This window comes from Carcharhinus amblyrhynchos, chromosome 30 (assembly GCF_965287045.1).
Source record: "Carcharhinus amblyrhynchos chromosome 30, sCarAmb.v2.hapA, whole genome shotgun sequence".
Taxonomy (NCBI): domain Eukaryota; kingdom Metazoa; phylum Chordata; class Chondrichthyes; order Carcharhiniformes; family Carcharhinidae; genus Carcharhinus; species Carcharhinus amblyrhynchos.
In genome coordinates, this window is record NC_137353.1 from 29,354,936 (window position 1) to 29,427,024 (window position 72,089).

At 43.6% G+C, this 72,089-nt stretch overlaps 3 protein-coding genes across 5 annotated transcripts in view; 2 read left to right on the top strand and 1 right to left on the bottom strand.

Annotated features, from left to right (window-relative positions):
* Positions 1-11,049: 11,049 nt before the first annotated feature.
* srm (spermidine synthase) lies at positions 11,050-46,614 on the top strand. 3 transcript variants are annotated; one of them, XM_080214964.1, is made up of 8 exons: positions 11,050-11,282; positions 21,534-21,654; positions 25,406-25,498; positions 29,212-29,365; positions 30,250-30,333; positions 31,532-31,677; positions 33,066-33,188; positions 46,497-46,614. In XM_080214964.1, exons 1-8 carry the CDS (start codon positions 11,152-11,154, stop codon positions 46,503-46,505), a joined length of 861 nt encoding a protein of 286 aa, XP_080071090.1. In that variant the 5' UTR covers positions 11,050-11,151; the 3' UTR covers positions 46,506-46,614. The 3 variants fall into 3 exon arrangements, with proteins under 3 accessions (XP_080071090.1, XP_080071089.1, XP_080071088.1); XM_080214963.1 differs by lacking the exon at positions 46,497-46,614 and adding an exon at positions 33,831-38,631; XM_080214962.1 differs by lacking the exon at positions 46,497-46,614 and adding an exon at positions 33,536-33,571.
* Positions 46,593-57,807, bottom strand: LOC145360052 (uncharacterized). Its single transcript, XM_080214965.1, has 5 exons — positions 57,417-57,807; positions 52,629-52,774; positions 51,071-51,178; positions 49,283-49,386; positions 46,593-46,765 (listed from the first exon to the last, which is right to left on the bottom strand). The coding sequence occupies exons 1-5, from the start codon at positions 57,561-57,563 to the stop codon at positions 46,593-46,595; spliced, it is 678 nt and encodes a 225-aa protein (XP_080071091.1). The 5' UTR covers positions 57,564-57,807.
* A 12,769-nt stretch (positions 57,808-70,576) lies between these two features.
* Positions 70,577-72,089, top strand: part of LOC145360092 (somatostatin-2-like) — an 8,009-nt gene continuing 6,496 nt past the window's right edge. Inside the window, exon 1 of the mRNA XM_080215047.1 lies at positions 70,577-71,016. Coding sequence (XP_080071173.1) covers positions 70,741-71,016 — 276 coding nt within the window. The 5' untranslated portion in view covers positions 70,577-70,740. The remainder of the gene's footprint in view (positions 71,017-72,089) is intronic.

A 72,089-nucleotide genomic window follows, 5' to 3' on the forward strand; every position in this document is an offset into this window, starting at 1 on the left:
GGTTGGGTTGGATTGGCCATGCTAGATTGTCCCTGAGTGTCCAGAGATATGCGCGGGGTTAGACAGGGTGGGGTAGACCTGGGTGGTCTTTCGGATGATCAGTGTCGACTTGATGGGCTGGGTGGCCTCCATCTGCACTGTAGGGACTCTGATCCACATAGTCACCCAAGGCTGGAATTGAACCCAATTCTCTGGCGCTGTGAGGCAGCAGTGCTAACCACTGTGCCACCGTGCCACGCCATTTAGTGAAGGTCTTAAAATTATGCCCTCCAGTTGCACAAAGAAGAGGTGACAATGAGTGGCAAGGCGAGCTTAAAGGGACACCAGTGTCATTGATGGAATGTCAGGACTAAACAGAAACTGGTTATGTTTGTTACCAACCAGTGAAAGCCGTGTTTCCCGATGTCACTTTATGCTTTCAAACACCTGATTATGATCTCCTTTCCACCCTCTTTGCTGTAATGAATAGAACCACAGTCGCTCTTGTCTGCTTTCCTTAATCTTTCATTCCCAGTATCTTGAATCCTTTCTCCAAGGCCTCGATATGATTCTCAAGGTAGAATGCATAAAGTTAAGACACAATAAATGCCCAATTAATTGCACAGTCATCTTTACACTTGATAAAGTTAATCCCCTTATCAGTATCTGGGCTATTGCGTTTCATTCTTTCCCCATTAAACTTGTTTCTGCATTTCATATGGAGGATTACACGAGTCTTTGGTAACAGAGAACGTTTTGTCCTTTGTGTCATCGCAGAAGAGCAGTTCACAAGATGATGGAGCCATATCCATCACAAAGGCTAAAAACACACTGGTACAAAACTCTCTTCATAATGTATCTCCTCACTGGTGGGCCATTCAGATTATTTCTCATTTCACCATTTACTTGGAGATTGTGCACAGGGTCCTTTGTGCTGGGAAGAATAAAATCTCTAAAGAACACTCATGAATTGAGAGGAGCCATTCGATCGGAGCTATGACTTTAAAAGAGGATTATGACCGAAATAAATATCAGTAATGCAAAGGCTGCATTGAATGGGAACAACAGAGATTCTTTGTCCGAAACCCTCTTCAAAAAACAGACACGTGTACAGAAACAGTTTGACCAAGAATATCAGAGAGTTGCCTTTGTTCCTTCTATCCTGATCCTTTTCAATTTCTTTCCCTGCTCATCTTGACTCCATGCTGGATTTGGGATGCACAGGTCTCCTCACCCAACCAGTCACTATTGAAATGTGAGTCTCAACAGCGAAGATCAACAGGCCATTCAACCACTTGCATTTCTGTAGTCCCAATGTGGCAGTAAAACATTCCAATTTCAGCCTAGTACCATCCCAGCCAAATCCAAACCGTCCCCATATGAAACATATGACCCATAAATGGCCCAATGAAATCTATATGTCGCCTCATCTGAGACAACTAAGGTGGAAAACATTCAGCCTTTTCTCCTGTCCCCATATCTCATTACTGTAAAGATGTACTCACTGAGGATGGAGGTGTGACGGCACAGTGAATAGCACTGCTGCCTCAGGGGCCAGGGACTTGGGTTTGATTCCTGGCTTGGGTCACTGTCTGTGTGGAGTTTGCACATTCTCCCTTGTCTGCATGGGTTTCCTTCTGGGTGCTTCAGTTTCCTCCCACAGTCCAAAGTTATGTAGGTTAGAAGGATTGGCCATGCTAAATTGCTCTGTTGTGTCAGGGGGAACTGGTTAGGGTAAATGCATGGGGATTATGGGGATAGGGTCTGGGTGGGATTGTGATCAGTGCAGACTTAATGGGCAGAATGGCTTCCTTCTGCACTGTAGGGTTTTATTCTATGAGATATGTGGTTTGGAGTTCTGGGCCAGGTTGCTGTTGGTTCCACACTGTCTCTCTTCGATTTAACCAGCTCCAGCTTTTGCAATATATATGTTGATTTCAGCATCAAATGAAGGGTGATCCAGCCTGGACATGTTGGCTCTATTCTCTCTCCACAGATGCTGTCAGACCTGTTGAGCTTGTTACAGATTCCAACATCGCAGTATTTTGTTTTCATCAAATGACTGATTGCCAGAATTTGTTTAGCAGCTCCAGTGTTGAACTGGCAAGATTGATGGAGGACAGTTGGCCCTATTGCACACCCCATGTATATATCCTAGCTAGTCCCTCTGACACTAGCATGACCAATCTGCTTAACCTGCACATCTTTGGGCTGTGGGAGGAAACCCATGCAGACACGAGGAGAATGTGCAGACTCCATACACACACTGACCCGAGCCAGGAATCGAACCCAGGCCCTTGGTGCTGTGAGGCAGCGGTGTTGTGAGGCAGCAGTGCTAGCCACAGTGCCACCCACAGTGTCTCATTTAAAAGATGACACCTCCAACAGTGGAGAACTCACTCAGTACTGCATTAGAATGATCAATCTGGATGTTTCTACTCAAATCCTGGAGGATACATGCTACAGTTGAAATACTGAGTGCAGTTTTGGGCATCCCGTCTTTGAGAGGATATTGGAGCTGTAAAAACATTGAAACAGGAAGTTATTGGGTTGTTCACAGGATGAAAAATTATGGTTGGGATGAGGCACTTGCAACACTAGGGCTATATTTACTAGAACAGAGAAGATCAAGTAGGAATCTAACAGAAGTGTTCAAAGTTTTGGAAATATCTAAGGGTGCAAAAAGTGGAAGACTGTTCCCATTGATTGGCGAATCTGTAACAAGGAAGCATGAATTTTAGATTGGTAGTCGAAACAAAAATGGGATGTTTAGAATAATTCTTTTTCGCACACAAAGTTGTTGGAAAGTGGAATACTTTAACGTATGTGTCTACTGCACCCAAGTCAATAACAACATTAAAGGGGGAATTCAAAAAAAAAATTTGACTGAGAAAAATACTAGGGAGGGAAGGGGAAAGAGCTGGGAAATAGGATGGAGACAACATTGGCCACTGTTTGCCTCTGATTCGGTCTTGATAACTCAGTGGGTGTATAATGTGCCTCCCCCCCCCAACATCTCCCCACCACTACTGCTGCTCCACCACCACCCATCATCTGTAGGTAAAGTGCATGGGGCTATGACAAGAATTTCTGGATTTATCCCATGATGTGCCTGTTGCTTGCCAAGTGTGTTTAGTTTGCCTGATTGAAGTTTGTGAACAATATATCATCATTTATTTCTTCTCAAAAATGTGTTTAAAAACAATTTTGATTTGATTTGATTTATTATTGTCATGTGAAAAGTATTGTTTCTTGCACACTATACAGACAAATAATACTGTTCATAGTGTTATGAACAGGAAAGGAGAGGGAGCAGAATATAATGTTACAGTCATAGCTAGGGTGTAGAGGAAGATCAACTTAGCGTGAGGTAGATCCATTCAAAAGTCTGACGGCAGCAGGGAAGAAGCTGTTCTTGAATCGGTAGGTACATGACCTCAGACTATTGTATCTTTTTCCTGATGGAAGAAAGTGGAGGAAAGAATGTTCAGGGTGCGTGGGGTCCTTAATTATGCTGGCTGCTTTTCCAAGTCAGCGGTAAGTGTCAGCAGAATCAATGGATCACATTTTGACAGTGAAAACCTGTAACCTGGAAATTGTAATTGCTGTGATTATAATTTTGAATGTTAACGTGCAGGGTATTGGAGGTTAGAGCTTCTGATTGCTGTTAAAGATCATACGATGTTGAAGATGTTATTCCTTTGTAAAAGCAAATTGCTCCCTGTGAGAGTGTGCAGAGGTGGGAGTTATACCCACACGCAGCTGGACACTTCAATCGCTGGTTAAAGGGAAATTTAAGTTGCCCAATCTGCAGAGTTGATGTGAATTTGGATTCATCTTGATGAGTATAAGACCTACCAAAAGAGCCATGAGTTTCTGACTAAAATCCAGTACTGTTGAGATGCATTCAATTGTACATTGGATGAAAAAACATTTACATGACTTTTATTTCTATATAATAAATGACTTAGGAGAATCTTGAAGTGTATTATTTAATGCCTTTGAAGAATTAATCTTTGACCATTTTCAAACAAAAGACCAAAGGGTCCTGGTCCCTCCACGCTGACACTACAGTTAAGAAAGCCCACTAATGGTTCTATTTTCTCAGGAGGGTAAGGACCTTTGACATGTCCGCTACGACTCTCACCAACTTTTACAGATATACCATAGAAAGCACAGCTTGGTATGACTCCTGCTCTGCCAAGACTGCAAAAAAAACTGCAAAGGGTTGTGAACGAAGCCAAGTCCACAATGCAAACCAGCCTCCCATTCATTGCCATACACATCCCACTCGCTCGTAAAAATCAAGGACCCCACACACCCAGACAAACTCTCTTCCACTTTCTTCCATTGGGAAGAAAATACAAAAGTCTGAGTTCATGTACCAACTGACTCAAGACAGCTTCTTCCCTGCTGCCATCAGACTTTTGAATGGATCTATCTCATACTAAGTTGATCTTTCTCTACACCCTAGCAATGACTGCAACACTACCTTCCATACCTTCTTTCCTTCACTGTGTATGGCATTCTTTGTCTGTATAGTACTTTTCACTTACACTAATACATGTGACAATAATAAATCAAATCAAAATAAAACAATTGGATTATTTTTAAATGCATTTTTACTTGCTGTGTAAAAATTTACAACTGTTCATTAGAAATTTTCACGACGTGAATCATGTTACAGCTCTTTCGTCTGCTGTGTGAGCAGATTACAGTGTAGCTTGGTTTGAGTTGGAGCCGTCAATCTAATGGAAATTTGTGCACACTCTCAAATATCATGCAGTGGTTTGCCACTTTGATGATGTGTTGGGTTAGCTCTAGAATGAATCATGACCTCCAGCAGAGGAGGACAAAGGGGCAGAGAAACTAGGAAGAGCAAAGTAAAGCATAACACCAGTCTGGTATCCTGTGATATCTCTCAAAAGGACTTCAAAGCATATCTTGCAATCAATTACTTTGAAGCACACTGTGATTTTTCTTGCAAAGCCAAACACAGCAGTTGTTTTTCACATGGCAACATATCACAAACAGCAAGGAGAGAATTGACTACTTACTTGTATGTGATATTGACTGATGGAGTTGTTTGGAAACAACAGTGCGAGAGCAGCCTGACGTTTTATTTTGGAAGTGCCATAAGATCTTTAAGCTGCATTGGGAAGGGACTGATGACAGTGTTGACTCAATCTCTCCTTTTGGGGGCAGTGCTAACATAGTGTGCACTGGAGCATCAGCTGACATTGCATAGCCAAGTTTTGGAATGGGCTTTCTGAATCAGAGTGTTACTAACTGAACAAAGGTAACAATAACACAATACAGTATGGCTCAGAGTGGTAGAACTTGAAGTCGAATTGATGCCATGATCTTCAGAAGGCGCCCCTTTTTGATTTATTATTGTCACATGTATTACTATACAGTGAAAAATATTGTTTCTCGCGCGCTATACAGACAAAACATAACGTACATACAAAAGAAAGGAGAAGGTGTGGAAGGTAGTGTTGCAGTCATAGCTAGGGCGTAGAGAAAGATCAACTTAACATAAGGTATGTCCATTCAAAAGTCTGTTGGCAGCAGGGGAGAAGCTGTTCTTGAGTTCCATTCCTCAAACCTTTGTATCTTTTTCCCAACGGAAGAAGAGGGAAGAGAGTATGAATGGGGTCCTTGATTGCGTTGGCTGCTTTTCCAAGGCATCAGGAAGTGTAGATTGAGTCAATGGATGGGAGGCTGGTTTGCATGATAGACTGGACTACATCGCAACTCTTTGTAGTTTCTTGTGGACTTTGGTTGGACCGAATTGTTCTAGTCTTCTGCATTGAGTAACTTTGTGTTTCTCCAACAATGGCCTCCTGTGGATGACAACATTGCCTTGGTCATCACTGTCAGATGTACTTTAGGCTCTGGGCCCCAGAATTCCCTAAACCTCATCACCGTCCTCTGCTCTTTGGAGGACCTCCTTGAAACTCACCTCTGTGATTAGACTTTCAGCCACTCATTTTGTGAGCTGATTTTTTGGCTCGGAGTGGGTTTTTGTCTGGTTGCACATCTATTAAGTACCTAAGGATATTTTAAAGAAATGCAAGTTGCTTGTTCCAATGTACTGTGCAACCAGATTGCTATTTGGCACCATGACTCAATGATGCTCCTCAAGGCAAGGTGTCTGTTTTTGGATTAATTTTTCATTCAAAAGTACTGCATGAAAATCACATTGCAAAAAAATCCAGGACACATTAAAAAAAGCTCTGGGAAGCGACTGACTGTCAGGCAACTACTAATCACAAGAAGAAATTTCAGTCTAGGTGAGTGTTTCCACACACAGATTAATTCATCTCTTTAAATTTTGAGGAACAATTATGTTACTTGTACTGCCTGAACTCACACTTCAGTGAATAAACTCTCTCGACACTTGACTCTTGTTTCCTTGCATTCAGGCTCCTATGTAACGTTTGTGCTCAGGATAAATCTCCTGCAAGGATAGTCTGAATGATTTTTCAGTGGGCACATCCTAAAACATGTATGGGTAAGAATGGGATAATTCACACAAGGTTATGTATGTATGTTGATCATGTTATGATGTGGCAGGTGCCATGCCAACCAAATCCCAAAGGGAAACTTGGCAAGCTATCACAACTCTTTTTAATTTGTACATTATTATGAGAAGATTATGAGATGCTGAAGTTAGGAGTCTAATATTTCAATGCCACATTTGGAATTTTTAAGTGGTAAATTAAAACATTGATTAACTAAAGAAAACTTAATTACACAAGATTATACTGACAGTTAAAATTAGAATTACAAACCTTCTCCCAAAATATTTTTACTTGCTTAGACTCACAAATACCCCTTTTAGGCAATAGACCCCACAGATATTCAAAATCCAGTAAACCACAAAGTATCCACTGTTGCCAAGGGGAGGATATATCACAGGCTTCCCGCTCGCTGTTAAAACCTAAGGCATTAAATAAAACTTTGTTTTCTGGAACAAACAGGCACTTCTCTGGGTAGCTGAAGACTGCTTCACTTTTTATCTTTTACAGTTCCATTCCAGCACAGGACTCGCTTCAGGATGTTACACGACCACATCCCTCAACACAGCTTCCACCTTTCCTTAAATATGTTTTTATATTGTTAGCAATATCTCTGCGAACTTAACTGTCTTCAAAAGACAAAGATCTTTCATGTTCTCTATTATCCGCCCCCGCCCCTCTTGGGTCACATAAAGCTTAATAACTTTATTCATTAACAGTGTTGAGGAGCAAAAGCACCTTGGGGTCCAGGTCCATAGGACTCTTAAATCGGCCTTGCAGGTGGAGGATGTGGTCTAGAAGGCGTATGGTGTACTGGCCTTCATTAATTGAGGGATTGAGTTTAGGAGTCGGGAGGTAATGCTGCAACTTTATAGGACCCTAGTCAGACCCCACTTGGAGTACTGTGTGTAGTTCTGGTCGCCTCACTACAGGAAGGATGTGGAAGCTATTGAGAGGGTGCAGAGGAGATTTACAAGGATGTTGCCTGGATTGGGAGGCATGCCTTATGAAGATAGGTTGAGGGAGCTAGGTCTCTTCTCCCTGGAGAGACGAAGATTGAGAGGCAACCTGATAGAGGTTTATAAAATGTTGAGAGGTGTAGATAGGGTGGATTCTCGGAGGCTATTTACCAGGGCTGAAATGGTTGCTATGAGAGGACACCGGCTTAAGGTGCTGGGGAGCAAGTACAGAGGAGATGTTAGGGGTAAGTTTTTCACTCAGAGGGTGGTGAGTGAGTGGAATAGGCTGCCGACGGTGGTGGTAAAGGCGAACTCACTGGGGTCTTAAGACTTCTGGATGAGTACATGGGATTTAATGGGATTAAAAGTTATAGATAGGCCTGGTAGGTATGGATATGATCGGCACAACTTGTGGGCTGAAGGGCCTGTTTGTGTTGTAGTGTTCTATGTTCTATTAATGATCGTTGCCAGATGAAAGACTCCTTTTTACTTCTCTTTGACCTTTAACAACTAAACACAAAACTTCTTTATCTCTTAATGCAAATTTCTACCCATGCTGCGTTTACTTGCAGCACATGTCAAGAAACAGATAGTTTGAAATAAGTCAGCACAGGCCAGTATCCCTTCATCAGGTTCCCTTTTCATTTACAAGCTCTACTTAAGTTCATAGAGTTTTACAAGCTCTGTGCCAGCATCCAGAATGACAGGAGACCATTCAACAAAGGCTGTCTGGTTGGACAAGCAATAAAGAGCTCAATCAGGAAGACCACTTTCTAAGAGGCCAACCTCAATGGCCTAATTGAAGTCATTACACTTTAAATGAGCTTTTTTCTAAATTGTTAAATATTAGAAATAAGGAAAAGCTTTAGTGGGTTTAATTTAGTGGTTTTGTGTAGAACAGATAAAATTCTAGTTAGATTCATGCTAAACAAAGGTGATTGCAAGTATAAGGATTCTGGTTTCAGTTCAAACTCTGTATCTGTTGTGCTGACAGAGTTTATGATGGGGTAAGTAAACACGGACTTGGAGAAGGATTGACATGTTGCTTCGCAACCAGGGACGCTTTTGGGAGAAGACTTTTTCTGAATTTAGTTTTAATTGGAAGTATGAATAGAAGGATTTTCACAGTTAGACAGGGAACAATTCTCTCAGCATTGCTAGAAGAAAAGCCATACAATAGAGTAAAGGGCAAAGAAGGCACATACCAACAGCTAGTTAAGGAAACTGGAACTAAAACTTTGCCCCTCCCTTCTCTTCCCTCCTCTCTTCCCCTCTGCCCCCTTCCCTCTCCTTTGCCCCCTCTTCTGTTCATTGAAGCCACAATGAAATAGTGGATTCCCTCGGAGTGGTCTGGTTCCCTCCCACAATGCGAGAGATGTGCTGGTTAGGTACATTGGCTGTGCTAAATTCTCCTTCAACGTACCTGAACAGACACCAGAGTGTGGCGACAAGGGGATTTTCACAGTAACTCACTGCAATGTTAATGTAAGCCTACTTGTGAAAGTAATAAATAAACTTTCCTTATCAGGGCCTCCTATCCTCACTGATGTGAATCCCTTCAGTCCCCAGTAATCTTTTGCTCCTTGATGCCAATCTCTTCCTCTAGTGATGCTTTCCATTGCGACACTTTTTCTCACACTTCCTCCCTTCTTGTATCACTACCCAAGTTCACCTTCTCCATTTACTACCTCACACTTTTCCCCAACCTTACCCCCTTTCTCCCTCCCAATCCTCCGTTCACTGTCCCAGCCCTTTGCCCCTCCCTCCACCCCTCCTTCCCCTTTTTTCTACCTTCCTCTTTGCCCCTACTGCCACTCCCCTTGCCTCCACTCCCATTTGCCTCCTCTCTCTCACCTTAGACTTCACTCCTCCTGTATCCACTTTTCCCTTCCCTGGCCCCTCTCCTCGCCCCCTCCCCTCTCCCTTTTCCCCCTCCCCTTTGCCCTCTCTCCTCTACTTTTGCCCTTTCCTCTCTCTGTCCCGTCTCCTCTCCCTTTGCCCCTTCCTCTCTCCCTTTGCCCCCTCCGCTCTGCCCCATCCCTTTGCCCCCTCCCCTCTCCCTTTGTCTCCTTTCCTCTTCCTGTTCCACTCCTCTCCTCTCTGCCCCTCTCCTTCTGCCCCCTCCCCAATCTCTCTTTGCCCTCTTCCCCCGGCCCCCTCCCACTGCCCCCCTTGCCCTCTCCCTTCCCCTGCCCCCTTGCCCGCTCCCTTCCCCTGCCCCCCCTTGCCCTCTCCCTTCCCCTGCCCCCCTTGCCCTCTCCCTTCCCCTGCCCCTTCCCTCCCCCTGCCCCCTCCCTCTGCCCTTCCCCGCCCCCTCCCTCTGCCCTTCCCCGCCCCCTCCCTCTGCCCTTCCCCTGCCCCTTCCCTCTGCCCTTCCCCTGCCCCTTCCCCCCTCCCTGCCCCTTCCCCCTCCCTGCCCCTTCCCCTCCCTGCCCCTTCCCCGCCCCCTCCCTGCCCCTGCCTCCTCCCTGCCTCCTCCCTGCCCCTGCCCCACCCCCTTCCCCCTCCCTACCCCCTTCCCCACCCCCTTCCCTGCCCCCTGCCCCTTCCCCCTCCCTGCCCCCTTCCCCCTCCCTGCCCCCTTCCCCCTCCCCCTTCCCCCTCCCTGCCCCCCTCCCCCTCCCTGCCCCCCTCCCCCTCCCTGCCCCCTTCCCCTTCCCCCTCCCTGCCCCCCTCCCCCTCCCTGCCCCCCTCCCCCTCCCTGCCCCCTTCCCCCTCCCTGCCCCCTCCCTGCCCCCTCCCCCTCCCTGCCCCCTCCCCCTCCCTGCCCCCTCCCCCTCCCCCTCCCTGCCCCCTTCCCCCTCCCTGCCCCCTTCCCCTCCCTGCCCCTTCCCCCTCCCCCCTCCCTGCCCCCTGCCCCCTCCCTGCCCCCTTCCCCCTCCCTGCCCCCTTCCCCCTCCCCCTCCCTGCCCCCTTCCCCCTCCCCCTCCCTGCCCCCTTCCCCTCCCTGCCCCCTTCCCCCTCCCTGCCCCCTTCCCCCTCCCCCTCCCTGCCCCCTTCCCCCTCCCCTCCCCCCTCCCCTCCCCCCTCCCTGCCCCCTCCCCCTCCCCTCCCCCCTCCCTGCCCCCTCCCCCTCCCTTCCCCTTCCCCGCCCCCCCCCCCGCCGCCCCCGCCCGCTGCGCCCCCCCCCGCTGCCCGCTGCCCCGCCCCCCCCCGCTGCCCCCCCCCGCTGCCCCGCCCCCCCCCGCTGCCCGCCGCCCGCCGCCCCCCGCCGCCCGCCGCCCCCCGCCGCCCGCCGCCCCCCGCTGCCCCCCGCCGCCCCCCGCTGCCCCCCGCCGCCCCCCGCTGCCCCCCGCCGCCCCCCGCTGCCCCCCGCCGCCCCCCGCTGCCCCCTGCCCCCTCTCCTTCCCTCTGCTCCCCCCTCTCTTCCATCTGCCCCTCCCCCTCCCCTTCCCCGCCCCCTTCTCGGACCCCTCTCTCCCTCACGTTGATAGCCTCGCCCCTTCCCTCTCTCTGATTGGCGGGTGCGGCGGCGCGCGAAGCTGGGCGCGGGTGTGTCTGATTGGCGGAGCGGACTGTCAGTCAGGCGGGGGCCCGGCTATAAAGCGGGGCGGCGCGGGCGGGCAGGCCCCTCAGAGCCGGCGGCACCGAGTGTGTGTGTGTGAGAGAGAGAGCCCGGCTCCCGGAGCCCCCAGCCCGGCTTCTCCCCACCCCCGTCCCCTCAGTGAGCCCGCACCGGCCGCCACACCATGGACACCATCAAGAGCGGCTGGTTCACGGAGACCTCCAGCCTGTGGCCGGGCCAGGCCATGTCCTTGGAGGTGGAGCAGGTCCTTTACAACCACAAATCCCCCTTCCAGGAGGTGGTTGTCTTCAAAAGGTCAGAAATTTCCAGCAGCTTCTGGAAAATTCTTCAAAAGAAATAACAAAGTTTGTGAGTAAAACTGAGCCAGTTGGTGGAGACCCTGCTACATGGGGCTCCTGGGGTCAGCCCAGGCCTGTCTCCCCCCTCAGGTCAATTAAGAGTCTCATCAAGTGTAGGATTTATTTTCAGAACTGTTTATTCACACCTCTGACTCTTTACAAATCTACCTTCTCATCCTCTTTACTGGGTTTAGTAAATCTGACTCTCTCACTCCTCTTACCACTTTCTGCAATGCTACTCAATGGACTTTCTTAACCAGCCACTGTGAAAGGTACTTGGCAAGGCCAGATTTTGGCTCCTGTCTTCTCTGGGTCTGCTGTGACGTTAGGGGATCAGTCATTTCAATTGGAGTAGCTGGGAAGAAAGTGACAGTATAGTCAGGGCTGGATTGTGTTGGGAGTAGAAGTCCCCAATGCTGTGCCCAGTGACAGGGTTAAGGACCATTGCCTTGAGACTGGAGAGGAAGGGTCCATTTGTCGTGGTCAACCTTGATGTGACCTGTCCAGTGACGGTGTTAAGGACATCCCCGTGGGACTGGAGAGGGAAGGGTCCAGTTGTCACTTTGGTATGAATAACCAGTTGAATTGAGAGTGGTGTTGCTGAGGGTATACGAGAAGTTAACGGCTGAATTTAAAAAGCAAAACGTAGTGTCAATCTCTGGATTACTTGACGTAGGGTTGATAAGATCTAAAAGTTGAATGTGTGGCTCATAGATTAGTGTGAGAGAAATAGGTTTTAAGATACTTGGACACTGAAGCAGTTCATGTACAAGTGGAGCAAGATCTGGGCAGTATCCAGGCCTGGGCTGATGAATGGCAAGTAATGTTTGTGCCAGACGATGACCGTCTCTAAAAAGAGAGTAACCAACAATAAAGGTATTTGCTTAATCCCCCATTATCTACATCCAGGGGTTATCATTGACCAGAAACTAAACTGGACTAGCCACTTAAATACTGTGGCTACCAGAGCAGGCCAAAGGCTAGGGACCCTGTACCAAGTAGTTCAGCTCCTGACTCCCCAAAGCCTGTCTACCATCTACAAGGCACAAGTCAGGAGTATGATGGGATATTCCCCATTTGCCTGGATGAGTGTAACTTAAACAGCACTCAAGTGTGACACTATCCAGGGCAAAGTAACCCACTTGACTGCCACCCCTTCCATGAACATGATGGCACAGTGGTTAGTACTGCTGCCTCACAGTATAAGAGACCTGTTAGATTCCCAGCTTGGGTCAAGTTCTGTGCTGTGTTTGCACATTCTGCCTGTGTCTCTGTGGGTTTCCTTCCGCAGACTGAAAGATGTGCTGTTAAGTGCATTGGCTATGCTGAATTCTGCCTTGATTCAAAAACTGATTTTTTTAAAACTTTTTTAACCTTTATTTTGTTAGTATCACAAGTAGGCTTATATTAATAGTGCAACGAAGTTAGTGAAAATCCCCTCGTCGCTGCACTCTAGGCGTTGGATTCAGTTCCTCCACCACTGATAGAGTGGCAGCTGCGTGTACCATATAGAAGATGCACTGCAGGAGCTCACCAAGGTTCCTTAAGCAGCACCTTCCAGGCTGATGATCCTTTCTGTCTAGAAGTCAAGTGCAGCAGATACCTGGAAACATCACCAACTGGAAGTCTCCTTCAAGCCACTCATCATTCTGACTCTGTATCACTGGGTCAAAATCTTGGAAGTCCCTCTAGCAGGGCCATGTGTGTGTCCACAATTCGGGGACTGTAGTGGTTCAACAAGGCAGCACTGTAGCGGTTGACTGACTGTAGTGTTCAAGAAAGTGGCTCACCACTTCCTTATCAAAGGCAATTAGGGTGGGCAATAAATGCTGGCTTGTCCATATCCTCTATGGCACTACTGGGGAAAGAGGGAGCTGCTCTGGTTTCACCTGACGTATACTGAAATCAGTGTTCTGAATAACTAATACTTTATATAGGGCTTAAAATTAAAAGTGATGTGGAGGGGCTGGTGTTTGAAGTGGTTTGAAGTTCTCAAATTTATTGAGAATGGACAATGCAGAAGTGCAAGGTAGAGAGATGGTAGTTGTAATGTGTGTTGTGTATTTTACATTATTATCTATTGATTACTGGAATGTGTCTGACATGGGTAGGCCAATATTTATCGTTCACCCCGAATGCATACAAGAACGATCTCCTCGATGGGAATCGTGGGTGTACTGAGACAGGATTAACTGTTGATTCTATAGTAAAAGATCCAGTAGGGAAGGGTGATCATGACATGAAATATTCATATTTAGAGGAATTTGGGTTTGAAATTAGTGTCTTAAATTTTAGACATGAAGGCAAAGTTGGCTAATATGGGCCAGGAAAGTAAGACAGTAGATGAGCTATGGCTAATGTTTAAGGAAACATTTCACATATCTCAGTTAAGGGGGTGAGCTATCCATGGCTAAGTAAGGAAGTTAAAGTAGTATCAAATTGAAAGAAGTCCATTGTTTCAAAGTTGAGTGATGGTCAGAAAATTGGGGAAGTTACAGTCGCTGTCAGTCTCTTGGAAGCTGGGATTGTGGAATTAATATTGGAAAACTAGGAAATGGTGGAGACTTTAAACAGAAATTCTGTATATCTGTTGCCTTATTGTAGAGTTAGGCTGTTTAAAAAAATATTAATGTAAAACATATAATTTACACTGAATTAAACAGTGGGGAAGTGAGTGAGACGTGAGTCACTGGGTGGCATTGATTGCAGTCCCAGTTAAATTAACAGTTCTAATTAAAATAAAGCAGCATGCGCTGAGGTTAGTTTTTTATTGCAATCGCAGGAATCAAAACCAGACAGGCTAAAGCGTGCTCTAAACCCACAATTATGAAGCTGTTGGCCTTTAAGTGAGGTTCATTCACGGTGGTAGATTGGGTACGTGCTCAGAACAGAATCAGTTCTTCCCTTTTCCAATGAGAAACCTAAAGAAATATTCCAGAAAGTCGGCCAGCTAGTGTTGTTTCAAAATGAATTAAAGCCAAAAGGAGGGTCTATTGCACCAAATTTATGGAAGCTGATGGGTCTGTGATTTGCTATCAGTCTTGCTGTTGTGAATGAATCCTTCAATAGGGATTCTGTATAATAGATCAGTATTGGATTTTTAATATGTTCTTGAACCTCTGTTTTGTATGGACCATAGCACCAGCCAGTGAAATGTGTGCTGTGGGACTGCATTACTATTTGGATTTGACAGGCAGTGTTAGGAGACCATTGTTTTGTTAAATAATAGCTCTCTGATATCATAACCATGTGGTAACAAACCCAGCTATCTGCCTCTAGAAACACCACATTACCACAGATTCTGTTCCTTTTTTCTGGTCACTCAGTCAGGTCAACCAGGTTATATATGACAACTTGTTCAATCCAGAATTCAATAGTTAATCCCCATATTTTATTCATCACTAATGCTGCATATTCCACTTCTGCCCTGACCTTGTGCCACTCCACTGAAACCTTTATCCATGCTTTAATCTGTCAGACAAGAATTCCCCAGTATCCTCATTACTGGCCTCCCATCCTCTCTGCAAACTTTGGCCAAACTCAAGTTGTGCATAAAATTCCTTTGTTTAGTGACCTAAATGGACTCCATGATCTTAACAGATTGCGTTAAAAGTCTTCATTTATAGTTTGTCCATGTTTTATTCCATCCTAAATTAGTGCCAGCAAACCTTGTGTACCCTCTAAATCTTTTGGTCCTCAAGTTCATTCCTTCTGCGCAATCTCATTCATCTCTATATTAGTGGTGGAATGAGCCATGCTCCTTCCCCAAGCCACTTATCCACTTTCATCAAGCGTTTGTTCACTACCCTTATTTCTTCAACTAACTTTTTTAGATTTTCACCCTTTTAAGAGTTTTAGGATGTTTTTCGAAATTGAGCAGAGCCCTACAAATACAAGGCATTTTCAAACCCTGTACCATGAGGCAAAGCATTGGAATGCAAGTGACTGCTATCAGTACTGCTGCACATCAAAACTATTATGCTGTCAGAGGCAAATGGCCTCGGCACCAAAATAATAGTTACTGTCTGTCAGCCGGAGGCCTGGTCACAGCAGGTAACTTGGTTGCTGGATTGTTAGTGGGGTGATATGAAAGATGATTTAAGATGTGAGAGAGTCACAAGTCCTTCATTGCTGTAGCTCCTGCAATCTTTACTCAAGCTTGTTGATGGCTGGAATGTATGCCCGAGTTAGGCAGCAGACCCATTTGAAATCTGGATCCTATGTAAAGGATCCAGCTTTCCATTTAAGGAAAGCACTGGACAGACTAACAGTTTGCTTCACCCTGTATGAGCTAACAGACTACCAGAAGCTGCTTGTTTCATATCCATGCACTCAAGTCAAATGCTAAAGGAAACCAACCCTTAAAATCAAAATGCCAGCATTATCTGCTGGTCTGTCCCAATTTTTAAGTTTTCCTTTTAAGTTGATCGCTATCCTCGGTTCACAATGCTTCCAGGTTTTGTCACTCAAGTTTTGGAAGTTGTCCTGTACGCCCAAATTGGGTCGTCATTAAAGATCAGTAGTCCAGTCGCACTCCTTGTCGAACCTCACTTATACCCTCCTACAGTCTGCGAAACAGCCATTTAGCTCTGCTCCCACACCACTAACTTCATGTCTATTCATGAAATGACTTATGAGGATATTGCCAGGAGTGGAGAATTTTAGAGATGTGGTAATGTTGAATTGATTGCAGTTGCTGCCTTCAGGACCAAGGGGTTATTTAATTGACATGCATAAAATTGAGGGGTCTGGATAGAAAGAATAGACAAGAGCGTAAACTAGAGGCCATCAGTAATAGTCAGTAAGAAATCAGTAGGAAATTCAGAAAAAACATCTTCACCCAAGGAGTGGTGAGAAATGTGGAATTCACTATCAGAGCAAGCACATGAAGCAAATGGTCTAGATACATTTAAGGGAAACTAAAGGGAGAAGGGAATAGTAGGTTATGATTGTAGATTTAAGTGAGGAGCCTTGTGTGGAGCATAAACAACAATATGGACAGTTTGGGCTGAATGCCCTGTTTCTGTGTGATATATCCTGTGTAAAACCTTCCCTTAGCAGAGAGGTCAATAACCAAGAGGACATAGATTTAAAGTAATTGGTAAAAGGTTTAAAGAGGGTTTAAGTAGTAATGAGGGTGATGAGGAAATCTTGCTGCCTAACAGGATGGTGTAGGTAGAAACCTTCATTTCTTTTAAAGTACAGTTATTGGATGCGCCTTTCCAATGCTCTAACCTGTAGGCTAGACCAAAAGCTGGGATTCAGCTGGTTAACTCAAATGTTGGGTCAAATGGCACCCTCCTGAGCGATAAATCTTTGTGCTTCTAATGATTTCGGTGTCAGAACTTCTGCATTGTGACCTTTCATCGATGCAGTGCATTTTCCATTTTGCATTATTGAAGAAAATGCTAGTGTGCACGTAGATCTATTCAGCTAAATGTTGCAGTTCCTGTAGTATCACTCAGTTTCCTGTTCCTTTTTATTTCTGTATCTATCCTACACGTGGCATATGAGTTTAGCCACAGTGGCAGATGGGAGCTGAGTCGACAGAAATTCTCATAACTTGGTTCACTTACCAAATCAAACAGTAACTTTTGATTTAATTTGGAGTTTTTCCAGAGTTCCCACTGCTAATGAAAAAGGGGCTTTACAGATTATCTTTTTTCAAACAAGTACTGAATTTACATTACCACTGCAAATCTGTCACCCTTTCCTGCTTCCGCCCTCCGTTCAAGTGATTTTCACTGAAACTATGCAATTTGGAAAATGTTAGGACTCACTGGGTGCACTTCCATAGCTTGGCTGCTCTCCAGGGCTTTGACATTCAAGCAAATGCTCTTTACAGGAGGACTCACTTAATAGAGATTATTCTCCAGCCTAAGAGTTGGGAATTTTTACAGCACACCCTGTCACCTGTTTGCTTAAGGCCAGCTAATGTGACAGAACCAAACCTGGGACATTCTTTAATTCCTAAGATTTTTTTAAACTTGCTGCACTTAAAGTAGTTGAAGTCAGCAGAGACAAACAATGTTTTGGCTGATTTTCAAAGTTAGTTAAATCTCATTCACTGTAAGGTCCCTTCTAGGGTTAAAATCAGAAACTTTTTACAACAACCTGTGTTTTCCTTTAATGTAGGAACATCTTTCAAGGTGCTGTACTGAATTAGAAGTTCATGACATCAAAAGCAGAAAGTGCTGGAAATGCTTAACAGGTGTTGCAGCGGCCAGGATTCTACAGCCCCTCCTGCCCAGCGGAACTGTGCAGTCCTGCTGAAACAGCAATTTAAGTAGCCCACTGCATCCATTGGGGTGAACCCAATAAGAAGTCTCTCAACATCAGGTTAAAGTCCAACAGGTTTATTAGGTAGCAAAAGCCACTAGCTTTTGGAGCGCTGGCTGCCTCGAAAGCTAGTGGCTTTTGCTACCAAGTAAACATCTTGGACTTTAACCTGGTGTTGTGAGACTTCTTTACTGTGTTTACCCCAGTCCAATGCTGGCAACTCCAGATCATCTCCGTTGGGGTGAGACACAAGTGTGGAGTGACCATAAAATCCTGGCCAATTGTTCAGGTTGGGACCCTTCAGAACATCAGAAACTAGAAATTTGTTTTCCTACTGCTTGGATCTGAACAGTAGCAGTTAATTTATTCTTTTGATTTTTTAGGTTGCTATAATTTTTTTTAGGTGCCTTCAAAGATTGTACTTGGTTAATTGAAATACAAAACCTCCTTCAATCGGCACAATATAACCTTAGTGCAGCTAAGACTTTTGGTTGAGATGTTGGCATGTGGTCAAAATTTGGTACCAATTCTGTTTCATCTGTGATAAGGCTTCAGGAATTCACATCCTGACTCTCAACAGTGGTGAACACAAATGTAAGTGTGTGGAGCAATCCAGTGTACTCTATTGCAGCATGTGGCAAGACTAAACCAGTGATTCAGGAATCCTAGTAGTAGATGGGACCAATTGGTGCTTTATTAATACCTGGCCACGTACACAGCAGCTGTCCTGTTGTTTTGCTAAAGTGGCTATGGGGATAACAGCCAAGTCCTATCCAATATCTGTCCACTTTCTGCTCTCATCTATTTTCCAGCTGGTGTTACTGGAAAGCAGCCAAGATTGAGACCTCTGGTTATTTTCACCCAGCCCCTTCCCTCACTCAATTGATCAGTTGAGCAATGTTTGAGTATTACGCAAGAATCTGGAGGTGTACTTGAACTGCTTGTGCTATTTGGAGCCAAGTGGAAAGAATTGTAGCCCTCACGTAGTCGCCATTTCTATGTCCTGCCAACGCACCACACTGGTCAATCTTCAATCCTTGAGAATTGAGTGAGGGCAAAATGGGGGTTCCTAGTTCTGATCAGTACCCAATAACTTGTATATTGGATTACTGCTATAGTATGATGGCACATGCCAATTTAATTGCCAATGTATTGGGAGTGAACTTAACCTTGGGGACGACTTGTATTTCTCTCTCCCTACAAAATTAACAAAGGGAGTGTTACAGACCAGAGGTTTGGCTCTAGTGTGGCTTTCTGTACAGCTTAGTTTCATCAAAGTATGTTTATTCTTTGAGCTATAGGTTGTAAAAACAGAATGTTGCAAGTATGCCATAGATCTGGCAGCTCAAGAAGGGAGAACGTTTTGGGCTGATGACCTTTTGTCAGAACTGGTGAGCCTGAAATGTTAAGTCTTTCTCTCTTATTTATGAGGTTAGTTGTCCAGATTAGAATTTAGGATGGTATTGAAGCAAGAATGTTTTATCCAGAGTGTTGGTATTGCATTATTGAGACCATGGAATAATGTAACATTGCTTTGTTGCCTTGACAGTTAGCACTGTTGTTGCTTAAAATGATTTATTTATACACATGATGCCACAAACATCTATCTTGTATTATATTACTTTTTATCTTCTCAATGGAAATTAATTTAGCCAGATTTTTGGCCTATATTGGTAATTAAATATTAGTCAAATAAGCCATAGAGTCAGAGGTTTACAACATGGAAACAGGTCCTTCAACCCAACTTGTCCATGCTGTCCTTTTTTAAACCCCACAGTTAGTCCCAATTGCCTGCATTTGGCCCATATCTCCCTCTGGCCGTTTTATCCATGTAACTGTCTAAATGCTTTTCAAAAGACAAAATTTTACCTGCCTCCACGACTACCTCTGGCAGCTTGTTCCAGACACTCGTGGAAAAAATTGCCCCTTTGGACCCTTTCGTATCTCTCTTTCACCTTGCCGTCTAGTTTTAGACTCCCCAACTTTTGGGAAAAGATGTTGACTAGCTGATCTCTGCCCCTTGTTATTTTATAGACCTCTGTAAGATCACCCTTCAGCTTCCGATGCTCCAAAGAAAAAATTTCCAGTCTATCCAGCCTCTCCTTATAACTCAATCCATCAAGTCCTGGTAGCATCCTAGTAAATCTTTTCTGCACCCTTTCTAGTTTAATAATCACCCTCCTATAATAGGGTGACCAGAATTGCACAGTATTCCAAGGGTGGCCTTAACAATGTCTTGTACAACTTCAACAAGATGTCCCAACTCCTGTATTCAGTGTTCTGACTGATGAAATCAAGCATGCTCAATGCCTTCTTCACCACTGTGTCCATCTGTGACTCCACTTTCAAGAAGCTATGAACACGTACGCCAAGATCTTTTTGTTCTGTAATTTTCCCCAATGCCCTACCCTGACTGAGCAAGCCCTGGCCTGAGTTCAGTCTACCAAAATGCATCATCTCGAATTTGTCTAACTTAAACTCCAGCTGCCATTTGTCACCCCAATTGATCAAGATCCTGTTGCTATCTGAGATAACCTTCACTGTCCACTATCTCACCAATCTTGGTGTCATCTGCAAACTTACTAACCATGGCTCCTATATTTCATCCAAATCATTAATATAAATGATAAGTAACAGTGGACACAGCACCAATCCCTGAAGCACACTGCTGGTGTGCCCTCTGATGGCTAAACACTAAATTATTTCCTGAAAGTACTCTATTGTACAGAAATGTTCGTTAAGGATATATTTTTAAATTTTTGTCTCTTTTTCAGCCCTCTTCTGATGGTGCTGACTATAGCTAGAATGCTGTTTTTAAAAGTTTACTTATTAATGTCACAGGTAGGCTTACATTAACACTGCAATGAAGTTACTGTGAAAATCCCTTAGTTGCTACACTCCGGCACCTACTTGGATACACTGAGGGAGAATTTAGCATGGCCAGTGCACCTAACCATGTTTTTGGACTGTGGGAGGGAACTGGAGCACCTGGAAGAAACCCATGAAGACAAGGATTTCATGCACACTCTGCAAAGACAATAACCCAAGCTGAGAATTGAAGCCAGATCCCTGGCACTAGGCAACAGCTCTAACCACTGCCACCAGGGTTATCACATACCTGGAAATAAATCTCACCTTTCCAGAAAAATAAAATAAACTCATACTTTCTAACTGCTTTTCATTCATGCCAGTACAGAGGTGTTCCTAATACTATATCACACGTTCGTATCATTGGTAAACCCAAGGTTTCAGGGATTGAGCTGTGCAATGAGTTATAACATACTCAGCTTTAAGTCGTCACCACATATTGGATTGGAGCCACTTGCTTTTGTTCATAGTCTGAAATTTAGTTCATGTCATCATCACTCTTGTGTCTAATGAATAAACCTAGCCCATTTTTAAACTAGGTTGGTAATGTCTCTGATTAGGCCGTCTTTCAACTCCCCTGCCTTGGTCCAAAACCGTTTAAAAACAAAAAGAAATATCCTGTGCTCAGGATGCAAATGTTTAGGCAGGTGGGAAGGTATTTCTAAGTTTCTCCTTTCCCCTCTGAACCAATTTTAGCAGGTTTCGGAAGTCAGTGGTACTATGCTGAAATGTCTGAACTAACACGGTGAATGGCAGCTGCAGATGATCCTGTACTAATCCCATGTCCAGTGGAAACCCCTGACTAATTCCTGTACTCATCTTCTTGGGCACTGTGATCAATGCCGTTGGGTGCTATTTAAATGAAAGTCTCTGTTTGCAATTGCTGCCATGATTGAGCTCCAACACAGACTTGCAATATATATGTATATTGCATGTTGTACCCATTACATTTTTTGTGAAGGTCTGTCTTTTTTGGTAAACCTGGCTGGTTTGAAAATAAATGTTTAGATTAAAGTTTGAGGTGTGGTGTTCGAAATTAAATTGTTCTCTTTTGGTACAGCAAAACCTATGGTAATGTCTTGGTGCTGGATGGTGTGATACAGTGCACTGAAAGGGATGAATTTGCATACCAAGAGATGATTGCAAATCTAACTCTTTGCAGCCATCCTAACCCTAAAAAGGTACGATTTAATTTTTTACTTTTAAAGAATCATTGGAACCAGAAATGTCACTGTTTGATGAATTTAAAGTTAAAATTTATTCATTAGTGTCACAAGTAGACTTACATTAACACTGCAATGAAGTTACTGTGAAAATCCCCAAGTTGCCACTTTCTGATGCCTGCTCAGGTACACTGAGGGAGAATTTAGTATGGCCATTGCACCTAACCAGCATGTCTTTGAGACTGGGAGGAAACCCACGCAGATACAGGGAAAATGTGCAACTCCATGCAAGCAGTGACCCAAGTTGGGAATTGAACCTGGGTCTCTGGCCCTGAGGCAGCAGTGCTTGCCACCATGCTGCATTGGCGTCTGACCCTGTCATTTGAAATTGAGGAATGTTGTTACTAGCCACAACCACTGAAACCAGTTAACCAATTGTTTATCTCATTGCTGTGTGATTTTTGTTTTTTGTTTTGCTGTGTGCAAGTTGTTTATCTATGCAAGTGACTGCATGCACTTCAACAGCAATAGATTGAAGCTCTAACGACAGGCAAGATGAGACAACTGGCCTTTGTCGAAGTGAAATGCATGCATTGCAAAAGAAAATCCTTTTTGGAACAAGGTCCCTTCTGTATGGGAAGCAACTCATTTTCTCCAAATGCAATGGCCTTTTCTGGTTTTCGTCAAGAATATCTGTTTGGGTGTTGGTGTATACAATAAGTTATTTTAATTTGATTAGAGCTGGAGCTGCACTGGGGTGTTTTCCTGTTTGAAAGGTGCTATATTTAAGTACAGGTTATTAGCTACATTAATGGAGAAGTATGCAACCTTCATTCTCTACTTTCCACATTAGTACTGTACTGTTCTATCATCCATAAGCATGCCTTCCTATGTGGGGAGCTTAATTACATAATTTGCCCTGTAAAGAAAGATACCATAATTTGTGCTGTATAAGGCAGCCCTACTTTCTGGGTTAAAAATCACATCTAGGCCTTTAATTACCAAGTTGACCCCAACATTTCCTGTTCCTTTCCTGCTAAGAAATACTATTTTGCATGATGAGTAGGCTTCAGTTCTCAAATGTTTTACTCACCTTGTAAGTAGTATATGGGATTAAGTAGGCAATATAAGCTGACTTGCCAAGAGGTTACCTAAGTCTTTAAGATGTGCCTATGCAGAACAGACCATGGGTGATGAACAGAAATAAGTCCCCTACAAGTAAAATGAAGTGTGATACTGATTTTGAGCAAAAAGTTGTAACATGGCAAAAAAATTGCAGAGGGGGAATTTGGTGTCAGTAGAAAAACTGTTGAGAATAGAAGATGGAATTGACCTGGAGAAAGATGCCCAAGACTATATGTGCCATGAGAACACAGACCAGCTGCTGTCCTAATCCTGAAGCACGTATCAGGATGGTTCCTCAAGTTGTCAGAATGCCTATTGTTAAATGGGCAAAATCAACCTCTGTCCAGTGAAGTTTTCGGAGCACAGCTGGCAGTGTAGCTGCTTTATGTAACATGTTTAGTATTGTGACTGATTGCTTGGAGACTGCCAAACTTGCCAGTTTCCAGCAATTGGACAGCAGCACAAAGTTTTCAATGTCACACTGGCACCATAGATGCAATTCTCATGAATTCTAACATGCTCAGCATCTTAGTTGAGGAGTGAAAATATTTTAGACAGTTTTATTGAAAATACCAGGATGTGAGGAGACCAGAGGCATCACAGTACTAGCCTGCATGGCAGATGGAACAAAATTAAAGCCTGTGATAATTTACAAAAAGTAAAACCGTGCTGAAAATCCAGTAGAGGCTTTTGTACATGTCTGTGACGATGGTTGGATGAATGCTGGAGTGCTATGCGCAGTTTTGGTCGCCGCACTTGTGCAAGGATATTTTCCCCCGGAGGGAGTGCAGAGGAGGTTCACTAGGCTGATACCAGAGATGAGGGGGTTGGACTAAGAGAGACTAAATAGACGGGGTCTGTACTCGCTGGAGTTTAGAAGGATGAGGGGGGGATCTTGTAGAGACGTATAAGATAATGAAAGGGATGGATAGGGTAGAGGTAGAGAGATTCTTCCCGCTTAAAGGATAGCAGGACCAGAGGGCACAGCCTCAAGATTATGGGGGTGCAGTTTAGATCGGAGTTGAGGAGGAACTTCTTCACTCAAAGGGTGGTGAATCTCTGGAATTCTCTGCCTGTTGAAATGGTGGAGGCTACCTTGCTAAATATATTTGTCACGGGTAGATAGGTTTTTGACAGACAAGGGAATTAAGGGTTATGGGGAGAAAGCAGGAAGGTGGAACTGATCCAGCCATGATCTTGAATGGTGGGGCAGGCTCAAAGGACTAGATGGCCTACTTCTGCTCCTATTTCTTATGTTCTTATGTAATGAGGGAGGAGTGAAGTTGTATCAGTAATGTATGTAATAGGCAAGAATTCAGTTTATTAGTGTGGGGCATGTTGAAGTTCCATGATACCCGCAAAGAAACAACACCCAAATTGCAGTTCTAACAGAGGGTTTAATGTCTGTAATTCTATCTTTGGATATGTGCCTCAACAGGCTATTTAAGGACCAGGTTCATATGGATGGTTGGTGGTTTCAAAAATGCTGCCCTGCTTGATGCTATTATTAATGCAGAAATTATTAGCAGACCATTCAAAAATAAATGGAATATCTAATTTAGTGAATGGAGAGAAAGATGACGTGTCATCAAGGGATGATTCTGAAACTGGAAGTGCCACATCTGACCCAGAGTGGAATCCTTACTATGATACAATAGGCAAAGTGTCTCAATGAATTTGATTTGCTCTGCATCAGATGCTGAAGACAGTGGATTTGATGATTTGTAAACTTTTTAATTTGTGGTCTGTTTGTAGAATTAATTAATTCAATAAAACATCATTGATTTAATTTGAATTGTTAGTTTTTTTACATTTCCAAATGGTGACCACTGACACCCAATAGTTGACTTTTTGTATTTGAAATACAAGTTCAACCCCATTCTTTGCAAGGACTTTACAGTTTCAAGGGGTAACTTTTAATTCTGCAATCTGGGATATTGAACTTGTAGAACTTTCTTACAAACTTGGATTTGTGGAGTACATTTAATGGCCCTAAAACATCAATAGTACTTGATTGTCATTGTCTAAGATCACGATGAGGCAGAGACAAATATGGCTTTCAGAAGAAAACCAGTTGAACCTCTGACAAGAGAATTTGCAGGGAAAGGTTGGCGGAATGGGGTCAGCCAAATTCTTGCAGAGGCTCCTACAGACTCAATGGATGAATGGTGATCTTTATGCTGTAATCAAGACTGTGCTGTAACTAATGCTATGTAGCAAATGCCACAGACTGTTTACATACAAGGAAAGGAACACAGACAGCAATGAGATAAATGACCTCATATGCAGTGTTGTTGTTGAAGGTTAAATTTTGACACACACTGCCTGTTCTTAAGTCATGGGATCTTTTGCATTCACCTGAAGTCAAGTTAGCCCTCTGTTAATGCTCCCCATCTTGTACTAATGTCAGCAAGGATATGTTTACAAATCCTGGAAAGGGGCTCTAATCTATGACTTAGTCTCGGATGATACTGCTACCACTGAGCCAGGATGTTGTGTAGGCAGCCAATTTCAGGCCATCTATGCCTGGGGTAATTTGCTGAAATTGCTGTTCAGCGTAAATTTTTGGCAGCAAAAGGAATTTGTTGTGGAAATATGTACTGAATGGAACTGTAATTACACTCATTTTTTTTCTTAATTTCAGGTACTCATTATTGGAGGTGGTGATGGTGGTGTCCTGCGAGAAGTGGTCAAACATTCTGCTGTAGAGTCTGTAGCACAGTGTGAAATTGATGAGGTAATGAAAATGCAAGTTGTTGAAGGGTTTCTTCTGCTCTGCACAATTTTGTGCCTGTTTACTCTGCAGAGGCCTGGAATTACGTAGTTTGCAGCACAAAAAAATGCCATTTGGCCCAATTCATTTATGTTGTATAAAAACTCCCTCCCACTACTCCTAACCCTATCAGAATGCTCTTCTATTCCTTTCTTCTGTGCATGCTTATCTAATTTTCCCCTTGGACGCAGCTATGCTGTTTGCCCCAACTACTTCCTGTGGTTGCAAATTTTTAGCATTGAGTAACTATGTACAGCAAGTCTTTGATTACCATTGTGGTTGCGTTTCTGAAAAGTGGAACTTTAATGAAGCATTGTTAAATTCATTTGATGTTCCCATTTTGACCAATGTAAGGGCTGTAGTTAAGTTCTGTCGGACCTATCTCATCAGAAAATAATTGCAAGTTGAAATACTAAATTCCTATATTTGTAAATAAACTAACTTTAAAAATAAATTTAAGAATACAAAGGAAATATACTGTCTCTTTCTGTCTTCTGCTAGTTTGTTGCCTGTCCTGCTCCCCTATCCTCCTGTTTGTCACTGATCATGTCACACGCACCCCCGCCCCCCCCGAGTCTCACGAGAGGCAGGATGAGCCTCTTTCAAGTTGCAGGATAAGCAGCAAGGGAAGGTCAGCTGTGACTGGAGAGGTCAGGGAGAAGGAGAAGCTGTTCCAAAATGATATCATGACCCTACACCAGATCTGGTGCGTCCAAACAAAAATGCCAATGCAAAATGCTGTAACTTAAGATGAGGACTTGCTGTATCTCCTCAATTGCATTTGATAACTCTTGCATGTATAGTCTCTGGTTTTGGTCTTTCCACAAGTAGAAAGCTTCTCAATGTACTGTAATTATAACATAATAGAATGGTAAGGTGGCAGGAGTAAGGAAAAATGTTTTAAACTAATATTATTCTACTTGTCTTGTGAATGTAGGCTGGGGTTAAAATTTACTGCTGGTCTGAGTTGGGCAACTAGGGTGGAGTTCACAGCCAGTAACATCAGCACACTGTCTATTTGAGAAATGTGTAGCATTTGTTTTGTCAGAACCATAAAAATATACCTCTGCTTCATTGTATAAAATACCCAGGAGATTCAGTGGACACCCCAAGTAGATTTGTAATTTAACATCTTTCTATTCCATGCTGTGTCAAGCCCAAACAATTTGACTGGCTCCCTGTGATGGAACAAATCAAGTGGAATATAAAAGTTGAATATAAAAGTAGGGAGGTCTTGCTGCAGCTGTATAGGGCATTGGTGAGGCCGCAGCTGGAGTACTGTGTGCAGTTTTGGGCGCCGCACCTGCGCAAGGGTATTTTGGCCTTGGAGGGAGTGCAGAGGAGGTTTACTAGGCTGATACCGGAGTTGAGGGGGTTGAGCTATGAGGAGAGGCTGAATAAACTAGGCTTGTACTCGTTAGAGTTTAGAAGAATGAGGGGAGATCTCATTGAGACGTATAAGATGATGAATGGGATGGATAGGATAGAGGTGGAGAGACTCTTCCCGCTCAAAAAAGACAGTAGGACTAGGGGGCACAGCCTCAAGATAAAGGGGGGGCGGTTTAGAACGGAGTTGAGGAGGAACTTCTTCACTCAAAGGGTGGTGAATCTCTGGAATTCTCTGCCCGTTGAAGTGGTGGAGGCTGCCTCGCTAAATATTTTTAAGAAGCGGGTTGATGGGTTTTTGATAAGAGAGGGGATTAAGGGTTATGGGGAGAGGGCAGGAAAGTGGAACTGAGCCACGACAGATCAGCCATGATCTTATTGAATGGCGGGGCAGGCTCGAAGGGCCAGATGGCCTACTCCTGCTCCTATTTCTTATGTTCTTATGTTCTTATGGAATTTAGCCCCTGGTTATCCAGGGATGTTTTAATGAATTTGAGAGGATGGCTGCCAAAGCCTACTTGCAGAGTTGTCCAGTTTGTATTGAAAATGGGTATTTATAGCTGGATAGCTTAACTTGTAATAGTTTAGTGGATTCCTGAACAGTGGCAAACCACAAAGTGAACTATCTTCATGAAATGCCCATCATCCAATTATTACTTATGATGTTTGATCCACCACTTTTGGATTTGAATGTTAAGGAGACACAGGTGAGGCCCAGGTATTCTGTTTAAATTCAGTTTATGGTAAAGGTACAGCACATGAACAGACCTTTCGGCCCTCCAAGCCTGCACCACGATGCCTGCCTAAACTAAAACCATATGCACTTACGGAGTCAGTATCCTTACACTCCCATCATATTCGTGTATTCGTCTAGCTGCCCCTTTAAATGCTGCTATTGTATCTGTTCCCACCACCTTCCTGGGCAGCGTGTTCCAGACGTTCATCACTCAGTATGTTTAAAAAACTGCCTCCATCTCAACTGCACCATGAACTTATGTCCCCTAATACTTGACTTTTCTACCCTTGTATAGAGCATCTGATTACCAACTCTGTCCATGCCACTCTTAATCTTGTAGATCTCTACCACATCACCCCTCAACTTCTGTCATTCCAGTGAGAACAGACTGAATTTATCCAACCCCTCCTCATTGCTAATACCCTCCAGACCAAGCAACATCCTGATAAACCTTTTCTGTACCCTACCCAAAGCATCCACATCTTTCTGGTAGTGTGGCAACCAGAATTATACACTATTCTAAATGAGGCTTAACTAAGGTTCTGTACAGCTGCAGCACGACCTGCCAATTTTTATACTCAGTGCCCCGACCGATGAAGGCAAGCATGCCAAATGCTTTCTTGGCTACTTTATCCAACTACGTTGTCACTTTGTGATTGGTGGACATGTATGCCCAGATCTCTCTGCTGTCAATACTCCTAAGGGTTCTACCATTTAATGTGTAATCCCTACGTGCATTATCTCTTGTCCAGATTAAACACCATTTGCCATTTCTCCACCCAAGATCTATATCTTGCTGTACCCTCTCCACTGTCTGCAACTCCACCAATTTTTGTCGTAGTGAAACATCATACAAAATAAAATGGACTGCAATTTGTTTTTTAATACTTAGCAATATTTATTCTGCATTGCTAACTAATTGTGTGAAGTCTGAAGACAATCTCAACAACATTTATACTCGAATAAATATTACTCTGTGGGCTGGATTTGCAGCTTTCATATACCTGGTTACATGAACTTAGTGGAGTTCATCAGAACAGGATGTGGCATATGCATGCAGCATTGACAATTATTTACAAGGCTGCTATGTCCTATGAATCTTTCTTTTCATTTTCTGCTTCACTTTTATTTGAAGGGTGAGCTGCTTTTGAATGGAAGTTCCTACTGTAGAATCTGATATTCAAGTTGGCAATTCATTTTCTAATATGCCAAGCTGTTATTAATATTCAGTTCCTACCTTGCTGTATATTCTGTATTTGTAATATTTTTATGGTCATCAAGGTGTTGAATTCTAATGAGGAAATTAAATTCCCTTTCTAGCAAACTGTGTTGGCATCAGGTATTCCCAGATTAGAGAAAGTGAACCAGCCTCAGTTGTGTTTCACATGAGACCTTTTTAATAAACAGAATGTTTGTTCCATCAAGCCTGACCCAACCAGTTCCTCAGCCTAGTGTCACCTTTATTTTCCTTAATGGTGCAAGCCAGGCAGATCATTAAATGAACACATCAGTACTGCTTCTGTAACTTGAGGTTTTCTTATCTTCAATCTTTTAGGATGTAATAAAGGTTTCTAAACAATACCTTCCTGGTATGGCAGTGGGTTTCTCGAGCCCCAAGCTGAAACTGCATGTCGGTGATGGCTTTGAGTTCATGAAAGAGAACCAGGATGCATTTGATGTAATTATCACTGATTCCTCAGATCCAGTAGGTACGATTTCTGCTGAAGAGTTCAATTGGTAACAAGTGATAACTAGCTACTGGACTCTTCCAGCTGTCTTTTGAAAACATCTCCACCTAGTCATCTGCTGTAGTCTTGAATGCTTATTTAAAGGGTAAATGGTCATTTTGTTAATGACAAGAATTGTTAATCATGAAGTGTTCCTTTCTAAGATACGTATTGTACCAAGATGGGTCAAAAGCTGTATTTAGTGAGTGTAGTGGCAAGTGGAAGACTGGAATTATTTGTTTGTACGCAGAGTTAAACTCCCATCAGCAGCATTTTCAATGGAAAAGTACTTTATTCCATTTTCCTCTTTTTAATCCTTAAGGCATAATCCACATTTGGTTAACTTATTGCTTTACAAATGTAATGGTCTGATTAAATGAAGTCGGTCTTGCATTGCACAACTGAACTTGTCAGAACATGTCTGTTTTCAATAGGATTTGCAGGCTGAATGGCCTTGTTCTGTCCCAGTGTCCTGCATTTGTAGCCATTGTGTAAAACCTCTTCAGGGACAGGTAACTTGCATATGAATCATGTAAAAGCTGCTTAAGATGAGGGCACATCACTTGTGGTTACTGGCCTTTCACGGGTAAATCTTGTAAATATAAAAAATACAATTGGTGTTTTTGTGGAGAACCATTGCAGCTGCAGTAACTCCATTTTATCTTGATAACATTTGTCTTTCATAACCCACACCCTCAGCCTGACAATTTGACAATTAGAATTGTAAACAGGAAAAATCCAAAATGTCAGCTGTAAAATTGTGAAATGAATTTCTCACATTCTATTTTTGTGAAATTCAAATTCTCCATGTCCTTTCCCTCTGTTTTGCACCTATTGCTCTTGTCGTCCTCCTGTCTGATACCAAGGACCAGCTGAGAGTTTGTTTCAAGAGTCTTACTACCAGTTAATGAAGAATGCTCTGCGTGAAGATGGGATCCTTGGTGCACAAGGTAGGCAGTTTACCCTCAATAGTATTTGTACGTTTGGAGATTTCTCAATTTACAATATTCAGGATCCCACATGCTTTATTAACAAGTTCTCAATCTGCTCTACCATCTTCAACAGTTAATACATGTCTTCTTCTTCACCCCTTTTAGAATTATAACCCCTTCTATATTGCAGCCTCTTGTTTTTCCCAATCAAAGTAGAAAAATATGAAATTATGTATTAAGTTGCATTGGCCAATTGTCACATTCAATGGAGAAATCTTTGGACCAATTACCCCTTTTAACAACTTCAAAATAATTTCTCCACTAGCGATAAAGCACATTTTTCATGATGTATTCATCCTATTTCATAATCGCCTCAGCCTTTTCTACAAGGTCTGTCCCTTATGCAGTGTGTAAACTGAACCGCCTGTCTGATCAGTTATCAACATTTTGAAAGTACCATTCGAGTTTTCACTTTTGATCTCCCTTGGGTGTCGTGTCAACACTTGAGGTTTTCAGACAAACCTGAATACAAATAAAATACGTCACAACCTCAGTGGTGCACATGCTACAAGATATGAAGACTTTGCAAGCCTGTTTCTTGTAATAGAACAAACTGCCTGTTAAATTGAGGAAATGAGCAAAGAAACAATCTGATCTCTTGCATGGGTGGGGGTGGGGGAGTAATGATTCAGCTTTTGTTAGAAGCTTCAAAGATGTTAGACATTTGTGACTTTAGTGTCTACTTTAGAAGTGAAGTTTAGGACAGCCTTCTGTGCAGTGAGTTAATGAGCCATTCAAATTGAGAAGGCTCCAAGTTTGATCTGATTGCTAATTTTGGATGACCCAAAAGCAAAGGGTAGAAAAACACCAAATCTGTTGTTGCTTTTTGCTTCATGATCCCTTGAGGGTATGGCCATATGTCTGACCTATCCCAGTGAAATGATATAAAGCTGGAGCAGCAAAAGGTTTTACACAGAAACAACAAATGCTGGAAAATCTCAGCAGGTCTAACAGCATCCTGACTCAACCATGGCTCTATCTCTCTCCTCAGATGCCATCAGGCCTACTGAGATTTTCCGGCATTTTCTGTTTTTCTTTCAATTGCCACCATCCGCAGCACTTTTTCTTTATTGAAAGATTTTATAGGTTGAAACAATTTTTTAAAAAAACTTGAATACCTGGACTTTTCTTGCTGATCTAACTGTGATTTCTGCAGGTGAATGTCAGTGGCTGCACCTTGAACTCATAAAGGAGATGCGGAGGTTCTGTAAATCCTTGTTTCCTGTAGTGGAATATGCTTACAGCACAATCCCCACGTACCCCAGTGGACAGATTGGCTTTATGTTGTGCAGTAAAAATCCTGTGAGTCAAGTGCCCTTCAGTTAATTTTGTTCCTAGCGTTAAATTGTAGGTTGTTCTGCATGCTGTCTGAACAGGCATTGTGTGAAATGAATAATAAAAACAGAAAATACTGAAATTACTCAGGTCACGTGGATTCTGTTGAAAGAGCAATTGTCGAAATGTTTCGGTTGATAAAAATGACAGGGAAATGGTGGAAGTTGGGGCAATTAAGTAACAAAGCATGTTGCAAGATAATGGAAACAAGAAAATAGAGGGTTCCAGAGGAGCTATAATGGACTCCTTTTTTAGCAATTGCTCAAACAATGGGAGCAGTGGTTATGATTTGAAATTGTTGAATCAGGAAAGCTGTAAAGTTCCTCTTTGAAAGATGTAGTGATTTCCTTGAGCTTCATTGAAACAGGTGAAGGAGGCCAAGGACAGATCAAAGTGGGAGTGTGAAGGATTGAATTGACAGCCAACCTAGGATGGGAAACACCTCCATTCCAAGCATGACCCCAGGCACCATTAATCATTACTCTTTGATCTCCCCTGCCTTTCATCCTTTCATAATTCCCTTTTTTTTCTTTCTATTTCCCCTGCCTGTGCTGGGGCTTATCTTATTTCTGGATTTCCAGTACCTGGAGCACTTTACCTTTGAAGTCAAGTTCAGAAATTGTTTCGTTCATTAGAATCATACAGTACAGAAAAGGCCCTTCAGCCCATTGAGTCTGCACTGCCGCATGAAAAAACATTTTGCCATTAAATATGAAGTACGAATGGCCAATTATTCTTGACATACAGATGTTCACTACCTCTACCCACTATATTAAAGCCAATACTAACCATTCTTACCTTACTGAGAATAAAATTGAGTTGACCATGACACTTTCATAAATTGTCTTGAGTATCTTCAGGGGCACAGTATTGGTGAGGGACCAGGTTTCCATTGGCACTGCCTGTCAGTAGGTTTTACATTTTAATGTGCTTGTGCCTTTTGACACTGGCCTATGCAGACTTCCTATGCCATCAGGACAAATCTTAGGACAGAATTATGGTCATGTAGCTGTGACAAACTCACATGTTCTGTCCCCTTGTGTAAATTGAGTTTGGTGTTAAGAGAACCTGCAACCTTGGAAATAAAATCAAATGTTTGCCAAGTCAACAAAGTCAGCCAATTGCCTCTTTCACAGTGAAGGTTGTTAACTGTGTAAAGTTGTACTTTACAGACATTCAAAATAAATTACACGGACATTGGTGCCTGGCAAGAACAGCAAGCAAAGTGGCTTTCAAGTGCATTTGTTTGAGTAGTTAGAATTGGAAGCATCTTCATGCGGTCATTCCTCTAGATTGTAACATCTTTGACAGGGTTTTATTGTTGGTGAAACCTTATTGATTGGATTATCTTATAGGAAACTAATTTTCGTGAACCTGTGAGACAACTGTCAGCAGCGGAAGTGGACAAGATGCAACTGAAATACTACAATGCTGATATGCACCGGGCAGCATTTGTTCTGCCAGAGTTTGCCAGAAAGGTAATCCAATCGGATCAGCTTAATTCTGCTAGTCTTGAAGTTTCGTATGTCAGTTTTAACATGTTCTCCCCCATGGTGTGGACACTTGCCTCACCCCTTCTGCTGAATCCCTTATCAATGCCCAGCAAGTTCTTGTAACATTAAAACTCACTGTTCTTCTGACTTGTGGAAATGGTGATTAAACTGAGATTGTTGCCAGTTTTGATGTTTCAGTTCAGGTGGCAGTTTAAAAATCCTGTGGTAGTATTTTAAGCAGCAGACTGCCTTGATGTTGCAGTGTATTGTGGTTTAACATGACTGGTTCTGCCATTCTTGTATGAAATGCTTTGACATTTCAATTTATGCAGATTCGTCAGGTCAAGATTTGACGATGACCAAAGCAATATCAACTCATTTTGGAAACTGATTCCCTCAGTTTTTCAAATACACTGTGACCAAAATGGAAATATCCTTGCAAAGGGACTGCTATCTGCCATACATTTTTGTGGTGACTGAGTTTTTCTTGCATGAGATTTCTGGGATTTCACTACAATTTTGGGATCACTTCATGTAAGCCTATTCGTTATAAATACTTTTGTTTCTGAAAATGAGTTCTTGCAGTAGAAACAAATGATTTTTCTCCACTCCCTTTATGTCTTGCAGGCACTCGATGCATAAAACCAATTCCATTGCTCAGTGTTGGCTGCCTTCAACTCGAAGAAATTTTTACAAATTTTATCGTCGGTTTATAATGGACCTGTAACGTACCGTACTGCAAATTAACCCTTTCCTGTCTTCAAAGAGGAAACTTGTCGTCGGCCCAGGAAGTCAGGAAATAGCAGCATTTGATGTGAATAAAAGACCAAGTTTTAGTAATTTTTAAGGAGAGTCATGGCCTTGTGATCTTCCCCCTGGACTTTTGGGTGATCGCTGATTCTTGTGGAGTTGGTGAGGTGTACAGTGGACCTCTAGACCTTGTAAGGTCATCTGACTAACCAGTAACCTCAATTTATAGACACCGCATGTGGCTGACAGCGTGGACCGCTGAGGCTTTAATCCGTGGTCCCAGACTGGGAAGGGTTAAAACATTTTAAGAAAATACTAATAAAATGCAACCATATAATGTTTGGAATTTGAACTTGTGTGAAAACTTTTGACATCAAGTACTTTCAAACTGAGACATAGGAACAAACAAGTCCTGATTTTGATTTATGTCTAAACAGCATGCTTAAATCTCTAAAGTGTGATGCTTTCTTTGGTAGGATGCCTTACAATTGCTTTGGAAAAGCAACTGTTAGTTCAATGTATAGTGAATTGCAATGCACTCTTTCCTTCCCATTTCCCATGTGGTCATCTTTTCTTTCCCCTTCACCCTTTTGTTCCTCTTTCTTATGAAATGTCTTTTCTTTTCCCTGTCACTGTTGTTCCCCTTTTTCTGTATGTGTGCTTGTCCAGTTGTGTATTTCTCTCTCCCTCCTGTCAAATCATTGCAAACAACTTCCATCTGGTAATATATGCCTTGTTAATTTATTGATTTGTTGAAGACACGAAGGGGCTTGACAGGTGGATGTTGAAGGGTTGCTTCCCTTGACTGGGGAATTTATAACATGGGGGCGTAAGGGACGATCGTTTAGGACTAATGAGAAATTTCTCCACTCAATCTTTGGAATTCTCAACCTCAAAAGATATGTGCCATCACTGATTTTAATGTTGAGGTAGACTGATGTTTGGTCATCCAATTGGTGATCTAGGGATATGAGGACCAGGTAGGAAAATCAGAAGATCAACCATAATGTGCACAACAGGCTTGAGGGGCTATGTGGTTCACACCTCTTCCTATATCTCTCTAACTGAGCACAAAGATAATCCTTTTATAGTGAAACTATGCTCTGATGTTCCTGATTATAATCCAGTGCTTTACACTTAAAGGATGAGTTTTAACTGGAATAAGTAAAGGTGCACAATATATCAAGTAATGGGATGCGTTAGACATGTTGATGAAAACTTGGTAGATAAAATAGAGTGGAAGGGAATGAAGGTGACAATCCTGAAGATACCATGGCACCAGAAGATTTTTATTCATTCTGGATAACTATTGAAACTTGTCCACTGGAGGCAAGTGAATTTCATCATTTGAACGTTTGAAATCATAATCTTCAGATGGTTAATTTCCTCAGACTTGTGTTTAAGAGAACGTGTCTTGAACAGATTGAAATCCTGGTCCCTGTTAATTGCACAACCTCAGTGAAATATCCCAAGAAGTGTTCTTATCAAATTGTTACTCAAATCAATGACTTGCTTCTCCCAAATTCAGTCAGCCATTGATCCGCTCAATGATTACTACCCCCCACTGCTTTCAGTAGAGCTCCTTGTTTTTTGGTGTTTATGGAGTGAGGAAGGTGACTGATTTCCTTGAGTCTTCAGATGAAGATTTGCTTTTTTAATGATTTGCATCACCCCCAATTTCCCCCACTACCAATCTGTCCTTTCACTTTCAAAGTCTGGAGTTGGCTCACAGGCTATCATTTGTAGTTTTATGCAATAATCCAGTGGAAGCTCCAATGAAGGTCATTAGTTTCATGAAAAAAATGGAATATGATCTATACACCAGTAGGAATTTTCATGTAATAAAATGGAATTTAATTCATTGGGACCATTGATTTACAGTTAGCAATCACCATTTACATTTAGTTCCATGTTCATAGAAAAACAGATGTAGTGAAAAAACTAAGCTCAAAAATATTAGAATTGCATGCAATAAGGGAAATCTAACCTATTAAGTGATCAGCACACAAGTATGCTGTCCAAATCATAACTCAGCTTGTTTTTAACCTGATTTATATGGGGAGTTGTTTGTTACCTATGCTAAGGTTTTAAAACACAAACCATATTTCTAACATTGCTTACACTTGCACAATTGACAGTAATGTTGGTCCAACGTGTTGAGCAATTTTAAGTCTTGCAGGGCCTTTAAACCTTTATTCTGACTGGTGGACCTATAGCATCCATGTGTGCTAATGTTCCCAAGTGGAAGTTACTACATGGCATAGTTTCATTTCCAGTAGTTACTGACGCATCATTTCAAATGCAATACTTTAGATAGGGAAATAATTACTACTCTGAATTGAGGTAAACTGACATTAGCACCAAGAACCTGTCACATTGGAATTTTCTGGTTGTTTGGGATTCTAACTTTATTCATAAAGTGACTCTGTCTTAAGTAATTTAATTTCCATTTCTATTGTACTTTTTTGAAATTATTGCACTTGAAGGATTAGAATTTAAAATCAGTGGGCAGTGTATGATGGAAAGTGACCCTTATTTCTTTCTGTTGGGCTACAATTTTGAGAAATTGAGAAATATTGGAGTTTAGGGTGAGGGCAGAGGAGTGGCTTTTCTTTGCAAAGTAGAATTGGGCACTTTCTATAAACTGTAAGGCTACTGCTTCACCTCTGGGACCTGGGTTTAAATCCAACAAACTCTGAAGTTTTTGTGTACTAATTTCCAATGACTGTAAAGCCCCTGTAAAACTAGTTTTGGCAGTCTAAACCTTAGTTATCTTCACTGCACAACCTGTATATAATTTAGCACTGAAATATCTACCTTGTAGTTGTGGGAGATGGCAAGTATGCATGATCTGCGGCTTTTCTGCGTCCAATGGTAAAGTATTTGATCTGGAACATACCTGTCACCTTGAATACAATCTTAAATGGAGGACCTGCTTGTCATTAGTTTTGGGGTGAGTTTTACTTGAACTATAGCAGCAACATAAGACACCACAGTGGCAGTGGTCAGCACTGCTGCCTCACAGCACTAGGGACCTGGGTGTAATTCCCAGCTTGGATCACTGTACAGTGTGTGCACATTCTTGCTGTGTCTAAGTTTCCTCCCACAGTCCAAAGGATGTGTTTGTTAGGTCCATTGATTGTTGTCCCTCTGCACCTGAACAGGTGTGGTGACTAGGAGATTTTCAATAACTTGCTTGCAGTGTTAATGTAAGCCTACTTGTGACACCAATAAATAAACTTTGAAACTATATGCAGCGGTTAATCTGATTACAAGCAGGAGTGGTGTAGCTTTGGTTTAGCAGATACTTGGAAATAGAAAATGTAGACCATTTTTGAAGAAAATGACTGACTTTAATGTTTGAATACACAACATGCTATGATCACCAAATGCTGTTCATGCAATTTTGGTTGACATATCAAATTTTGTTGAATACTTTGGTACTTAGTTCTGTCTTCCTTATGGCCCAACAGTTTAAGGTCTCTTAGCACAACTACAAGTGTGATTTTTCATTTCTATCCTATTTTTGCTCTTCCACCCAGTGAATGAATTAGTTGTTCAGTGTTAGCTTAAATTTAAGCTTAATCTGATGTAGCACAGGTCAACAGCTGCGGAGGAAAGAGAGGCTAATGTTTTGGAGTACTTACAGAAGCTACTATCTGAAGGGCTAATTTGTCGTCCTGCTCTACAGGTGCTGTCTGCTCTGAAATTTTCAGCATTCCCTGTTGTATGTACTTTTTAATACTATTGACGGAGCAATTACAAATCCTGTAGTTTGGCTTCTCAGCTCCTTCCCAATTTCTAGTTACATTTTGGCTTCAATGATCCTATAGTTCATTCTGGTTGTGTAAGTGGCTGCCCCCTAGAGGGGCATGCAGAGAGTGACTTGGGATTTTAATGTATTTGCTCACTGTTAAGATAACTAACCTTTTTTAATCAAGGTTTGGATTTTTAAATCTGCAATAATTTGATATCTGGTTTGGTTTATTTGAGTAAGAACAAAGTCTTAATCCCTCTTTGTTCAGTCATGAGTATGACTTGACATCTGCAATGAGTACAAAGTTACAAGAGATTTCCTCCTGTTCAACTAACAACATCAGAAACCTATTTACAATATCATTGTGCACCAAACGTGGGCGGCAGTGGTTAGCACTATATGCAGCGGTTAATCTGATTACAAGCAGGAGGAGTATAGCTTTGGTTTCAGCAGATACTTGGAAATAGAAAATGTAGACCATTTTTGAAGAAAATGACTTTAATGTTTGAATGCACAACACGCTAAAATCACCAAATGCTGTTCATGCAATTTTGGTTGACATATTGCATTTTGTTGAATACTTGGTACTTAAAATTCTCTCGCTTATGGCCCAACAGTTTTCAAGATTTCTTAGTACAATGACAAGTGTGGTTTTTCATTTCTGTGCTATTTTTGCTCTCCCACCCAGTGGATGAATTAATTCTTCAACGTTAGTTTAAGTTTAATCTGATGCAGCACAGGTCAACATTGTCTCTACCTTTAAGACTTGATTAGCTGTGAAGACTCTCATTCCAATCATTATTCTGTAAATTGAGTTTGTCTTTATATGCCCTGTTTGTGAAAAGAATTCCCACTCACCTGACGAAGGAGCAATGCTCTGAAAGCTAGTGGTGTTTGCTACCAAATAAACCTGTTGGACTTAACTTGGTCTTGTAAGACTTCTTACTGAGGAAAAAGCACCAGGGATCCAGGTTCAATTCCAGCCTTGGGTGATTGAGTTTGTTCTGAGTCTGCAAGGGTTTCCTCCCACAGTCCAAAAATGTGTGGGTTGGGTGGATTGGCCATGCTAAATTGGCACTTAGTGTCAAGGGGATTGGCAGATTAAATATGGGGATAAGGCCTGGGTGGAATTGTTGTTGCAGGCTCAATGGGCTGAATAGGCTCCTTCTGCACTGTAGATAGTCTATATTCAAATATATAATTTTCACTAATATTGGAATGACTTCCAATCACCATGGCAGTAAACTGACATGAAAGTGGTGGGCATCCAAAATTCATTTTTTTGAAACTTACCTTGTTTATACAAAACATGACCAGATATTTCCCCTTGTATTTCTGAATTCCATTTTAAAATATACTGAGAACCATTGAATCCTTCCTTTAGCAGCAACATCTGCATGTCAGGTTATCTAATTTGAGATTTATGATGTATCATAATGTAGTATTTTATTATTTATTCATATTGACTGATGTATAAATCTGCACACTTTTAATGCTACAGAAAAAAATAAAGCTTGAAACACTCAACTTTTCTAATTTAGAATAGCTTTTGTCCATGTGCAACTTAGATTTCCTACTTCCTAAGATACTTCTATTAAAACTCTGCTTGGATTATTGGTTTCTGGGGTGGCTTGCAAATGTACCATAGGGGTTTGGTTCCTGTCAGTATTGATACACTCTGCATAAATTTCTAGGATTCACCTGTTTTATTTTAAGTGCATTACACAAAATAAATAATCATAACCCATACAGAACTTCAGTTGAATTCTTGAGGTCCTAGAATCTGTAGCCATTTTGAACACTTAGTTGACTTTGAGTAAAGTTCAGAAATTGTTGGTGTTGGTGGTCATATTTTATTGAAGACTAGAAATTATCTACATCTCAAACAAAACTAAAGAAATATTTCTATGAAGTCACTTAAGTGGCTTTGACTGTAAAGCAATGTATTAGTTTTGAAGCACAGTCCCTTGTAATACAATACCATCAGCATTGCTGTTGTGCTTGTGTCTATATCAAGCAATGACTAGTATTTAGCATTGCTACTCTCCTGCCTTTTGGGTTCAGATCTCAGAATAGACCTAGGGTCAAGATCCTGGAGTACTCATCCTAACAGGTGTGTGGTGCACCTGCAGCCTGGAGTGCAGTAGTTCAAGAAAGCAGCCACCTTCTCGAGGACAATTAGGAATAGTCAATGGTGCTCACATCCCATAGTTTTTTTAATTCATTATTTTAATTCTATTTGGCATATTTGCATGCTCAAGAAAATGTCAAGATGAAGAAATGTTAATGTAGTTTAGTCATCTTATTAACTGATCAAGCTGGTATTCTGAAGCATTTTCAAAAACAATCCTGAGGAACTCAAAATTGGCAATCAAAACAAAGTTTATCATCCCTTGCTCAGCTGAATCCATCAGCAGGATTTGGAGTTTAGCTGAGCCTTCATAATGAGCTGTTCTTATATGGCTGTGTCAACAAGGACTCCAGAACTGAATATATTAAAACCTTCAAAGTAGCAGAACAAATAGCTAGCTACTGCACTTCTGAATATATGGCTGACCACTTAATCAAAAATCTTAACCTTCAAAACAATAGAACAGATGTATAAGTTGATGTCTGAGTTGTCAATCAATTAAAAGATGTAAACACAGGGTCCAATTGATGCAGTAAAATGAGTCTCTGGAATGCAGAAGAACACTTTATCAAGTGAATAATATATTCTAATGCATCTGGATCATTTAATCATCATTAACCTTTTCTAAGCAAAGCTGCAACAAAAATTACTATTAATACATTTAACCATTGTATTGTGAAGTTGGCAAAATCTTTTGAACATACTTGTCCAAAGGTTCCCAATTCCAGCTTAGGCTTTGCCCAGCATTCATGACTCCTTTGAAATATGATGGTCCAAAATGCCAATGCCCCTAATGGAGATAGCAAGGTCAGGAATGCAGTGCTGAGTATGGGCTTTCTTGCACCAATTGAAAATAGCTAGTGCCAGGAATGGGGTCAGGAATCCCTCATTATTTCTCAAGCCTGCTTGTGTCCTTTCCAACATGGACAGAAGCATGAAAATCTACCCATGCAGCACACTGCAGTCAAAAGTCACATCCCCAGCTCAAATATAGACTGGCAATTATCTCAGAACTGTGGACTTGAGAAAGGACCGAAGCCATATTCAGACAGAAGCATTTGGCATGAATTGCTCCATTATGTACATGGCTGGCCGTTTCTCATTTCTTGACCTCCTGGTTATTTAAATCCAGTGAGGGCGGCCAGTGTTTAAGGGGCAGCAAAATAGAACTGTTGAAATGACTGAATCAATTTGGTATAGCTGAGGGGAAAAATAAGTCACCAGTTATTTCTCAGTGTTGAAAAGACTAAGTTGTAAAGAGTGCGAAGTTTGTAAAAGCACTTGATAAAGGAATAACCTGATGTATAAAATGCAATTATTGCTAATTTTGAGGGAATGGCATTTTAAGTACATATGTTACTGTGGATATCTCAGTTCATCTCTACAGTCTAAGTGAGTGGGCGAGGGTCTGGCAGATGGAGTACAATGTTGGTAAGTGTAAGGTCATCAATTTTCATAGCTTCACACAAAGGGTTGTGAATCTCTGGAATTCCCTGCCCAGTGAAGCAGTTGAGGCTTCCTCCTTGAAAGATAAATTTTTGAACAGTAAAGGAATTGAAGGTTATGGTGAGCGGGCAGGTAAGTGGAGCTGAGTCCACTAAAAGATCAGCCATGATCTTATTGAATGGCGGAGCAGGCTCGAGGGGCCAGATGGCCTACTCCTGCTCCTAGTTCTTGTGTTCTTATTAATTAAAATGAGATCTGTTGTTACTTCATTTTTTTTTAAGAAACAGAAGAAATGTCTTTGAGGTGCAGGGTAGCTTCAGTGGAAGTAATTTAAAGAGGTTTTCTGTTCATTGTGCTAGAAATGTTGTCATCTTAAATTTTGGCCAATAGAGATAGTCAGCACTGTGAAGATATAAGGTGCAGTCAATGCTTAATATGGAAGCTAGCAAAGTTGGATGGAACACACCTAAAGGGTGTAACGGGCTACTGCTGACAGCTTGTACATTTAGTTCACTTCAAGTGGTGCTCACCTTTTCTCAATTTTGTGCCCTGTGCTTGGACACGCAGCTGCCTTGCAGCATGCTTATTGCATGCCATAGTCATGGTAAAGCACAAACAGTATGAAGTTTAAGTGCTGTCTGCATCTGAAAGCATGGGTGCGGGCTAAATTGTACAGCTTGATCCTCATACTTGTTTTGTGGCCAGATATAATTTATGTGACTTAGACAGTACAGAAGGACAACATTCAGCCCTTCAGGCCTGCACTGACAATATCCCCCTCAGATCCTATCCCCATAACTACCCTGTCAATCCCTGTGATGCTAAGAGGCAATTTTAGTATGATCGATCCACCTAACCAGCACGTCTTTCTGATCGTGGGAGGAAACCGGAGCACCCAGAAGAAATCCATGCAGGCTCGAGGCTGGGAATCGAACGCAGGCCCCTGCTGCTGAGGTGGCAGTGCTAACCACTATACTGCTCAGTACACCACCCATGTAAAAGGACAAGTGTGGTCTCTTGTTTGACATATCTCATCCCAATTGCAGCGTACAAGACCTCCCTTGTCTATTAACTATAGATGATATAGGATGGAATATTACCACATGGGGGTGGGGGGTGGGGAAAGGAATACTTAAAGTACAGCTATTTTCCTTTTAAATATCTTTTCTAATTTACTTTGTTCTTTTGTGGCCTTTTTCTTTACAAAGCACTCATATTACACATTTGAAGATCAAAAGTGACTTGGCAGCTGCCCTGAAAACCTAACTGCCTTTACATCAGCACCATCACTGCAGCAGCTGCCACACCTAGTTAGCACTGGCTGCGGGGAGAGGTCTGTGCAGGTTTCCAGTTACCTCAGTGGCCTTGAGGGCACCCCTAGCTTAGCTCCAACTTGTGAACATCTGATGCAGGCGTGCAGCAGAACAAACGTTTTGATCTTTTTTTTGCTCTGAATAACGGCAACAGCAGCAGCAAGATGCAGCCACTTAACACCACTGCATTTTGCAAAGTGTGGTGGCCATTGACAGCATCCATATAGAAATCCTGTAGCCTTCGTGTCAATAACTCCATGTGTATCTTGTGGCTGGGAAGGGTTTACTATGATGATGCCCATTAAGTTTTCAGTGTGACAATTGTTTCATTAACTTGCATTTCCAAAAAGAGTAGATGTTCCTCAATTAGTGTGTGTGTGTGCGCGCGCATATACACATGGTATATGTGTGTTCATGTGTGGAAGTGGGAGTTTATCTTTGTGCATCAGTGTGGGTGTGAGTGTGTGTTTGTGCATGTTTTAAGTTTAAGCTTATTTTATTAGTGTCGCGAGTACGCTTACATTAACTCTGCAAAGCAGTTACTGTGAAAATCCCCTAGTCGCCACACTCCTATTCGGGCATGCTGAAGCAGAATTTAGCAAGGCCAATGCACCTAATCAGCGCGTATTTCAGACTGTGGGAGGAAACGAGAGCACCCAGAGGAAACTCCCGCTGACGTGGCAACAATGTGCAGACTCCACACACACTGATCCTAGCTGGGAATCAAATCTGGGTCACTGGCACTGTGAGATAGCAGTGCTAACCACTGTGCCAGGATATAGCTCTTGGCACGAAAGGGATCAAGAGAGATGGGGTGAAGGGAGGGTCAGGATATTGAATTCGATGATCAGCCATGATCAAGATGACTGGCAGAACAGGCTCGAAGAGCTAGATGGCCTAGTTTCTTCATATCCCTTGATTTCCTGACAGGCCCAAAATCTCAACCTCAAATATATTCAGTGTTGGAGCACTGATAACCTGCTGGGGTAGAGAATGTCAAAGATTCATAATCTTTTAAGTGAAGAAATTTTTCTTATACTTAGTTCTCAATGATTGGTCCCTTATCTGCAAACTGAGTGGCATAGCGGTTAGCACTGCTGCTTCACAGCACCAGGGACCCAGGTTCAATTCCTGGCTTGGGTCACTGTCCGTGTGGAGTCTGCACATTCTCCCCGTGTCTCTGTGGGTTTGCTCCGGTTTCTGAAAGATGTGCTGGTTAGGTGCATTGGCACTGGGCTGTAGTGACCAAGGAAATTTCACAGCAACTTCATTGCAGTGTTAATATAAGCCTTACTTGTGAGTAATATATAACCTTTTAAGTTTGTGGCCATTGGAAGGTAATCACCTCAGCCCTAGGGCATCACTACACCACTTATATAGGATAATATTCTATGCTTAACCAACCAATCTCGCGTTGCCTCCATATAGTCAGAGTGGGCATTTTCTGATGATTACACAGCGTTCAGCACCTATCTCAACTCCTCAGATACTGAGAGAGTCTGCACCCACGTGAAGGAAGACCTGAACAACATTCAGACGCCAGCTGATAAAAGAGCATGTGTCACATCGTAAAAGTTCCAGGCAATTATCATTTTCACAAACTGAGAATCTAAGCATCTGCTCATGATGTTCAATGGAATTGCTGAGTCCAGCACCACCAACATTCTAGAGATTACCATTCGCCAGAAACTTGACCATCCATTTGGCTACAAAAGCAGCCTGGGAATTTTGCAATGAGTGACTTATCTCCTGACTTCCCAAAGCCTATTCATCTCTGGGGAAGAACAATCTAGTGCAATGATGGAACAGTGTATGTTACTCCAAGGGTGAATTTGCATACAAAGTTAACACATACGGAACAGTTTTGACTCTACAAGAGCGCTCAACTTTGACATTTTCTAGCACTGCTGACTCATAGCAGCAGAGACTCGGGTTTGATGTGCAGAGTCTGCACATTCTCCCCATGTCTGCGCGTGTTTCCTCCCACAGTCTGAACGTTGTACTGGTTAGGTGCATTGGCCATGCTAAGTTTTCCCCCTCAGTGTACCCAGACAGGTGCTGGAATGTGATGACTAGGGAGTTTTCACAGTAACTTCATTGCAGTGTTAATGTATGCCTACTTGTGATACCAACAAATAAACTAAAATAAGTTTTTCACTCAGAGGTGGTGGGTGAGTGGAATCGGCTGCTGTCGGTGGTGGTGGAGGCAAACTCGATAGGGTCTTTCAAGAGACTTCTGGATGAGTACATGGGACTTAATAGAATTGAGGGTTATAGGTAACCTAGTAGGTATGGATATCATCGGTGCAACTTGTGGGCTGAAGGGCCTGTTTGTACTGTAGTTTTTCTATGTTCTAAACTAAAAACTTGAAATAGTCTGAAAGGGAAACATAAAGATGCACTTTCACAGATTTCATTAGTGAACATAAAGAGATATTTATTAGTAAGAAATGTACAACACGCGCATGACTGTAGCTAGCTTCCAAAATGTGTCTGCCTAGTGCCTCTCACATCCTGGGATGATTCCCCACTCTGAGTCTCAATTAGTTGTTTGGATCAGGTGATCCTTACTCTGCTGTGTTGCCCTTCAGGGGACAATCACCACAGGTGGGAACTAAGAAAGTTGACCCTAGCAAACAATTCACTGTAGGGAGATATACGAACACCAGGGGCCAAAAACATAAAAGTTAATAACCTTGTATATGCCAAGCTGGATGAGGGTAAAAACCAAACAGAGTTCTAAAAAGAGGGAGTAACTCAGATACAGCTCAAACAAGAAGCCCATGTCATGATGTAAAAGTGGTTACTTGGGATTGTTGCATAAACTGTTCCTTCCAAAATGTTGGAGGGAGGAAAATATTTCTAGATGGAAGCTTGAAGCACAACTGTAAATAGTGAAGGGGCACATGTCCAGGATTTCCTGAGGGCCTGTGGAACTTTGTTGTCGTAACTTCAGTGTGAGCTTGGCGGAAGCCATTGCAAGCACACACAAGCAGAATTTCTATCAGAGTTATGGCAGTGGAGCAGCAGGAAACGCCAGTGAAATTCATTTCCATAATCAAGCGCCCATCGAAGAGTCTGGGCCCATCTCCCCACTAAACGTAAAATTCTGAAACTTTTGTGTCCGCACAGGCCAATATCTACAATGAATACGGGCATTGCAGTTTTTGAATGAAAAGAGGGAATCTGTTTCTCGTTTTAAAAATGACAATTGCTGGACGGCACAGCGGTCAGCACTGCTGCCTCACAATGCCAGGGACCTGGGTTCAATTCCGGCCTCGGGTCACTGTCTGTGTGGAGTTTGCGCATTCTCCCCATGTCTGCGTGGGTTTCCTCTGGGTGCTCCGGTTTCCTCCCACATTCCAAAAATGTGCAAGTTAGGTTGATTGGCCCATGCTAAATTGCCGCTTAGTAGGTTACACACATGTAGGGTAAATATGTGTGGTTACGGGGATAGGGCCTCGAGGGGCTGAATAGCTTCCTTAAGTTTTAAGATTATTTATTAGTGTCACAAGTCAGCTGACATCAACACTGTAATGAAATCATTGTGAAAATCCCCTAGTCGCCACACTCTGATGCCTTTTTGGGTACACTGGGGGGTGAATTTATCATGACCAATGCACCTAACCAATGCACACTGTGGGAGTAAACTGGAGCACCTGGAGGAATCCCACACAGACATGGGGAGAATGTGCAGACTCTGCACAGACAGTGACCAAAGCTGTAAATGGAAGCTGGGTCCCTGGCATTGTGAGGCAGCAGTGCTAACCACTGTGCCACCATGCCACCCTCCTGTTGTGTAGAGATTCTATGATTCTAACTAAAAAACAGATGACGATGTAAGGATCTTTATCAATACCTTCAAAGCAATTATGTTGTTTCTGGTTTGTCCTCAGGTGGATTAAGAAGGAAGAGATAGATTTGAGCAGTTAACATTTGGATGGGATCGGAGCCACTAACAGACTGGAAATGCCCCGAGGCGATTCGGTCAGTCAAAAGAGGTTTGTCTGAAGCATGAGATTGATGAACTCTTCCATGTCCACAGTGCCATCACCATTAGTGTCCACTTCTTTGATCATTTCCCGCAAGTCCTGGTGTGAGAAGTGGACGCCTGCGGATTTGCAAGCAGCTTTGAGATTGTCAAAGGTTATCTTCCCGTCTCCATCTGCAAATAATCACATTTACACACTTGCGTAAAGAGCTGTTTCTCCTCTTTCCTGCCTGATTTCTATTCTTCTCACCTATCCTTGCAATCTTGTTTACAGCAGAAGGCACAATATCTGCTGCAGCAAATCACTTATTGCTCTCCATCTACTGGGAGTCCAGCGAGAAGGACCTCTTCGGCAAAACTGAGGTATTTTGGTAACAAATCACACCGCCAACATCAGAAGTGTGTGCCGTACTGCTCACCAAATCACTGGATCTAATTCCCGATATTTAAAGTTTATTTATTAGTGTCACAAGTCGGCTTACATTCACACTGCAATGAAGTTACTGTGAAAATCCCCTAGTCGCCACACTCGGGTGCCTGTTCGGGTGCACTGAGGGAGAATTTAACACGGCCAATGCACCTAACGAGCACGTCTTTCAGACTGTGGGAGGAAACCGGAGCACCCGGAGGAAACCCACGCAGACACAAGGAGGATGTGTAGACTCCGCACGGAGAGTGACACAAGCCGGGAATCGAACCTGAAGCCAGAACTGAATCCTGGTTCCTGGTACTGTGAGGCAATAGTGCTAATGGCTGTGCTACCGTGTCGTCCCAAACCTGCAGGAAGCACTTCTGTTGTCTTGCCCTTGATAAGGTAAGAGGCAGTGGATGCAATTGGAATTGGCTATGATCTCACTGCCTAAGCAGCAGCTTGGGTGTGGAATTGGTAAAAGAATTCTCTGATTGGTATGTGTCCGCAGCTTTAGAAATGAGAGGAGGAAAGAAACTGCGGTAAACTCACCTGGGGTTAATTCATCAAAGAAATAATCATCAAATAGGCATCGACTGATTGTTAAATTTGAAAGATTGAATTTAGATTATTAACAACAGTCCCCCTTTTTTAAACACTTATCCCTGGGTGCTTGGTGGCACCTTGAGGATAACATGAGAACTGGCAGTACAAGATTTTCTTTTTGTTCATTTGTAGGGCAGGGGTGTCACTGGCTGGCCAGCATTTATTGGCAATCCCAAGTTACCCTTGTTCAGAGAGCAGTCAACCTCATTGCTGTAGCTCTGGAGTCACATGTAGGCCAGATCGGGTAAGGACAGCAGATTTCCTTCCCCAAAGGACATTAGTGAACCAGATGGGCTTTTCCAACATTGGGGTTTCATGGACATCAGTAGGTTCTTAATTCCGGATATTTTTGCTGAATTCAAATTCCAGCATCAGTCGTGGTGGGATTCGAACCCGGGTCCCCAGAACATTACTGGATTAGTAGTCTAACGATAATATCACTAGGCCATCGTTTCCCCCAAAAGCAAACAATATGCTATCATGCGTAAAGAGCTGGCAGAATAGACTTCACCATTACTAGTTGCATTTGTATACCCCAGAGGGGCAAATTTTCCCATTCCATCTGCCACAGGAATCGTAGCGAGCCAGGGGTGGAGGTGGAGTGGGGGATGGGGGTGGGGGAACGGGTGGACCATGGAAAAGTCCGTTGACTTCGGGCGGGGATTTTCAGGTTTCAGGGTGAGTGAAGCTGGAATATCCTGCTCAAAACCTCATGCTATTTACTGTAAGGACATGTTATTGGACCCAGATCTGGAGACATACGCCTAAATCCCAAAATGGCCACTGGGAACTTAAATAATTACATAAATCTTGGGAAAGTCTCGAGTGTCAGTAATGGTGATCGTAAAACAGCCGGATTGCTGGAAAACCCCAAATGGCTCACAATGAAAGAGAGGATTACATGCCCCCGCTCCACCCCAGTCCCCCCAGGGTGGCGGAGGCAGCTCACCATTGGCTGCTGGCGGGATCTTCCTGTCCCACCAAAGCTAATGCTGTTTTGCACAGCTCGTAGGCTATGTAACCAGGGTGCCTGCCGACCAATAGCGACCTGCCTCAGCTGCTGGAAAACCTGCTGTGAGGGGCAGGGGTGGGCGTGTAAAGTACCAGTTAAGGACTATCAGGTATATAGCACCTTGCCTGACCACCGGATGTCTCAAAGTGTTTTACAGCCAGATTGTTCATTGCTGAAATTGTTGTGATGCTTTTCTGGGGTGGGAGGAGGGAGAGTTCCAGGATGGGGAGGGGGTGTTGGGGGGAGTGGGGGAGGGTGGGGGAGAGGGCAGGGAGGGGATCCAGTTAAGGGCCAGTAATGTTTTGTTTAAAGTAGGTAAAGTTTGAGTGTCAAGGTCAAATGAAGAAAGGTGCAGATTCTATGGGTTTGGAAGAAACAAAAATAAACTTTATTACACAAGTTCAGAAAGATAAATCAATTTACAGCATCTATCTTATACTCCCACATTGAAGGTAACTATGAGTACACATGAATATACGGCACATAAGTGTCACACCAACTACACAATCGATGACAGTTGCAACCAAAACAGATTCCATGGATTTCTCAAAAAGCTACCATTGTCATGTTGTGAACCAACCAACGTCACTTGGGTTTCCAATCTTCAATGTTGCCCAGTGATCAGTCCTGATGTGTTTACAGGAATTACAGGAACATTACTCACCGCAATCAAATAGACTGAATCCCTGTTTGATCTCCTCATAGGTGTCTCTGGAATCTCCCTGCCGCTCCACTACAATCTGAAGGAAGTCCGAGAAACTTACTTTCCTGTAGAAAACACAAAATTAAGAAGCAGGGGAGTTTTCCAATGCGCATATCCTCAGTTGTGCCACATAATAAATGACCAAAAAGTAAAACTGAGAAAGAAAAATTGCAATGAAAGTAAGACAAAAAACAACTGAACTTCGAAAAGAGATGGCAGGTCTGTCACATGAGGAGAGACTAAATCATTTTGGATTATATGCAGTGGAATTTAGAAGAGTGAGAGGGAATCTCATAGAAACTTACAAAATTCTGATAGGGCAGATTCAGAAAGAAAGTTCCTGATTGTGGGGGGAGTCCAGAACTAGGAGTCATAGTTTAAAGATAAAGGGTAAACCTTTTAGAACTGAGGTGAGGGGAAATTTCTTCACCCAGAGGGTGGTGAATGTGTGGAATTCACTACTACAGAATGTAGCTGAGGCCAAAACATTGTGTGATTTCAAGAAGAAATTAGATATAGCTCTTGGGGCGAAAGGAAGCAAGGGATACGGGGTGGGGGGGCGGGGTGCGATGGGGGGGATCAGGTTATTGAGTTCGATGATCAGTCATGATCAAAATAAATGGCGGAGCAGGGTCAAAGGGCCAATTGGCCTACTCCTGCTTCTAGTTTCTATGTTGCTAAGAGACATGGAAGCAATGGGCTTCCCAGTTTTCTCAGCAGGGGGAGGAGGCTTCGGTAAGGGATTGGAATAGACGGGTTAAGAGGTTTCTATTACCTGGTCAGACCTAGTGATGGCGGGGCACTGTAGTTGGCCTCAGTACCTCTAGACTATGAAAGGAAAAAAATCTGCAGGAAGTAGTTGAGACTCCTGGGTGGTACGCAATGGCATAAGGAACCTTCATTGTAACATGGCCAAATGGGGTGACTGTCAACCTGTAAATCCTTCCAACACACCTGTGGCAGGCATTGTGAGTGAGAAAGTCTCTTGGGTATGGTGGGGAAAGCAGGAATGGCATCCAGTTGTAAAAAATTACCATCAAATGGCCTCCTGCTGCACTAAGGATTCATAGAATTATAGAACCCTGTAGTGCAGAAGGAAGCCCTTTCGGCCCATTGAGTCTGCACTGACCACAATCCCACCCAGGCCCTACCCCCATATCCCTACATATTTTACCCGAAAAGAGCTGACGTTTCGAGTCCAGTCCTTTGCCAAAGTTAAAAGGCGTAGAAATGGGGAGATATTTATACTGCAGGGAGAGGGAATGAAAGATGAGTCGTAGCCACAGGAAGCAGGGGAAAAGGCTGCTAACGGCTGTCCACAGAGAGAGTGTGAACGGCCAAACGGCTGAGAAGCTAGAATGAAGATGTTGGGAGAGTGAGCGGGGGGGATGTGGAAATGGATGGAACAGAGGTAAAATGTAGAAAAGGGGAAGCAAAGGGGGAGAAAAGGTAAGGGAAGGAGGATAAGATAGGGGAAAGAGTGGGGGGGAATGAAAAATGAAGAAAAACAATAAACAAAAGGTAGAAAACAGTAAGAATAAATTAAATAAAATAAAAACAAATGGGTTGAGGTGGGGTAGAGCTTTTATCCAATATTTTTAAAAGTTTAAGTTAATTTATCAGTGTCACAAGTTGGTTTACATTAACACTGCAATGAAGCTACTGTGAAAATTCTTTGTAAGCCATCAATTATTGTGACAGAAATGCTGATTGCCACAGTGAAATAAGACCGTTATTCACTACACTTACTCTTCTTTCAACTCCTCCAAATTCCTCAGAGATTTCCTCAGTTCCTGGTGGCTCACACCAAATCCTAGGGTCCGCAGAGCTGCATAAACCTCATTTGCATTAAGGTACCTGAATAAAAGAGGGAATTGATACAGGTGAAGCATTTTCTAAAGTTAAATAAATTAAACCCCGTGTGTTTCAGACTGTACTTGGCCGCAGTGTCAGTTTTCGATATGTACTGTCTGATTAAAATCAATCACAAATTGGTCTGCATTAACAACAACAGCACTCTGCATTTATATAGCACTTGCCCTTAGTGAAATGGCCCAAGTTGCTTGCACAGGAGTGTTATCAAACTAAACATTTGACACCAAGATACATAAGAAGATATTAGAGTAGATGACCATAAGTTTGATCAAAAGCAGCATGATGGTACAGTGGTTAGCACTGCTGCCTCACAACTGTAGGTTCCTTTGAACCTACACCTCAACATAAGTCCAGAAGTGTAGTGACCAGGAGAATCAATTCTACACTTGTTCTGTTCACTTTTGAAACTGAGAGAGTTTTTCTTCACCTGTTGCTTCATGAATTTTATCTCCTCTTCTACCTCCTCCTGACCTGACCCTGTTAACCACTTACAGCCAGCACTGGCTATCCTCCTGGATTAACAGGATAGGGGTGCAGCTTAGAGTTGCTCCTGGCTTAGCTGAGTTGTGGAGCGTTCCCCCCTGATTCCACCCCAAGACCACCCCATCCACTGCACTTCCATGTCCATTGCCACTGAAACCAGGAAGGGAACATGACGTTCCCTTCCAGCTGCACTCGCCCTCAAGATTGGAATTCCTGCTGGAGATTGACAAAATTTTCTGTCTCGCCTGCTATGATCCCCATGGCCAGGTGAGATGGGAAAGTTCTGCCCCAAGACTCCCGAGAAGGGAGGCACTGTGGCACAGTGGTTAGCACTGCTGCCTCACAGCACCAGGGACCCAGGTTTGATTCCTGGCTTGGGTCATTGTCTGTATGGAGTCTGCACGTTCTCCCCGAGTGGGTTTCCTCCGGGTGTTCCGGTTTCCTCCCACAGTCCAAAGATGTATGAGTTAGATTGATTGGCCATGCTAAATTGCCCCTTCGTGTCAGGAGGTTTATGAGTAGAATTGTAGGGATAGGGCTTAGGTGGGATTGTGAGTCAACTGCATTGCTGTGAGTTTGGGGTCACATGTAGGCCAGGTCAGGACATTAGTGACCCAGATGGGTTTTTCTGACAATGGTTTCATGGCCATCAGTAGACTCTTAATTCCTGATATTTTTTAGTGAATTCAAATTCCACCAGCTGCTGTGACAGGATTCGAACCTGGGTCCCCAGAACATTAGCGGAGTTTCTGGATTAATTGTCTAGCGATAATACCTCTCAACCATTGTCTCCCCGCAGACCACAACACCTGAAGTTGTTTGGGTACTTCTCCCCTCATGGACTGGCCTGCTATTATCTGCATTTGTCGCTCTTGTTTTAGCCTTGATGTGGGTGCTTTCTTCTCTCTGTGAGCCCAATGATATCCGGACAGTTTCCTTTCACACTCACCCTGTGTTGTTCAGGTCCGTGGTGTCAAACACCAGCCTGAGATCCCTGATGTCCTGGGCTGTCAGTTCCTGGTGGATTTTGTCGGAGAGTTTTCCCCGAACCATCTCCTGCTGTTCAGCTTTCCACTCCTGGAGAAAAGCCAATATCTGTAGAGGAAGGAATATCGAAGAGATCAAAGGCCGCCAGGTTCCACGGTAGCTCAACCACCAAGGACACCAACACTTGCCTTTAACATATTAAAAAATATTCCAAGGCCCTTAACAGAGGTGCGATCAGAAAACAAAATGACTGAACCAAGACCAGTGTCCAAAAGCTAGGTCATCAATGTAGGTTTTAAACAATGGCTTAAAGCAGGAGAGAGAAAGATGGTAAAGGCCCAGATTTACGTGGAGTCAGAACGACTCTGGAACTTTTAAAAAAAGGCAGATGGTACCCAGTTCCTGGATTTCCACCTCTGTCCCTGACAGATTCCCAGAGAAAAGCACAGATCATTAGACTCACGTGCTGATGCACATTCACGCACATACACTCACAAACACACACACACTTACGCACACTCACACACATACACTCACAAACACACACACACTTACGCACACTCACACACATACACTCACAAACACACACACACTCACACACATACACTCACAAACGCACACACACTTACGCACACTCACACACATACACTCACAAACACACACACACTTACGCACACTCACACACATACACTCACAAACACACACACACTTACACACACTCACACACATACACTCACAAACACACACACACTTACGCACACTCACACACATACACTGCAATGCAACAGGACATAGACAGGCTGGTAGATTGGGCAGATAGATGGCAAATGGAATTTAATCCGGAGAAATGCGAGGTGATGCACTTTGGCCGGAATAATGTGGAGGGGAGTTATACAATAAAAGGTAGAACTATCCGGAGTATAGATACGCAGAGAGACCTGGGGGTGCAAGTGCATAAGTCCCTGAAGGTGTCGGTACAGGTGCAGAATGTGATGAGGAAAGCGTATGGTATGTTAGCCTTCATAGGAAGAGGTATAGAATATAAGAGTAGGAGTTTGATGTTGCAGTTGTATAGAACGTTGGTTAGGCCTCACTTGGAGTACTGCGTCCAGTTCTGGTCGCCGTACTACCGGAAGGATGTAGAGATCCTGGAGAGAGTGCAGAGGAGATTTACCAGGATGTTGCCTGGTATGGAAGGGCTGTCTTACGAGGAAAGATTGGATGAACTTGGGCTGTTTTCCCTTGAGAGACGTCGGCTGAGGGGGGATCTAATAGAGGTTTATAAGATTATGAAGGGGATAGATAGAGTAAATGGTGGTAAGCTTTTTCCGCTACAAGAAATGGATAGAACGAGGGGTCACGGGCTTAGGGTGAGGGGGGCTAGGTATAAGACAAATATTAGAGGGCAGTTTTTCACGCAAAGGGTAGTGGGGGTGTGGAATGCACTGCCGAGTAAGGTGGTGGAAGCAGGCACGCTAGGGTTGTTTAAGAGTCACCTAGACAGCCATATGAGCGGGCTACATATAGGGGGATATAGTAGGCCTTACTGAACATTGTAGGCTTGGGAATACGTTTTGCCTCAGGAATGTTAGTCTTTGCCTGTTTAATAGTGAATTTTTTTGTCTCCACAGGCATTTAAGTCCAGCAAGGGGCATGCAGGCGGCAGGTTGTAGTGGGCTGCTCTTGGATGTTGCTTCGGGAGTTGCCTATTGCTTCATGTCGTTAGTGTGCTTAAACTGGACCATCTCAAGGGCAACATGACAGCTCAGAGACTATCTCTGTTGCTGTGCGGACACATGGATTTGGGCCTGTGTCTGTGGGAGTTTGCACGTTCTCCCCGTGGTTGCGTGGGTTTCCTCCGGGTGCTCCGGTTTCCTCCCACATCCCCCAAAGATGTGCTTTTAGGCTGATTGATTGGGTACTAAAATTGTCCCTAAATTGGACCTCCCTGATCCTCGCACGTTAGGCGTAGACTAAAATCATGAATAGGTCACTGAGATAGTAGGACGGCGGCGCGGGCTCGTTGGGCCGAAGGGCCTGTTTCCCGTGCTGTGTTGTTCTTTGTACTTACGCACACTCACGCACATACACTCACAAACACACACACACTTACGCACACTCACGCACATACACTCACAAACACACACACACTTACGCACACTCACACACATACACTCACAAACACACACACACTTACGCACACTCACACACATACACTCACAAACACACACACACTTACGCACACTCACACACATACACTCACAAACACACACACACTTACGCACACTCACACACATACACTCACAAACACACACACACTTACGCACACTCACACACATACACTCACAAACACACACACTTACGCACACTCACTCGCGTACACTCACAAACACACACACACTTACGCACACTCACACACATACACTCACAAACACACACACTTACGCACACTCACTCGCGTACACTCACAAACACACACACACTTACGCACACTCACTCACGTACACTCACAAACACACACACACTTACGCACACTCACACACATACACTCACAAACACACACACACTTACGCACACTCACACACATACACTCACAAACACACACACACTTACGCACACTCACTCACGTACACTCACAAACACACACACACTTACGCACACTCACACACATACACTCACAAACACACACACACTTACGCACACTCACACACATACACTCACAAACACACACACACTTACGCACACTCACACACATACACTCACAAACACACACACACTTACACACACTCACACACATACACTCACAAACACACACACACTTACACACACTCACGCACATACACTCACAAACACACACACACTTACACACACTCACACACATACACTCACAAACACACACACACTTACGCACACTCACACACATACACTCACAAACACACACACTTACGCACACTCACTCGCGTACACTCACAAACACACACACACTTACGCACACTCACTCACGTACACTCACAAACACACACACACTTACGCACACTCACACACATACACTCACAAACACACACACTTACGCACACTCACACACATACACTCACAAACACACACACACTTACGCACACTCACACACATACACTCACAAACACACACACACTTACGCACACTCACACACATACACTCACAAACACACACACACTTACGCACACTCACACACATACACTCACAAACACACACACACTTACACACACTCACGCACATACACTCACAAACACACACACACTTACACACACTCACGCACATACACTCACAAACACACACACACTTACACACACTCACACACATACACTCACAAACACACACACACTTACGCACACTCACACACATACACTCACAAACACACACACTTACGCACACTCACTCGCGTACACTCACAAACACACACACTTACGCACACTCACTCACGTACACTCACAAACACACACACACTTACGCACACTCACACACATACACTCACAAACACACACACTTACGCACACTCACTCACGTACACTCACAAACACATACACGCTTACGCACACACACACATACACTCACAAACACACGCACACTCACACACATATACTCACAAACACACACACGCTTACGCACACTCACACACATATACACTCGCAAACACACACACACTCCCAAACACATACATATACACTCCCAAACACACACACAGTCTCACACACACACACACAGACACGCTCACGCTCACACACACACTCACATACATTCAGATTGACACTCATGTGCACACACACACTCACATACACACTCACATATACACACATGCTCATGCACACACTTGCACACACTTACTGCAAATACACATACACTCACTTAGACACTCAGACACGCACACATACGCATACACACACGAAGACACATACATACACACAAACATATTGACACAGACACACACACACGTCAGAAACACATAGACAAGATGTGTTTCAAACTGGTACAGCCAATTTTCAATTTTAATCCTTTTAGTATTATCTTTCTTTTCACCTTCACTTGAGGTTCAGGTTTATATCTGAATGATATTCAGTCAGTGCGGTTCCTCTGGTGGTGCTAGTGGGCAGTGGGTGAAGGTGATTGTGAGCCGGTTAGTGTCTATGGATCAGTAAGGCAGTAACTTTGTTAGAAGGAGAGGAATATTTGGAAAGTAAAATAGCAATCAAATAGGATTATGGGGAGGCACTGAGGAATTGCCAAACATAAAAAGGTTTATTTTCAGCCACACAATTGTACCTGATGCCTTTTAGACTCCAAGCAGCACACACAAGATGGACAGAAAAGTTTATTTATTAGTGTCACAAGTAAGCTTACATAAACACTGGAATGAAGTTACTGTGAAAATCCTCTAGTCATCACACTCCAGTGCCTGTTTGGGTACACTGAGGGAGAATTTAGCATGGCCAATGCACCTAAACAACTTTTGGACTGTGGGAGAAAACCGGAGCACCTGGAAGAAACCCATCCAGACACAGGGAGAATGTGCAAACTCTGCACAGACAGTGACCCAAGCTGGGAATCGAACCTGGGTAGCTGGCGCTGAGAGGCAGCAGTGCGAACCACTGTGCCACCCACCCCAGAGTTCTTGGAAAAGAGCACCCACCAGGACAAACCTTACTGAGCATCCGCAAAACCTTTCCAATCAACTCTTGACAATGGGCCTTGATTTAAAATGACCAGAATTAAGTACCTTCTCCCTCAGCACAGATGGCGGGGGTACAAACTCAGCCTTTAGAGGTTCTGGAGGATTCTTATTCTTCTCTGAAGCTTTCTGAGGCTCTTTTTTGGTGACCTTTTTCTTCTTTTTCTTTACGAAGCTTTTCTTCTTTGGAGGCATTACGTGCCGATGTCACAATTGAGGTCTCCAGCAGCTTGGAGGAAAAGGTTTTAAACTTGGTTACTATTAGCAACTCAAGTCAACAATCTTGGCCTCCTACTGTAGGTTGGAAGTATATCACTAGAGGGTGCTGTTTGAACTCAAACCAGCTTTCTGCAAAGTGTGTGTCCCTGTAAATCAATTTACTGGACGAAACCTTTTGTCGATTAAATTAAATTGATGTTGGTCACTTTCCTACCTTTAGTCAGGACTTCATTCATTCTAATTTTTTTATTCATTGATGGGATGTGGGCATTGTTGGCTGGGCCAGCATTTATCGTAAGAAGTCTCACAACACCAGCTTAAAGTCCAACAGGTTTATTCGTTAGCAAACACCAATAGCTTTCGGAGCGCCGCTCCTTTGCCCGGTGTGTGGGAGAACTCTCCACTCACCTGACGAAGGAACAGCGCTCCCAAAGCTAGTGGCATTTGCTACCAAATAAACCTGTTGGACTTTAACCTGGTGTTGTGAGACTTCTTACTGTGTTTACCCCAGTCCAATGCTGGCATCTCCACATCAGCATTTATTGCCCATCCCTCGTTGCCCTTGGAGGGCAGTTGAGAGTCAACCACATTGCTGTGGCTCTGGAGTCACATGTAGGCCAGGCCAGGTAAGGACGGCAGATTTCCTTCCCTAAAGGAAATTAGTGAACCAGATGGGATTTTTTGACAATGGTTTCGCGCTCATCAGTAGATTCTTAATTCCAGACTTTTTTGTTAAATTGAATTTGAATTTCACCATTTGCCGTGGCAGGATTCAAACCTGGGTCCCTGGAACATTCGCTGAGATCCTGGATTGATAGTCTAGTGATAATATCACTGGGCCATCGCCTTCTCGTGTATCATTAAAAGATTTGTACCTTGTAGATAAGCACTGCCCACAGACTGCCGTGGCTTAGGGGGGGTTGAATACCTCCAGGATAAGTTGACATTTACCTTAAATTGTGCTGCTTCCGACTGGGGCTCCGACTTTCGACCTCAGGTCTGTTGTGCAGACTTGGGAGATTTCCCAGCTTGGCCAACCCGGCCTTTAAAAATGTCTGCCTGCGGCTTGGGGTTTTTGGCTGGAGAGGTCACAGCGGGCGACCCTGAAACAATGCGGAGGCTGCTGGGAGTGGAGGTGGGCTGGGGCACAAGGCCTGCCTCTGTCTCTGACTCTGTGTTTAAATAAATTAACATAATCATAAAACGATATTAAATTGCTCCAGCTCTCACCCCTCCACACACTCACCATGCCCTTATGGCAACCTGTGCCAACACAGTAAGAAGTCTCACAACACCAGGTCAAAGTCCAACAAGTTTATTTGATAGTAAACCCACAAGCTTTCAGGGTTTGCCTCTTTGTCAGGTGAGTGGAGAGTTCTGAGAGTGGAGAGTGGAGAACGCTCCACTCACCTGACGAAGGGGCAAACCCTGAAAGCTTGTGGGTTTACTACCAATTAAACTTGTTGGACTTTAACCTGGTGTTGTGAGACTTCTTACTGTGTTTACCCCAATCCAACACCGGCATCTCCACATCATGACAACCTGTGCCAACCCATGGTCTATCCAACCCCCATGACAACTTAATGTCAATGCATGTTGACCCATATCCCCCAACGTACCACCTTTTGTTCTTACCCCTTCTATGCCAACTCATCTAGCATCCTTGTACCCTTCTCAACAGCTTTGACATTTTTTGGACAGCTGGATAGTTCTTTAATAATATTGCTGACAGCTTGACAGTTCCTTGACAGCTGGACAGATCCAATGCATGTAAAAAAAACTGCATATATGTGTTTAATTCTAATAAAGGGTGCCTTACATAGGAACATATGATATAGGAGCAGGAGTAGACCTTTTGGCCCTTCAAGTCTGCTCCACTATTCAATAAGATCATGCTTTATCTGGTTGTGGTCTCCACTGCACCTTCCTGTCTGCCCCCCATAACACTTGACTCTTCGTCAATCAAAAATCTGACTGACTCAGCTTTGAATAAATTTAAAGCTTTAGCCTCTACCACCTTTCAAAGAGAATTCTGCACTGTAATAGTTCCTCGAGGGAGAAATACTTCCTGTGATCTCTGTCTTAAAAAGGAGGCCTCTTACTCCTAACTAAGTTCCTAAGTCTTAGTTTTCTCACAGAGGAAACATCCTCCCAACATCTACCATATCCAGTTCCCTCAAGGTCCTGTATGTTTCAATAAGATCATCCCTTATTCTTCTAAACTCCAATGGGGATAGGCCCAACCTGTTCAACCTTCCTTCATAGGATAAGCCCTTCACCCCAGGAAGAAGTTCAGTGAACCTGCTCTGAACTGCTCTTGTAGCAATGTATCTTTATTAAAATAAGGAGATCAAAACTGTACACAGCACTCCAGATGTAATTTCACTAAGGCCCTGGGGCGACACGGTGGCACAGTGGCTAGCACTGCTAATTCACAGCGCCAGGGATCCGTGTTCGATTCCAGGCTTGGGTCACTCTCGGTGTAGAGTTTGCACATTCTCCCCGTGTCTGCGTGGGTTTTCTCTGGGTGCTCCAGTTTCGTCCCACAGTCCAAAGATGTGCAGACCGGGTGGATTGGCCATGCTAAATTGCCCCTTAGTGTCAGGAGGACTAGCTATGGTAAATGCATGGGGTTATGGGGATAGGGCCTGGGTGAGATTGTGGTCGGTGCAGACTCAATGGGCCAAATAGCCTCCTTCTGCACTGTAAGATTCTGTGCAACTGTAGCAAAACATCCCTAATTTTATAATCCATTCCCTCTGCAATATTCCATTTGCCATCCTGATCACTCACTGCATCTGCAGACTACCTTTATGTGATCCATGTACCAGGACATCCAGTTCCCTAAGAGATGTGTACTGTCTCCAGACAGGGCAGTAAGTGAGATCTTGCAAGACAATACACATCTCTTTAACCAATGCTTAATGCTATCTCGACTCACATTGTATGCACCTTTAAGACTTGAATAGCAGATTAGCTGTAAAGACTTGCATTCTAATCAGTATTCTGTAAACTGTGTGTGCCTTTATATGCCCTGTTTGTGAGCAGAACTCTCCACTCACCTGACGAAGGAACAGCGTTCCGAAAGCTAGTGGCGTTTGCGACCAAATAAACCTGTTGGACTTTAACCTGGCGTTGTGAGAGTTCTTACTGTGATTACCCCAGTCCAACGCCAGCATCTCCACTTTAGGGAAAAGACCCAGTTGAATTCAGCAGTGAAAATAAATTGAAAATATGGAAATAAATGAGCTCAGAGATACCCTTTCATCTGTTTTTGGGCTTTATCGAGATTTTGCTCAATGAAAAAGCTGCAGAATTATGTTCGCCTTTGACCATAGAAGGGGGAAGAAAAGATAAGCAGAAGTATCATTTGTAAAAATAGGTGAACAGGGATGGGGATTGAATATTTATTTTCAGCAGCCGAGAGCGGGCTAAACGCTGTGAAGGAACAATGCTTTCAATGGTGTGGAGTAATCGAGATGCCACTCTCTCTCTTTCCTTTCACAGCTGAGGGAAAAATGAAATAAAATGGAAGATGCGCAGGGGTCCTGAATGAATGGGCACCACACTGTGATCCACGTGACGCCCCATTTGTATAATCTAAAATCTGCAAAATGTCAGGCCTTTCATTGTGCTAAAGCTCCCCACCCTGTCCATTAAGTTATTTACATGGCTTATTCACAGGCAGAGTGAGTCACACCCCTCCGAATCTGCTGATGGGGCCCAGAATGTGTGGCCGTTGCTATGGCCACGTTTCGATTGTCCAATAGGCCTGATCCTTACTTTCATTGCATCCCCCCTGCGTTAGGCAATGGGGCCTTTTGGCAAATGTGGAAGATCCAGTGAGGGACGAATAGAAAGAGTTTCAGGTATGATTAGGAGGGGACACCTCGACCACTGTCGCCAGTGACTGTATCGTTTTCTTGTCCCAGGGACAAAGGCCGCTTGTGGTCTATTTCTTTTCTCTTGAGTTTTTGGTCTGCCATCCCAAGGAGAGCAAAGGAGAGAAAACCCAGAAGAGTGATTGGGGTGGGGGTGGATGGGGGGCACACCTTCTCTTCCTTTGTGTTGGAAAATGCCTGACTGTGCTGGCACTGGTCGGCACAATTTCACAGTAACTTCATTGCAGTGTTAATGTAAGCCTTACTTGTGACTAATAAATAAATAAGCAATAAACAAAGCGTCCTCCCCCTCTGACACAATCCATCGTCTCCCGGAGATCTTTCTTTAATGATTTATTACAATAATGCTTCACCGCACTTATGGCCGTGGGGGAGTTGTCATCCACTGTGTTCATCTTGAGTATCACGCACTGAATATTTTTATCTGGTGGGAGGAGAACCATCTGGAGCCCCTAGCGAAAGAGAACTGGGCCAGAATTTCTGCTCTCAAGTGCTACCAATGACTCTTGGGTAAGGAGTACATGTATGTGGATTGCTGACGGCGCACTCCTCATGTATGTTCATCCTCGCTTCATTGAACCCTTAGGTGGGCACTTAGAAAGCTGGGCACTGCCCTGTGGGACCCCACCCCACCCCACCCCACCTGAAACGCAACACGAAATACTGCAGATGCTGGAAATCTGAGACAAAATCAAAGGAAACACCCAACAGGTCAGGTAATGGTGTGGGGAGTGAGACAGAGCTCAGGCCGCTGAACATTCACTGTCAAATCTGACCTTGATAACTCTCTTGTGAAGAGTCAGGGCGGGGAGGAGGGGAGTGCTTCTGTGGTATAAAGGTGCTATATAAATGCATGTTGTTGGCTCTGCTGTTCATTGAGCTGAAAGGTGGAAAAAGTGGACGAGGAGATAAATGTCAAAATAATCTCATTTTATTCTTTCATTTCACCCCGGATAATATTATTAATATTTAATCATTTGCAAGCCTTCATCTTAAATAGAACTCGCCATCATAAATAAAGTTTCAGGATAAGGTTCATCGCAAGTTTGGACGTGGGAAGAAGATAAATGGATAGAATGCACAGAGTTGCGGTGATACTGAGACCGGGATTCTCTGGCCATTCATGCCGAAGGGATTCTCTGCTCCCTGTGCTAACAGCTCTAGTGCGCCCCCTGACATGGGTTTCCTGACGGTGCAGGGTGGTTTCAAAAGGAATTCCCATTGGCAGGACCAGATGGTCTCATTGTCAGAGGATGGCGTAGCACTTTCCACTGCCGAGAAGAGGCTGGAGAATCTCACCCCTGATCTTTCCTGCTGGAAGTTAACATTGACCTCAGTGACTTTTGTGTAAAGTATTTTTATTTATTAGTCACAAGTAGGGCTTACATTAACACTGCAATGAAATGACAGTGATGTTCCCTTAGTCGCCACACTCTGGCGCCCGTTCGGGTCAACGCACCTAACCAGCACGTCGACAGACTGTGGGAGGAAACTGGATCACCCAGAAGAAACCCATGCAGACATGAGGAGAATCCGCACTGACATCGATCCAAGCCGGGAATTGAACCTGGGTCTCTGGCGCTGTGAAGCAGCAATGCTAACCACTGTGCCACCATAAAGATGGAAGTTGAAACTGCAATAAAAGTTACAATGGAGTTTGTAGTATATCCTGAATCTTCAAATTCAATGGACAGGATCTTCACTTGTCCCGAAACCGTAAAATCTTTCCTGGAATCAACGGGTCTTTGTGTTGTGCGCCCCTTGATTCCTGTGGCGGGCAGGACGGTAAAACCCTAGCCAATATCTAACAACAAAAACAATTTGTTTTGATTCTGGCATTTTAAAACATCAAACATTGAAGTTCACTCACACTATTTTATGAATGATCCTCAGCAGAGGCCCAATTTCTCACCTTTCACCTCATGGAGCCCCTAATGTTATTGCGATCAAAATGGAAAGAAAGAATTGCTGTAGCGCCTGCTACGACCTGAAGAATTACAGCTAATTACGTACTTCTAAAATGGAGGCACTGAATGATTGGAACTGTGGAACGTGCATTGGAAGCTCCCACAAGCAGCAATGAGATAGTGGCTATTTAAATCTGTTTCTGTAACCATGTTGGTTGAGTGTTGAATCTGGGACCAGGACACTGGGGAGAACTCTCCTGTTCTTCTCGAATAGAGCTTTCCCGTCAACTTGTGAGGGAAGTTTAACATCTCCCCTTCTGTCCTGCACCAGAACTTCAGCCTAGACCTGTCAACATAGTAGGATTGACAACTGCTCAGGGCTTTTCCAGGGATGTGCCTGGACAATGCTGCCGGAATATTCAGTCACGCCAAAGTCCATTGCCAGCCTTCCCCTCGATAATTCACCCACGCGCATCTTCCCGTAGGGGTCGTTGAAATAGGAATCCTGAACCGCTGGTCTCGCTAATTGGCTGGGACTTTGTGCCCATGAAATGGTGCAAACTCCTCAAGAGGCTGTGCACAAGAATCTCGCTGGCGAGGTCTCGCGACGTGATCATCCCTTCACCCAGCCATTGGCACGATGTGGTTCCTGCCCAGGAAGGTCGGGAACCACACTTAAATATATTTGAATCTCATTAGCGGGAATCCCCGCTGTTTCGTTACCCCCACATTGGGATCTGCCCCCCTCGCCAACGTTATGTCATGTCGGCCAGGTTTATTACAGGTTCAGAACAATGTGAACCAGGCCTACAGGTAAGTACAGACCCCAGTGTGGTGAGGGACATGCCCGGCAGTGCCCCACCAAGAGCAAAGAGGGGACAGTGAGAACACACTTGGACCAGCTGACATGTATTGCTCAGTCCCTCGCTGTGCTAATGGGAGGGGAGAGGTTGAGTCACGGTGTACGAAAGCACTGCTTGTCCTTTCTCTGCAGAGGAAGCGGAAGGTGACATCTTCGCAAGTGCTCCTTTTTCCAAACAAGTGAACGTCACACAAATCCAATCCAGCTGCCCCCTTTGCTGTTCCCCTCACCCACCCCAGTCAATACCAGCGCCCCCCCACCACTGAGGCACTGCGGCTGTGTATAATGGGCGGCACAGGAGCACGGTAGTTAGCACTGCTGCTTCACAGCTCCAGGGACATGGGTTCGATTCCTGGCTCGGGTCACTGTCTGTGTGGAGTTTGCATGTTCTCCTCGTGTCTGCGTGGGTTTTCTCCGGGTGCTCCAGTTTCCTCCCACAGCCCAAAGATGTGCGGGTTAGGTTGATTGGTCATACTAAAATTGCCCCTTCATGTCCTGAGATCTTTGGGTTAGAGGGATTAGGGGGTGATAATATGTAGGGATATGGGGGTAGGGCCTAGATGGGATTGTGGTCGGTGCAGACTCGATGGGCTGAAGGGCCTCTTTCTGCACTGTAGAGTTCTATGATTCTATGATAAGCTCATGTTTGCTCAGAGCTATGGGATATGTCAGCAATGAAACTGAGAGATTGCTGTGTTTTTCGGAACATGCTTTCATATTTGTAAAGGGATACTTAAAAGGTTACGGACGTAAATCAGAGCTCTTAAATGTCACACTTTCACTTACCTCATGGCACTTCTCTCAACTGTTCTAAAGACATTTTTGATATATTTTGTATATGCATTTGGTTGGGAATGTTAGAGAACATAGATCAAAGGCTGGTAAGTAGAATTAACATAGAAACATAGAAGATAGGAACAGGAGGAGGCCATTTGGCCCTTCGAGCCTGCTCCATCATTCATCACCATCGTCCAACTCAATAGCCTAATCCTGCTTTCTCCCCATAACCTTTGATCCCATTCACCCCAAGTGCTATATTCAGCTGCCTCTTGAATACATTCAATGTTTTGGCATCAACTACTTCCTGTGGTAATGAATTCCGCAGGCTCACCACTCTTTGGATGAAGAAATGTCTCCTCATCTCCATCCTAAATGGTCTATCCTGAATACTCAGAATGTGACCCCTCATTCTGGTCTCCCCATCATTGGGAGCATCCTCCCTGCATCTAGAACTGTTAGAATTTTATAAGTCTCTATGAGATCCCCCCTCATTTGTCTGAATTCCAGTAAAAACAATCCTAACCTAGTCAATCTCACCTCATACATCAACCCCCCATCCCTGGAATCAGCCTGGTAAACCTTCAATGCACTGACAGAATCATAGAGTCTTAGAGGTTTACAGCATGGTATTAGGCCCTTCGGCCCAACTTGTCCATGCTGCCCTTTTTTTAAACCCTAAGCTAGCCTCAAGCCAGCCTCACTCCCTCGAGAGCAAGAACATCCTTCTTCAGAAAAGGAGACCAAAACTGCACACAATATTCCAGGTGTTGCCTCACCAAGGCCCTGTATAATTGCAACAACTGATCCTGTCCTGTACTCGAAACCTCGCGCAATGAAGGCCAACATACCATTTGCCTTCTTTATCGCCTGCTGTTTACCTTCAGCGACTGGTGCACAAGGACACCCAGGTCCCGCTGCACACTCCCCTCTCCCAATCTATAACCTTCTTGTTTTTGCTTTCAAAGTGAATAACCTCACACTTATCCAAATTATACTGCATCTGCCATTGATTAGCCCACTCACCCAACGTGTCCAGATCATTCTGAAGGCTCTCTGTATCCTCGTCACAGTTCACCCTCCCACCCAACTTGGCATTATATGTAAACTTTGAGATGTTACATTTTGTTAAGGTGCAGTGCATACTAATAGGAGGGTAGATTATTATTTGAATGGGTGTAAATTGAGAGAGTTAGATACTCAGTCAGACCTTGGTGTCCTTGTGCATCAGTCACTGAAAGTAAGTGTGCAAGTACAACAGGCAGATGGTCTATTGGCCTTCATAGGGAAAGGGTTTGAGTACAGGGTTAGGGATGTTTCACTGCAATTGGTGAGGCCACATCCTGGAGTATTGTATGTAGTTTGCATCTCTGAAGAAGGATGTCCTTGCTATAGAGGGAATGCAGTGAAGGTTTACCAGGCTGATTCCTGGGATGGTAGGCCTGTCATATGAGGGGAGACTAAATTAGTTAGGATTATATTCATTGGAGTTTAGAAGAGTGAGAGGGGATCTCATAGAAACTTATAAAATTCTAACAGGGTTAGACAGGATAGATTCAGAAAGAATGTTCCTGATGGTGGGGAGTCCAGAATTAGGAGTCATAGTTTGAGGATAAGGGATAAACCTTTTAGAACTGAGGTGATGCATTGACTGGCATGGAGGATATGAGGGGGCTATGGGGATATCATAGAATCCCTACAATGCAGAAGGAGGCCATTTGGCCCATCGAGTCTGCACCGACCACAATCCCACCCAGGCCCTATCCCCATTTACCCTAGCTGGTCCCCTGTCACCAAGGGGCAATTTAGTATGGCCAATCCACCTAACCTGTACATCTTTGGAGTTGGGGTTAGGTGGATTGAAGTGGGGTAGGTAGATGACATGAGGTGGCATGGCTTGGCACGGATAGGGCATGAAGAGTGTGTGAGGGGCCGAGGGGCATGAAGGGTGTGAGGCTGCCTTTGGTTGCACAAAAAATAACCTTTGCTGAAGTTTCATTGCACCTGAGGCAGGCCTCTGCACCTGGCGGCCTTGACACTTGTTCTGGGGTCACCCAGCCTGACTGGTAAGGAACCCCACAGCCCTGGAATGACAATCCCAATTCCGTGGGCACATTCTCCCTGGTTTTGGGGAAGAGGGAAATGTCCTAACACTGTGCTCCCTGCCTGAGGGTGAAGATTCTGTCCTGAGTCTATACTTATTCACAGGCTGAGATCAGCCACCTCTAGCCCATAGGTTGTTTATAACTCCCTCCCAAAGCCATCACCCAGCTCCAGAAAGAGTTGCCACCAGCAGAGCAAAGAAGCATCCCGTTCCCAGCCTATTATCAATGTAACTTGGCAATGGGCTGGTTGCAAGTACAAAGGGAAACGTCAGTTCAATTTACTTGGCTGAATTAAATCTGTTCTCTGCTTGCTCCATCCCAAACAACAGCAAAGATCAGAAAATCATCTTCCAAGTTTAAACTGTGTGACGCGGGCAGTATTAACCTGTTGGCCCTTTCTTCTTGCTGTTCTGAAAAAAGATGAGCGAGGTCAATGCTGGTAAATCAAACACTTGGCCAGTTCAGGTCCCCAGCATCAAGTTGGATGGTGAAAATGAGAAATATTTCAACACCTATCTGGTGCTGCGTCTTTGTTCAGTGATCGGGCTGCGTGACACACACTGTGTGGAAATAAAATGTAGCTAAGTTCGGTTGGTACACTCTATGCCCTGTTGAAGCAATCCCTTTTTGCATAACGACGCTGATAGTTCACTGCAGGACTGAGGGAATGGTGCATGTTTGGAGGGGTGTTGCTCTTTGGTTACTGTGGTAAGCAATGTTCCTCATATTCAACTGAAGATCCCTCACCAGTAAATAGTGGAGAGGTCCCCTTGGTATCCAGATCAACGTTCCTGATTGAAGTAATGTCACTAAAATATTCTTGCTGCTTGTAGTATGTTAGTGACGCAGAATGAATGCGTATGTGTCATGTGTATACATGACGAAGCACTGCACTCTGCAGACTAACTAATTGTGTATCAAACATTCACATTCAAATTATTAAAGTTGCTCAAATCAAAATATCTGTCAGTTCTTGTTTGTTTAATTACAATTTCGGTTTTAATTAAGTTGTTTGCTTTAAATGACTATTTATTTGAAACTATATGTAACTGTAATTTTGAATTAATCGGAGTAAACTGTATTTCACGATGTGATATGATGTAATATAATTATTTTTTTTCTTTAATTCTGCCCCTTCACTTGTTTTATCCATTCACTGTTTTATTCCTCAGGGCAATGCTTTGGTCAATCTGAATGAAACTGCCCGATTTAAATTTTCAAACAATGCTTGGCAGTTATCTGTCAGCCGTCAACAACTCGTGCATTTGCAGTGCAATTCCTCTACCAATCAGCTCACTTCCCATCCAATCAGTATTCTCTTCTCATACAGTCCAAAGTTATTGTTTCTCCTGACATTATTCTTGTGATTGTCCTGATGAGTGCACCATGAAAAGCTTCGACATGATGTCTTTTTCAGTAAAACATTAAAACAAAATTGATCAGCATGGAAAAGACTAATTCATCCATCAAGCCCCCTCTACACCATGATGCCTGGAGCATCATGGCAAACCATGACCTACCTCTCTGCTGTGTAGTATCCCACCATTGCCCCCCTGCCAGCCCCTGCTCCTGCTCCACCTATCTCACCTGTAGCCATGTAACTTACTGCAAGAGGCAAAAATACACTGGCGAGATTGGGCAATTTGATTGTTCCTCAATGCTGGAGCCAGCCAGACATGTGTTCCTGGTTCCAAAGAAAGAAATCTAAGAGGCGAACTTAAAAAAAGCAGAAGAAGGAACTTGAAAAATGGTGATAACTGGTGGCATTTAAATTGAGGGATCATTTCACAAAGCAATTGTTCTCTTTCATTGGTGATTCACTAAGTAATTGCATCTTCTGGTGCTACATTGTGCCATACACCCCAGGTACACTTTGGGCTTGATCGCCAATCTGTATTATGTGACCTGATCCCTGATAAGAGGCGACAATGGCATCAAAATTGGCGTCAGTACCCCTGATATTAGTGAAGGAAAAATGCACCAGAGTCTGGTTTCCTGATCACTACACAGCGATACCACAAGAGTCATCAAGATTGGTACAGTGGCACAGTGGTTAGTACTGCTGCCTCACAGCACCAGGGACCCAGGTTCGATTCCTGACTTGGATTGCTGTTTGTGTAGAGTCTGCACATTCTCCCTATGTCTGTGTGGGTTTCCTCCAGGTGCTCTGGTTTCCTCACACAGTCCAAAGACGTGCTGGTTAGGTGCATTGGCCATGCTAAATTCTCCCTCACTGTACCGAACAGGCGCCGGAGTGTGACGACTAGGGGATTTACACAGTAACTTCATTGCTATGTTAATGTAACATGTACTTGTGATACTCATAAATAAATTTTGAACCTTACATTGTACCATACAAGCCGGGTACAGTTTGGGCTTAATCTCCAGTCTGTATTAAGTGAGCTGCTGCCTGTTAAGTGGTGATAACGGCATCAAAATTGGCGTCAGTGCCCTGGACGTTAAGGAAGGGAAAATGTATCAAAGTCTGAGTTCATGATTACTGTGATGTGGAGATGTCCGTGTTGGACTGGAGTAAACACAGTAAGAGATCTCACAATGCCAGCTTAAAGTGCAACAGGTTTATTTGTAGCAAATGCCACTAGCTTTCGGAACTGGCTGTTGCTTTGTTGGGTGGGTAATCACAAACAGGGCATACAAAGTCACAAACTCAATTTACATGAATAATGATTGGAACGTGAGTCTTTACAGCTAATCAAGTCTTAAAAGTAAAGACAATGTGAGTGGAGAGAGCGTTAAGCACAGGTTAAAAAGACGTGAATTGTCCCCAGGCAGGAAAGTTAGTGAGATTTTTTAAGTCCAGGCAGCTTGTGGGGGTTACAGATAGTGTGACATGAACCCAAGATCCTGGTTGAGGCCGTTCTCATGTGTGCGGAACTTGGCTACCACACAATGATGCCACAAGAGGCATCAAGATCTGGCTGTGATGCAGCCACAGTTGAATAGTTTGCTGGAATCCATGGTTCATGCTCCGATGTGTAGAGTGGGCACTCGGGAGAGATAGCAGAGTGCAAACAGCATCTGTAAAGCAGTACTCTGTAAAGATAAAACATTTCCGAAGAAGCAGGTGAAGGAATAGGGAATGTATTTCTACTCTGAAAACATAAAATCCAATTCACTTGACATCTGTTTTTTTTTGACATAGGACACAATATCAGATTTGGGACTTTTCAAATCATCAAATAATATTCCACAAATATCATCAAGAAAATCTTTTAATCAGATTTGAATTACCTTATTAGATACTGTGATCGATATTTACTCAGGGCTAAGCCTTTCCAACAAATTGGCAGCACAAAGAAAAATTCGAACTTGAGAAATATCCAATGTTAAACGTTGCCTGAGCTTTTTAAATTTGCTCCTAAACTGATGGGTTCTTGCCTCATGTCCGGAGACAGAAATTCAACATTAAATTTAATTCAGAATTTAAAAACTTTCTCCTCAGCCGTTCCCGTCTTCAGGCAGAAAATGTGCAGAAACCTAGCACAACAGGACTATTCTGATGTGTTTCTGAAGGAAGACCGGTCAACAAATGGTTAATCTTGGACGGAGTGTAATTGTTTTGGCTTTGATGGAGTCCTGATGTTTAATGAAGCTTCGGTCTGTGCGTCAGTAGCTGGGGCTCTGCTGGGTTATAAAAAGGGGTTGGAGATTGTCGAAGCCACACAGAGAGACTCCAAAGTCGAGGGCGCACTGAGAAGATCTCGACCAGGCTCCACCTCACTCCAATTCCAAGCGACTGAAAGTGTCAGCATGCAGCTACTAGGGATGGCGAGCCTTGTGTCCATTCTGCTCATTGTGTCCACTGTGAGCACCGCGGCACCTTTGGAAGACAGGCTGAGTCTTCGAGCAAATCAGGTGAGTCAAAAAGTTTGAAAGAGAAACTCTGCAAAGAGTACATGACCGAAAGATAGTGACGGATCGATGGCGAGAGAGGGAGAGAAGAAAAGCTCTAGACAAGAGCAAGGAAGCCAGGACCGAGAGGCAGATTGTGTGGGGGAGAGAGAGGTAGATGGATCAGGGTGACAATTATAGAAAGGGGAGAGACAAATCGAAAGGGAGTGGATGGATGGATAGAGGATAGAGAGAAAATGTGAAGAATGAAGAGAAGAGGAAATCAGTGAGTAAAAAGAAAGTGAGGGTCGGGCGGGCGTGAATTAAAGTGATATTGACAAAGATTGAGTGAGAGTGAGAGAAAATAACAGATAGGGAGGCAGGAAGAGATATCGTGAGAGGCAAGAAGTGAGGGAAAAAAGAGCAGATCAATGAATGGAAAAAGTGAGAGTGAAGTAGAAAATGAGAGTGATTGGGGAAGAGAGGCAGAGGTGGAAGTAGTGGAGAGAAAGCAGATGACAAAGGTTAAAAAGAAGAAGAAAATGAAACAAACGTGCAAACCAGAAAGCGAGAATGAAAGAGAGACGGTGGGAGAGGGAGAGAAGCAGAGTGTGAGAAAGAAATATCACATTAGAACTGAATATTGGGAGACTGATATATCCATGGCTGGTTTCATGTTTTATTTTTGCAATAGTTATCCCTGGGAAAACACCAAGGTGCACAAAAGACTTTTATGCATGAGCTGCCTCTAGAATAAATTAGAAAGCAAAATTTAGTTGTGTGAGACATTGTATTCATGCAAACAGCTTCCCACCCCTTTAATCACATTTTATCTCGATGGTTGAAGTTTCCTTTGAGATTCTGCTCACTTTGACGTGGTATTCCTTTAAGTGGCTGCCTTTTCATCTCTCCCTCGGTTTGCTGGCTTTGGTGCTCCTCAAAAGATGCACAGCCAGTTCCCCGAATCCGACTTAAGCATGCATCAGTGCAAAAGTGGCAAAAGGGAGGCGGCGAGGGAGATAAAAGACAGAGAATACAAAAAAAAGAGACACAAAGAGAGAAAAGATTAGAGTGTGGGAACAGAACCCTTTCATTCC

Bases quoted from the DNA above. Each gene is read 5' to 3' on its own strand.
- srm (XM_080214962.1), top strand. From the start codon at position 11,152: ATGGACACCATCAAGAGCGGCTGGTTCACGGAGACCTCCAGCCTGTGG. The intron at 11,283-21,533 runs GTCAGAAATTTC...CTTTTGGTACAG, and splicing joins GAGGTGGTTGTCTTCAAAAG to CAAAACCTATGGTAATGTCT. The intron at 29,366-30,249 runs GTACGATTTCTG...TCTGATACCAAG, and splicing joins TGATTCCTCAGATCCAGTAG to GACCAGCTGAGAGTTTGTTT.
- LOC145360052 (XM_080214965.1), bottom strand. From the start codon at position 57,563: ATGCCTCCAAAGAAGAAAAGCTTCGTAAAGAAAAAGAAGAAAAAGGTC. The intron at 51,179-52,628 runs GTGAGTGTGAAA...TCTTTTATTCAG, and splicing joins ACGGACCTGAACAACACAGG to GTACCTTAATGCAAATGAGG. The intron at 49,387-51,070 runs GTAAGTGTAGTG...TGTTTTCTACAG, and splicing joins TTGGAGGAGTTGAAAGAAGA to GAAAGTAAGTTTCTCGGACT.